General features: G+C 41.5%; 2 protein-coding genes across 2 annotated transcripts in view; both read left to right on the plus strand.

The window, feature by feature from the left end:
- Positions 1 to 10,788: 10,788 nt before the first annotated feature.
- On the plus strand, positions 10,789 to 35,232 carry sema3ab (sema domain, immunoglobulin domain (Ig), short basic domain, secreted, (semaphorin) 3Ab). Its single transcript, XM_019888399.1, has 17 exons — positions 10,789 to 11,370; positions 19,673 to 19,833; positions 20,149 to 20,211; positions 22,856 to 22,975; positions 24,022 to 24,112; positions 24,697 to 24,816; positions 25,421 to 25,563; positions 25,939 to 26,053; positions 26,133 to 26,202; positions 28,880 to 29,024; positions 29,100 to 29,319; positions 29,392 to 29,483; positions 29,560 to 29,601; positions 30,020 to 30,177; positions 31,108 to 31,175; positions 32,113 to 32,258; positions 33,249 to 35,232. The coding sequence occupies exons 1-17, from the start codon at positions 11,250 to 11,252 to the stop codon at positions 33,756 to 33,758; spliced, it is 2,385 nt and encodes a 794-aa protein (XP_019743958.1). The 5' UTR covers positions 10,789 to 11,249; the 3' UTR covers positions 33,759 to 35,232.
- Positions 35,233 to 50,326: 15,094 nt separating this feature from the next.
- Positions 50,327 to 57,002, plus strand: part of sema3e (sema domain, immunoglobulin domain (Ig), short basic domain, secreted, (semaphorin) 3E) — a 30,435-nt gene continuing 23,759 nt past the window's right edge. Inside the window, exon 1 of the mRNA XM_019888414.1 lies at positions 50,327 to 50,977. Coding sequence (XP_019743973.1) covers positions 50,842 to 50,977 — 136 coding nt within the window. The 5' untranslated portion in view covers positions 50,327 to 50,841. The remainder of the gene's footprint in view (positions 50,978 to 57,002) is intronic.

Raw genomic sequence — 57,002 nt, forward strand, 5'->3', positions numbered from 1 at the left:
TAAATATAAATATATATATATATAAACTGCAAGCAGCTGTAAAGGGCCCTCTTAGCATAGCCCTGGCGACCTTGGGGTACTGGGACATTGGAATTAGATTTTGATTGTTTTTTTTTTAATTCCACAATAAATCTTCAACCTATGTTTTTTTTTGGGCAGCAAAGTTTAACAGATTTTCGCAAATGTTTAGACCCGTGCTGGGCAACTCCGGTCCTTGAGGGCCACTATCCTGCTTGTTTTAGATGTTTCCCTCCTCCAACACACGGATTCAAACGATCAGCTCATCAGCGGGCTCTGCAGACGCCTGATAACGATCCTAATCATTCGGATCTGGTGTGTTGGAGGAGGGAAACATCTAAACATGCAGGATAGCAGCCCTCGAGAACCGTAGTTGCTCATCCCTCGTTGAGACCCTCATTTGTGGTCCCTTTGCAAGTAACTTCTTTTCCCTCCTAAATGGGATTTTGAGGTTTTGCTTGCCCAGTTTGGGGTTTGGATCAAAGGCCTGTGAATCCCTTGAGAAAATTTTGCCAGTCAGGGCAAAACTAACAAAATTAGTTGATTTAACTTCATTCTTACATTTGATATAGGTTTGAATTCTGTTTAACTTTGGTTTGTAACAGACACAAACCCCCAGGAAAACAAAAGATCCATCATTCACCATAACTGCGGCTGCGCATATGCTTAAATGACACTGTTCAACTTTAAATTTTGATCAGAGATGGCTTTGTGTCCCTTGACATATTTTTGATGCTGATTTGACAAGGGTCTTTACTTTTTCTCTATCACATTAAAAGAGAGAGACAGTATTTTTATTTTTAAATGTTACCTTTAAAAGCTTGCGCAAACAGATTTTACCAAGCATGGCAAATTTGTTGACCAGTGTTATGTGTGCATCAATAGCATGAAAACATAATTATATGTCCTCCATTCACTGCCAGCAAAGACGCACCACATTTTTCGCTATTTTCTGAGGAGGGAACATCTTGTGAGGTCCATGAGTTTTGAAACATTTTTTTTTTTTCCAAAAACAACTTTGATTTCTTAGCACACAGTCACACAGCAGTAGTACAACGACACATAAAGCTTCAAGGAACTTCTTATTTTCAACATCTTTAGATGAAACACCCAAAGTTTGATGTACATCAAATGATCAAATCTCTTGGAAGATTTTGAGCAAAAATGGCCTCTTTAAAATGGCAGTCAAAAATGTTCTATGTTCAATGTGCCCCCCACTAGTCTATACTCAATATTCTGATTAATTTGCATTTGTTTAATATAAGTTAAGTAGAAAAACCCACCCATTTTCTCAAGATTTTTATTCTCTTTCATGTCCCAGGTCTTGCGATGGAATCGACTAAATTTGAAGTTCATCAGATGCAATCCCTAATACATGACCACAAAAATATGACCCTTGTAAATGTCCCAAAAATGGCCAAAATTGTGCATTGAAGTATTTTTAACTCACCTCCTTTACCTTTTAGAGGATGGCTAAACAAGGCTTTTTTTGTACATCTCAGGGTGCTTTTGTTTAATCTTGTATGGCAACTTCAAAATCTGAAAAAAAATGTTTACGCTCTGAAAAATGTGCATCATTTCAAATAATAATAATAAGAAGAACAACAACAACAATCATAATAATAATAGTGATTCCTGGAAAAAAACAAAAAAACAATTGGAACGTTGCAGTGGTTGCCGCACAGGCCCTAAAAAAAAAACGTTGCAGCGATCTGGTCCTTTAAATATGTCTCAACTAGAGGAAGTGTCTGTTATACGGGTCAGTGTGGGCTGAAAAATAACTCCTTTCTAGTCTCATCTCAGTCAAAACAGTCAGCAAGAAACATGCCTCACGCCGCAGGTAGCGCCTGTCGTATCCATCCCCCTCCCTTACCTCGGCGCATTCTATGAGGCTCAGGACAATTGGTCGAGGCTACATTTCCTGAGTTGGACTGAAAAGGGGCTTTCAAAGCTTTCCCAACTTTGAAGAGTATTTTTCTCTCTTGAAAAGCAAGCAAGCTGCATCCGACCCAATATGATTTGTTGAAAAAGTGAACAATTTAGACATTAACTTTCACTATGAGTTAGCACGTGACAAGTCAATTCAGAGCTTCTGGTTTTGTTCTTTTGTTATGGGCTTGTATGAGGTTGGAGTCTATGTTCAGAATATAATTTGAGAATTTCATGGATTTTCACTTTTCGCTGAAGTGTTTATGAATGTCATGAAATAATGGCCATTCGGTGTTTTCGGCAAATATTTTAAGTCTGGTCTGTGTATTTATTCATTGTGTCCTTGAACTCAACCCTTCCCTCTACGAGACGTCCCGGGTACATAGCTTCGATTTCGGCATTCCCATTTAAGCCAAATAATCTACTGGCACAGCAATCGCGCCGCAGTACTGTTTAATTGTGTGACCTTAGTTTACGGATAGAAGCAGACAACAAAAGACGTGGTGGATGGTTTGACCTCTACCAAGGAGAGGACGGGACATCCGAGGCATCGTTTTGTCCAGTTCACCGAGTTAACGGTGGTAGTGTACATGACAGTCCACAAGGCTACACAAAGATTAGTGGGTTTATGTGCAAGTCAAGGTTGTGGGTGAGGGTATAAATCTTGACGCAAGGTTGCAGCCACATAATCCCTCCCCATCTGTTTTGACCCCGCCTTAACACCAGGAGCCACATTAAAAAAGATGACCGCGAATCGATGGATCGTGCTCCTCAGACTCCGCGGCTCTGAGACAAGGTCACTCTTCTTCATCATTAGCTGTCGAAAGGCATGACGTTTAAGGGATCTGTGGATGCTGATTAGGCGCACGTGTCGGTTAAGAAACATCAATGCTATTAAAATGCATGGAGTACATTCAGTATTTACAATTGAGCGCTCACGGGAATACAAATAGATGAAGTATGTCAACTGAAGTTGCTGACGCAGTTTATTAGTTTGATGTGAGTGATGAGAGTTCTTGTTTTCAAACTAGTGACACTCCAGGCTTGAAGATTATCTTTAACTCATGAGTGACACCGCCATCTTTGATTTGACCCGTAATGAAAGACTCAGCAGATTTGTAATCCTGAGACTTTGGCGTGGCTTTTTACTGGGGTGAGAGGGGTTTAACGTAGTCAGTCACATTTGCTTAGAAGCGGAGAGTTATGTCTCCTGCAGCTATGGTTTTTAGGACTTTATGATTCATGTCCACCCACCGTTTCCAAACATTTTTCTGCTTCACACCCAGAGTTGTTCGGGTGAAACTCCAAGAGCTTAAACGAGACATGGCAAGTAAAGTGTACAGTCATAAAGCACTTGTCTTCTGAGTACAGAATTTCTCTTGAAAGGTCAGACTCTCATATGTAAATCACCATCGTCAAGTATAGTAGTCAAGTCAAGCCATGAATTTCTACAGCAGTGCTGCCATCATTTGTCTGACATAACAGCCTACTAATTTAATGCTAATTTATCACGGGGAATCCCATAATTAATGTTTGCATGACAGAACCAAAGATGGTAGTCTGTCATACATTTTCTCTGTTCTGCGTCTCTGTGATGTGGAAACGATCACAACTGCTGGAGTTAAGCGTCAGTCTAGTTTGCTGACTGTCTTCTACTTCTTGACATCATCTATCAAATCTACCTGTGCGACGCTTGTGCCACAGTCCAGGTAAGGCCACATACCAGACAGGCCGGTACAGTATGTGTAATATGTGTTTCATATGTGTGGGGGATGAGGGTAGGGGTGATATTGTTTTTTAAATTTTGGGGGTGCAACTAGTATACACCAGTGGGCTCAATCGTCAAGAATTATACGGCAATGTGATGAAAAAGTCAACATATCTGCCTTGCCACAACCGGAAAGGGTTTGCCAATTTCCCCATTGTCAACATATCTTCATATTATTGTTACATTTGGATCTTAAAGTGGTTGGAATGTCTCCTGAAAGGAATATTGCTGTCATTATAGGCCAATGGATGGAAAGTAGAAGCCGTCTGCGGGTACTGGTGCTACCGCAGACAGCAACCAAGTCAGAAACAGCTTGTGTGTGTGTGTGTGTTTTTGTTGATCCCCATGGAGACGAGAGTCAGGTGGCCCCAGCATTTGAAATATTGATGGATGATGCTGGTACATGTCCTGCAATTATATAAAATGCTGAATATATTTTAGGTGAACATACAAATGTTTTTGTTCCTGCACCTTTGCACGCTATCATGGGCCATGTGGTCGCCATGGCGAGGGCGTGGTTAGCTCAATGTTCTGATACAGTTCAACGTTGGCAGTAATTAATTCATGGCTCTGAGGTCTTTGCGGCATTTTCATCCATTTTTTATTACGAAACAGTAAATAACCAACAGTGTGTGGTTTATGTAGTCATGAATTGTGCATGTACCACTCTCGCGTGTCATCTCAAATTGAAGAGCTGGCGTGGAAAATACTTTCCCGCTATTTGTTTTAAAAGACAGAAATGTCAGATCAGTTATGGTTTTGCTTTGTCCCAGTTCACCGCAAAAGCCACGTAGCACGAAGTTGCACGTGTTTCTCTCATAGTATGTTGTCAAGATTGCCTGGGGCGAGCTGGTCAGATCTGGGAAGAGTAAGCGGTTTGCAAGGAGGAGACATGGCCTCCTTTTTCATCCATGCCTGTGCGCACACACACACACACTGCTGTCTTCCATCACAGCAGGTTTACATTGGGAAAAAATGCATAGAATATAAGTGCATCATTGCTGTCATTTAGTCGAGGTCAGTATTCATAGAGAGGGCCACTTTGTTCTTTTTTTTCTGATTGAGATCCACAAATGAGTACAAAGACAGAATATTAGCCATTTCGTACAGTCTTTTGTCATGCTGCTGTTCTGTATAAACCGGTCCGACCTGTCAATTTTCCAACATTTTGCAAGTAGAATTGAAGTAACAGAGGCGGGCACTTGTTGAGGCTCTTTAACAGGGAGATTCCAAACAAAGCCACCATATTTAATCCGATTTAGCTTTTTTTAAAACAGAATACTGTTAGGTAGGATTTATGCGAATTGTGTGAACTTTTATATTAGCATCATGTGACAAATGGTCGGACAGTGACAACATGGCTCAATAAGTGAATATCGTGTTAAACTTCATTTCCCCATGCATACACCCCGCAAGGCAGAAAATTACTTCGTCCATTTTGCCCCAGGGCTTGAGTAAGGAATCCATGCATCCTCTGTACTGCTTAGCCTCATTCGAACATGGATGCGCTGGATCCTCTCCCAGCTGACTTTGGGTGAGAGGCAGGGTACACCCTAAACTACAGCTTGTGTAAGGCAATGCTGGAAAAGTCGGACAAAGGTGCAAAGTGTCATGGAATTTCTGCAATAGTGAAATTATTTCTTAAGAGAGTGTCTTTATTTATCTTTATTCTTCTGATTCATTGGCAAAACTGCATACGCCAAATGAAGTCGAAACAATTAAAAACATGTCGACAATGTGAGGCATGTTACATTTTTGCATGGAAAATTAAGATAATGTAAGGCATATGTAAGTGTGGCCCAACAATCATAAAGTCGTGGTCAAAATAATAATCTTCAAAGCTTCGTGCGGCATACTTTCACACTTGTGTCTTAAGTATATGCATTCTCAAAGTGGTGTGGCATAACAATTCCACACTTGTGTTGTCACAATAATCATCTTCAAAGATATGCGTGGCATAATTGCATGCTCATGTTGTCATCGCCATCTCTTTTCTGAACCGCAATTGAAAATAATCATTTATGTGTGGCCTAACAAAACCATGCTCATGCAATAGAAATCATGACTTGCAAAGATATGTGGCATAGCAATCACAGGACCTCCTGAGTCTTGAAACTGACACATAGTTACCACAGTTATGTTGCACATTTACTAATACAAATGTATGAATTAGAGTAATGACAGACAATAAAGTAAATGTAAAATATGCCGGAGTCAAGGCACAGAATAAGTGTTTCAGTATCGCTGTTTGCAGGTCAAAATTTTTATTTTACACCACATGAATACACATTAAAGCGCAAAACTAAGAATTAAATGCTGGGACAACCATCAAAAGGAAGTAGCAAAAGAAGAAGAACCACCTAGAGAGTCCAAAGAACTTTTGTTGGGCTCACGTCACCTACTGTGGGTAGTTGGAATGAAGCTCTATGCTACTTATGCAGAAGCAGCTTCTCAAATGAAGTCATTGAATGGCAATTTGTTTGACCTGCCGCAACAGAGGTGGCCCACCACAAGGCTAATCTGAACTCCATATGGGTGGGTGGATGCGTGGGGTAAGTCGGGTTGATTTTGTAAAGGGTAGGTGGGCGGCAAATGTGGTTAATTTGCTTGTCTGGAAGCGTGTGGTTCATTTTACTGAGCCAAATCCTCTCATTGAGAGGATTATGTTCCCATGCTTGTGTAGCGAGTAGGTTGAGGTCAGAGGGGCCATGCCATAGAAAAGGTGCAATGGAGAAAGTGGCTTTTCAGTGGTGCATGTGGAGAGTGGTGGGATACGGGGAGCAGTTGGGGAATCGGTGTACTGTGAGCTGGAGAGAAAGAACTGACGCTTGGGGAGCACTTGTGTTGTCAATATGTGTGCTGAGGTGTGCACTCTATGAAGTGAACTGGGTGATGGGGTTTGAGTTTCAATTGTTATTGACAGGACCCGCTTTCAGATGACGAAGACAGATTCAACCTTAAAGTGGATTGAGGTTTCTGAAAGAAGCCAACTCCATCCTTGAAAAACTCTGCTTGATTGATAAGACAAAAGATAGTTAACGGGATTTCATTCTTTTGACGAGTCATGCTATTGAGTTTATTTTAACAGAGAGACAATGAGAGATAAACAACATGGTGGGAGTAGTGGTCAGCACGTCAGCCTAAAAGTCCTAATGTTGGGGTTCCGGTCTCAGGCATGGCCGTCCTGTGTTTAGTTTGCATCATTTTTTTTTTTTTTATGGGTATTCTGGGTTCCTCCCACATTCCAAAAATATGGAATATAAAATATATAATAAATAAGAATAATGCCTTAAATTAATTTATTTCTACAAGGATTCACGGTCGATGCACTGGATTAAATATGACCACATCCACCACACATTTCAGCGAAGCGCTGAATCTTTCTGCCTGTGCTTTGATCAAATCTGCCAAAATTGCTTTACTCCACTTACACCACAACTGAGACCTGCTTTTAGCTAGTCTAAGGTGTAGTCTACTTTCTGTCACCAAATTGTCATGTGGGCCGGCGGAGTGTAAGAGAAAATGACCTCGGTCTGCCGGAACACCCAGCTCGACATAGCGCATTCTGTCAAATTCCCAAACACAATAAACCATACTTACCCAGGCACAAAAATTAAGATGTGGCAGTTTTTACACCGAGTACATGTGCGCCTGTCTACAAAAGTAGAGCCCAAGGAGCTATTCCTGCTAAAACTGTTTAAAATCTATAACTCAAGCCCAATTGCATCCTTTGAAGACGAGTGACTCGCAATGATGGCAATTCCACTGTATTAAATGTGTATGGCCTCGAAAGAGTATTTTTCCTGAAAAATCTGTGCAGATTCCACTGAAGTCGTACAGAAAAAGAATTATTTTGAATACATGTTGGCATCGGATGTGAATTTAGAGGATTGACTTTGAACCTTTTGGTTGACTTAGGTACTCAAAATAAGAAAAATATGTTCATCATTTGACTTTACACAGATCTGATGGTCTGGATCGGATTGGTGGATATTTTGCATTTTTATGTAAAATCGGTGATCAGTTATAATGTCACAATTTGCTAATTGATCAATGACATCATTGATCGGATATGTGAAATAAGACATTCCAGCAAACACAATCTTGTTCACTCCAGGGACATTATGTGCTGTTATTGTGAATAGTCCAATGTTTCTCAGCATATAGTAAGATTTTTTTTTTTCCAAATATTTTTGAATAATTCGTTATCGTTTTAGGGGAAGTCAGGTTACACAAATTGAGCTACTTTGTTAGGTCACGGAAGAAAACATGATTATGTGGCACAAAACGTCATGCTAATTTACCACTGAAATACTGTTTTTTATGGCCCATTTATGGCCTTGCAGTGTTTTTCCAACAAATGTTTTGCGGGTTATTGATAGACTGCAAGGCTTTCTGACCTGTGTACAAATTTGGGTTCCATTGCCACGATAGAAACGGAACTCCATCGTAAATCAAGGACCCCCTGTATAATTAACATGCAAAGTACATGCAAGAGGAACAATGGGGTAAGTTCTCAAGCATTCCATTCAGTCCGAATTTGTCTATAACAATTGCTCCACAGCAATGGCAGGTTGCATCACTAGATCCTTGGCATCGTGATGAAAATCCCACAGGGTTAAGCACAGACAGTGGCGTGATGCTGGCTCCCAATGGACATTAGCATAACGGCTAGGCCTCATCCACTCACTACTCGATTAGTTCTGCTCTCCTCCCACTGTCTGATGGCTCTTTATCCGCACAGATCCACCCCGGTAGAGGGTCCTGAACACCACTATGGTCGCTGGCGTCATTATCATGCACCACGAGGAGAAATGGGCTCACTGAGAGTGTCCGCTGTTTGCAGGGAGATTGACATCACATTTGGCACGCTTGGAGAGAAAGGATAGGGAACTCCCCCTTTGACAATGATGGAGGAGCTAGTCAATCTGTCTGCACTACTTAAGAGCGTTCATTTTCTCTGCTAGTGGCTTGCATTGTTTAAAATGCGACTAAATGAATTGGTGTGGTTGATCAGAATCATTTTAAGCCACAATAAAGTGAAAATAAATGTCTTGTGAATTTGACAACCCTGTAATATTTGAATGAGTAAAAATCATAAAAAGTCATTCTCTAAAATAATAGGGGCTTGTTCATTGAATGAGCTGAAACCACTCCTTGCTCAACTGTCAATCAAACACCACTATTAGCTGGAAAAATGTATGTAACTTCATGTTCCATCTTTCCTAGGCTTACTAACGTGAGCCGCAAAAACATATTTGCTTGAAGCCTAAATGGCTGAAATATGTCCAACAGAGTCAGCGCTGGGCGAAGCCATCTCTCGGCCCCGCATACTGGCGATCAGGTCAGAATAATCACCGACCCTCACACTTCTGACTTCTCTCAGTGATGTGTGCCCACGGACGGCTGACAATGAGGTGCTCAAAAGTGGCCATGCCAGCGGTCTATCCAAAGGGAAGAGTCAAACATGTCGTATACTGCAAATCGGCCAGTCTTAAAAATCCAGCGAAAGGGCTAAAAACTGAACTTCGATGTTGTGTTAACGCCACTCAGTAATAAACACGCCTGTGTGGTCAAGAATGTAACACAGGTAAACTGGGGTGTCACCTGGATTCGATCCTGATTGGTGCCTATTTGAAATTGAAACCACTCCCTTACGTAATGATGAACATTTAACACCGTTGGAAATGTTACTTCAACACCAGTTAGTGTGGATGCAAATTGACACTTGTGTTAAAATGAACACCCTAGATGTTGAATTAACATCAGCATATGTGAAGTGTAATTTCGGTTGTGGGGTCTCACTTATCAAAGAGTGCGTACAATTCAAACTAAAAGTGTACCAACGCCCAAAATTTGGAAATAGCATATGAAAAAAATCGGACTTACAAGTAGGTACGTTGCATGCACTTGTAGGTCATTTTCCCTTCACTGAACTTGGGAACTCACACGTATTGCCTTCTACATGGCCAAATCTGTCCATTCTTGGTAAATGCAAGAGAAGTACACAAAAATGAATGAGCCATGCTGGCAAACGATTTGTTAAAGGTGAATCATGATGACGGTGCTTCTCATCGCAGTGGAAACAAGGAAAGGAATATTGTTTGCTGCCCTAAATTGTCGTCATACAAAAAAGACAACAAACATGACAGGCCGGACAGAAGGAAAGAAAAATAAGTGGTCGGATTCCTCCACCCGCAAACCACACACACACACACACACACACACACACACACACACACACACACACACACACACACACACACACACACATGCACACACACACACACAGTCACACACAAATAAATAAAAAGATACAATTTCGATGCTACAACCCATTGGGACTTGCTGCTCCTTAAGTGATGGCAGACACAAGTATGCATTCACACAGATGGACACAAAAAAATGAAAAAAGTAGCCAATTCAATTTACCTAACTTGTATACAGAGGTTGCGCATGATTAAAATGTAATAAATTGACATTTGTCGCTGTACAATCTATTCAGACCCCGTTTTGTGCTTACGCAGTGCTGATAAGTGAGACCCCTGGCTTTTTCGTCTTTCCAAAAGTCAGGACAAGATCTCACGGCGAGGTATCGTTTTAGTTGTACAGCATGTGTTTGTGGAGCAACCTGCTGGAAAACCTCAGAGCTACAGAGCATGTTTCTGTTTTTAACAACAGGCTCAAGTTGCTCAATGAGTCAAAGTGTTGCATTGCAATGACTTACTGACATCATGTTAAGCTGGGTGACAAAATGGGGAGAGTGCATGCATGCCACTGTCCAATTTTATTTATTTATTTCTTTGCATCATTGAATAGGAAACCTAATCACAGCTTGTGGCCACTGGAATATTGTGAAGGTTACTGTAACTTCAATCAATGGAGGGAGGGGTCAGCCCAGGCCAACTAATGTAATGTTTAAAATATGTATTTAACGGCACATCCAGTAGGATGTTCTGCTTTCATGTTCCATTACTTTCCTGTGTGTGTGCGTGTGTGTGTGCGCCTTGCCCTAACCTTAACTTGCGCTTCCTCTTCTCTCTCTCTCCCTTCCTCTTTCACTGCACTCTTACACTGCCTTCCTGACTGTGTGTTCACTGTCTGCTTCAGCTGTGCTCACTTGCCCTGTGCAGTGTGGACAGCACAGAGCTGTGCTAACAGGAAAAGGAGATTTTTGAGGGAGAAAAAGTGGACAAAGAGGAGCACTCAGCACAGACGACTAAGGATTAAGAGCAGAAAACAAACAGGACAGTGTTTTCCCTCACTTGGCCTGGATGGCGATTTAAGTGACGAGGAAAGATTTACCTTGCTGCTTCTCCATTGCCCATTAATAAGTTCACCTTGGGTTTGTTGCTGGGACGGGCTCTCATGCAGTCACCGTAACCCCCCGCACCTGCTGCCAAACTCATCTTTTGGACTGGCTTTTAAATTTGTTCTTTTAGTCCAGATTGCCCCACAAAAGTGTGTGGATCTGTAGAAGTACCTCGGGGGTGCAGAGAGGACAGGCGCTGCTGGACTTGCTTACCTCAGAACCATGGGCTCTCTTTTATGGGGCAGCTTTGTTCTGACCTGTGGCGTGATTCTGTTTCGGAAGGGGGGCGACGGAGCTCAGCAGACCAAAGCCAATGTCCCTCGACTAAAACTCTCGTACAAAGGTGAGTTTTGTGCACTTTTAATACCCTTCGCACCATCTTAAAATTATTCTGACACTGTCCAGATCTTTTCAATTTTTTTTGTTTTTATCTGTAAATAATAATAATAATTTGCTCAAACGAAGAGAACACTCAAAATCACGAGATGCATCACTTTCATTTGAAAGCAACATTTTTTTATATGAGCAACTAAATTAGTTACATGTGACTCAACAGTATGTTTTTTAAATGAGTCATCATTATTTACAGCATACATGACATGTTTGCCTGTCAATTGCAACTATTGGATATTTGACCAATCTGGGGTACATCATGATTTTTATCATCTTCTCTTATTTTTAATTCCGTGTGCGAGAGACCTCATGTGCATTGAAAAATATTGCCATGTGTTCTGACTGCCCTTATAATGTGTGGTGTGGTCAAGATGAACAGAGTATGCGACAATCATAATGATATCTGCCCATAGTACTAAGACCAACCTGCTTGAGGCAACTCAATGTCACAAGGAATCCAGACTGCTAGAAATGAACATATAAGAAGAAATAGTACTATAAGAAGTAGGAGTAGGAGACACCGTCGGCCAACTGTTATCTTATCTGGAAACTAGATTGTGGTGGCAGTATCCTCTTCTTGTTATTTTTATTGAGGTGAATGACTCGTGAAGCGTGTTTTTCAAACATTCAACACAACTGGGTGCTCCTTGACTTGTGTCCAGACAATAGCAAGCGCTTCATGTGACAACCGCTGAGTCTGTGGCTCATCCCAACTCTGTTAACCACACACAAGAATTTCTTCTCTTTGTGACTCAATTTGAAATGTACAATTTCTGGAGTCTGAGCATTTTCTGAGCGGGGATGAAATATCACCTTTTACACATCCCACACCACAAGATGATCACTCAGAGTAATCTTCTCATGACACCATATAATCATCCGTTTGCTGATTTTGATCGCAAGGAAGGGAAAAATGCCCAAATTAGGCCAGATTGTCAGTATGCGTGTACCCCAATTCAAGATTTGCAATCAAACACATGAAAAAAAAAAATAACTTGGCTTGAATGAAGAAAAATCAAATCACTCTTAACACACAAGGTACCACATGACAGTTCCTGAGGATAATTTTTCGGGACATCGGATGACCGCGTCTCTGCTGACTTTAATCGCAAGGGAGGAAAAATGCTCAAATTGGGCCCAACTGTTGACAAACATACACTTAACAGACACTTGTTTAGATATACACATGCACAATTTAAAAATGTCCAAATCGTGTGATGATTTTGGGATAATCATCCAACCAAAATATGTTACTGCGGTTGTAGTAGTTTAGATTCATGTGGCTGTCATGCATTCATGGACGAGTCAACTGTTCATTAAACAAGCCTGTGTGAGATTCGGTGTCATTATCTTATCTTCGCCTAAATTATATGACAAAACCATGTTTCCCAGTGTATACGCATCGTGAAAAGTAGTGCCAGATGCCGACTCCCTGCCAGCAAAGTGTCATTTATTTCTTTTCTTTCCATGTGTCATATCCCCCCCCCCCCCCCCCCCACCGCGGGGGCACCCGTCGTCTGTTTAAGCAGATGGCTTTACCCTCAAAAGAAATAGTCCTCTCTCCTTCCTGGGAGATCCATAATTACAAACACACACACACACACACACACACACACACACACACACACACACACACACACACACACACACGCACGTTCACATTGCCATCTGTAGACGGCTAATGATACCTGTGAGCATATCAGTCAGTTAAAAAGTACACGCTGTCAGTTGGTAGATGCACGCCCACACGCAGTGATGTCTCCATTGCAGCGGAAGCCAACTGGAATTGTGTACCTCTCTACGAGGCCATCATTTGCATTTGGCCCTTTGGGGGGCACTATTTAGCAACTGCGCTGTCCTGAAAAACTGCATTACAAGCAGCTGAGTACATATTTAAAGCAAGTAAAGAAACTGAATGGGATCAACATTAAAGTGTTGTGGCGGCTGTATTTGATTGTACGCAGATGTGAATGTGAACAGCAGCAAGAATAGGCAGCAGGGTTGTACATAGTGAAAAAAATGTCATGTATCAAATAGCCTATATGCGCAGGTGAGAATGCAAATGAAATTCGGAAATAGCCAAAGTGAATGAGAATAAAAGCAAAAAGTATGTTCAGTGTCATTGCATATACCAGAACACCAGTATCCATAAATATATGCAGATAAATGGAAAACCATACACGACTGTATGGATATTTCGATATACTGTAAATAGATACACAGTTGAAATCAGTAACATTAATACCAATTACAAATGAATACATCTCTGAATATTGAATTCTCTTTTTTTAGTCTCTCTGCAGCATACAAAGCTAATATTTCCTGGACAGTGACATGTGGTCCAAACCTACACTATCAGCGGCATGTGAGGCACTGAACTTACAAGAACTCTGACCCCTAGAGGTCATTACACAGTGCGGGTCTCAACCAGTGTGATCGCGGACTACAAAGGCTACCCTCCTATGAATGTAGCATTAAGATGTGTATCTCAAAGCGCCCGCTGCCTCCATAGTTCCTCACTAAACATAGTTATACGATCTGATACGAACTGAATTTTTTTTCACAAAGAAACACACAGCTGAACCCCACGAGATTCAGGCTGATCTTTAGAAGTGAGAACTGAAGGTCACTAGGTCAGCGGCGTAGGAGGAAAGATAACAACGATACCCCACGGCTACCTAAACACGAGCTAAGGTCCAACTGTATCAACAATCATGCTGTGAGGTGATGCCAAGGCGCCTAAAGGGTGTGACTGCATTAAAGAAATGCACTTGCTGATCATAAATGACAACAGCAATGGAGATTGGGACAATTAACAGCCTGCAGGGGAATTCATGACCCTGGAAGTAAAAGACCATCAGTGTGCTTTATTCGTCAAAGGTGGTGTTAACTGCCAAGGAGTGATGAGATGCTACTTTATTTTAATAGGATGTACTGCCGGACATGCAGTGCAAGGGTTGTGAATGGGTGGAAATTTTCCTAGAAATTCCCATGGGATATGCTGGAAATATTCCAAATTAGAAGCTCAAAAATTCATGCCTGGCAACACAATGCCTTCAGCAAGGCTTGAAATAACTTGTTTACTTGGAGGATCAGTTTTCCCAATCAATGTCTTCCTTTGAAATGCAACTTTTTGATTTTGAGAAGACATTTTTGCAAAATCCACTAACCTTAGAGGGAGTATCGCTTAGTTGGGATCAGATAAACATGGAAGTAATCTTGAGGGTGAAGTAGGCTTTATCCATAGACAATAATAAAAATGGAATTGTGACTTGACTACAGCATAGTTTAGTGACAGACTTGACACCTTTAGACTTGCATGCATATTCGGCTTACCTCACCACTGGTGGAGCGGAATTTCCCTGTATTTGGATTGTCACCTCCATGTAAAATTTTGAACAAGAGGTTTGATCAAATAAGTCTGTGGTATGTTTTTGTTTTCAATCGTAAATCTAAGCATTTAAATGACATTGCTTGGGTTCCCCCCGCCCCCGATTACTCTGGCTTCCTCATACATTGAAGACTTAATTGTCCTTAGATGAGAATGGTTGTTTGTCCTGCGATCTACTGTCAACCAGTCCCGGGTGTATCCAATCACTCAGCCCAAGTCAGCTTGTACAGACTCCAGCTACCTCACGAGGACTGTGGCTCGATGACACAATAAAATTCACTTATCGGTGTTCGAACTGTTGGATCCTATTTTATTGTTGTATAAGTTTAAATACAAACTATAATAAAATACAACTTTGCTTAAAACATTATATACGCTTGGAATGCCGTGCGGGGTGTAGGCACGGAACAGAATCACAAGTATAGACATTAGATTTCCAAAATGGATACATGTAAGTGCACAGGACGGGTTCAACACCACAACGGACAAAATAGCCAAACGCATAGAAGGCAAGAGAGACAAACGAGAAACATGTTTCTGAATCTGAATTGAAAGCAGCATAGGACGCCGGGATGTACTTCGTAGTCCCGAGGCCTGCATCCTGCAGAACAATAATGACGACATCCGCAACATTCCCGTGTGCACCCGGATTAGCAGCAGACCAACCAGCATGCGGCAAGTAAAAATAGGCAGCCGAGATGTTTTCTGCATTTCAGCGTCTTTCTACCGGAGAACGTACTCGACTAATGAAGCTTTGTAGTTCATTTCCTCAGGCGTAAATGAACCATATGTGGACTTCTTGTGTTTTGTCAAACGTGTACATTCGCACAATCAGGAGTATGAGCGATGCGTCAGTGTTCAGAAGTATATGCCATGCGTGGGCTTTTGTCAAGATGTGTTCCTTCTGTTTCTCTGGAAGCACTTAGATAACACTACCGCTGCCCCACCCCCTTCCCAGTCAAGAAAGAGTGAGAATGTAGGGTAAAAGAGTTTATTTTTATCAGTCTCACATGGGACTGTTGATTCCATGCATCAATTCCGTCTGCCCCCCCATAGCTGTGTTTTGTCTCTTCTCTCCTCACAAAATATTTTGGCGACAGAAAAAGCAGTAAGACTTAGTGAGAGTGGGTAAGAAAGGGCAGCTGTTGAAACAGCAACGGTGCAGGACAGAGAAAGTGAGAGACAATCAGTTGGTGAAAAGCCAACAGATGAGAGAAAACTTAACACTTGGCACTGAGGCAGCTGACACCTGTTGAAAGCGGCGCATCCTCCAATTCACCTGCTTGTATGTTGTTACCCTGTTTGGCAGTGGTTCATTTGAATGCATGCGCTCCACATTTTATCTTGAGCAGGTTGAACAAAAGAAAATGGATGTTTGTTGTTTCACCGAGGGGACACGGGGGATCCAACATGTAGAGGCCCATACCATGTGGGGAAAAATATCCTCTTTCTTTCCGATGGCACGAATCCCAGTGGGCACCATGAACAGACATACCACCCGCAACAGTGTCTCTCCCAAGATGATTGGCTTTGAGTTATACGCAATGCCCATGTTGTCGCCTTGGACACCACTCCCATAGAAAGTTATCATGCGGACTGACGTTTACTGTATGTTGCATTGGATGAAAGTAGCAACACAGCATTCAAGAAAGCATCGGTAAAAGAACACACGTGCTAGATTGGAAACAGACTGTTAGGTTTGCATTTTTGATTTCAGGACCCAAAGCAGCATTAAAATGGGGGTTGCAGGAATCAATAATAGAGTGGTCGTCTCCCAACCCAGAGTTTGTGGGTTCGATCCTCAACCCTTGTGAAAAGTGTCCTTGAGCAACATCCCGAAGCCTCAGTTACTCCTGATGCTGCATCATCAGTAGATAAATGAGGCAACAGCGTTGAAGTGTTTTGAGGACCCACGGTAGAAAAGCAGAGTTGGATGAAGAAGGCATCGGAGAAAGCTTGACATTCCGACGTGTCACTGAACCCACTGAAGCTTAAATATCAGACTATTTTATATAAAAAAACAATAAACGTGACAAGATCAGAACCATATGTGATGTCAGCCACTTTTTTATAGGACTATAAATTTAAACATTATAAGACAGGAAGAGGGAATGTTTTGCAATACCGGGAATTTACTGTATATTCTCTAATTACGGAGATATCATTCAGCAAATTTAAGCAAAACAAACATTTCAGAACACAACAGCCTGCTTCATGCTATTTCCAGAAAAAAACAAATAATAACCCTCTCGTGCAGTGTGCTTGTCGTTGTGACAGCCAGTTCACATTTGCACAACTTAGTCTAATGGGAAACACCATACCAGATCAGCAGGGTTCTGCATGGTGGGAATTTGTGGTGTTTGCAAATAATCACAAACTGCTTCATCTTTGGCGGAGTAATTTATCGCTTTCCTTCCACTTTGTTAGTGGCGGCCCAAAAGTTGTTCCAAAACCTATTATGAGTCTGCCTTTGTTGTTGGGTTTTTTGTTGCCTTCACTGGTTCGCTCTGATTCACCAAAGCTGTACAATCAGAAATACGTTTCAGACACTTCGCGAGAAACTAGTCGACGTCAAGCTCTAAACATCATTGTGAAGTAATAAAGTCGGTACAAACCCCATCCTACAACAATTCTCTTTGCTTCACAGGACGCGTTGGATGTTTACACAGCATTATTGTATCGTCTATGTAATGGATATTCTGATCCATCTTTACAACCGCAGCCTTGGTGGAGGTGAAAATGGATCAGGCGAGTGTTACAGTCCTGTCAGTAAAAGGACTTAATGTGAGCACATTCACCCGTGATGGATCACCATAACCAGAAGACAACATTGATCTGGGATAACAGCTTTGGACTGGATTGAGCAACACATTTTAGAGACGCTGACTGTGTTGTGAGTAGTAGCCCAATCGTCCCGTCGTAAAACTTATCATCCCAAACGCACGACGAATGGATGCTATCGTCAACTGATCAATGGATATCCAGGTGGATAAGTGACGGGATGGTTTGACTTCCAACAATTCGACTTCTATGGCTTCCTTTTGGCTTCACAGCTTCGTGAATGATTTTAAATCCTCAGGGATTCATGAAATTGGGTATACGTATCAGGTTCTCAGAGAATGATGGGAATGGGGCAGTCGGTACCTGAGGGCTTAGGGTTAATGCAACATTCTAGCTTTACATTTGGTAGACTGTCTAAGTCCTCCCCTACTGCTGAGGCACCGGAAATCAAAGCAATAACATTAGGGGCTAAGCATGAGCATACTTGGAATGGCAGATTGTTTATATGCATTGACAGCAAAGGCTCGAGATTCAAATTTGATCATTTTGGAGATAGATGAGGTTTATTGTACATGTCTTGGTTACGACTATTCGGGTAGGTGAAATACAAATTTGACAGGTGAGCAATACAGTGGTGTCAAAAAAAAACACACGGAAAAGGATGGTTCTTTACAAAGCATTTTTGGTTTTAGCTTGTTTATCGTCATTCCACGAGATTTTCACACGCTTCAGATTTAAGCCCGTCTTCTATTTGCATTACACAAAAGACATTTTAATGTGATAATTGTATGCTTGCAGTAGATGCAGAGATGAGGGATTTCATCGTCATTCAGACAAGTTGAGCTTTCCGCTGTTAAAGCAAATGTCGCCTTGGAAAACCCTCCGACTACACAGCAAAACGTGATCTGCAAACCATACTTAATGTGTCCTAATAGCAGCTGCGGTTCGGCATAATACTGCGAATACTGCAGTTTGAGTTGTGGACTATATTCCTACATTATATAGATTCCTCCTAGTTTTCCACTGTCGGCGCATCAAGTTCTGCTTGGCTGCTCGGGTGAGGTGACCCTCACTCTGCGGGCAACCTGATCATTGGCTGCTAGTGTTGGCATCACCTGGGCAGTTCAGTTAAACTTGGCGTTGCCTCCTTGGGTTTTGGCGGCTGTGTTTTTTGGCCCAGCTGTACAATTTCTAACAACTCTTTTCAAGCATGACGGTGTCTATGAAAAATGAAGAAAACCACAAGTCTGTGGTAAAACTGACACAACTGGCATATTCAGTGCCACCCTGTGTGTTATAGTGTACCCTGGAATGACACCTTCAAAGGTATTCTGATGGAATACTCATTTGCGCAGAGGAGAAAGGTGTCTTTGTTCCGTGTTTGTAGTAGCGGCCCAGACACCTCTTAGGTTTGTATTAGAGCGAACATGAACGCGCTGGCAAGTGTCAGTTTGACAAATCTTCCAAGGCATGATGTTGGAAAATAGCTACAAGCATAGTTTTGAATGCTCCTTACAATGACACTTTTTTTTAGCTACTCATAGCTACTCACAATTTAGTGAATTCTTAATGAATTAAATACTAATGTAACGTTTTTATACGTCAATTCCTTTTTGTTTAGTTAAGTCTAAGATTTGGCAACAATGGTTGTTGGGAACTGATTTGTTGATTCCATAAACAATGTCTTGAAGAAATCGAGGCAGAATTGAGTGCAATACTTGTCTGCAATCAGCAACTCAGTCTCAAAAAGAGAAATATACTGTCACCTACGGGAAGTGTGCAGTATCCAGTGGAATTGAGACAGGTAGGACAGAAAATTTAAGAGAGGAATTCTCAATGCTTCTAAAAATATATTAAAAAGGAAGAAATGCTCCACTTTTGATCAAACTTAGTCTATCCCTACTAAGTAGCAGCAAATATCCCATTTATGACATGTTATAATTCACAACTGCAGGGACAACAGACAAGGAAAGAAAAGTAGTCCATACCACTAAAAGCAAAAAGCAATCAGCCAAACCGAATGGACGTTATCTGAGAGACGTTGGCTTTGCGGTTTAAAACGCTCCACCTTCCTCCGCAGACATGCTGGAGTCCAACAACTTCGTGACATCCGAAGGTCTCCTCAACAGTTCGTCTTACCACACCTTCCTGCTGGATGAAGAGAAAGGAAGACTGGTGGTGGGAGCCAAAGACCACATTTTCTCCTTCAACCTCCTCAACATCAGCCAGGATATCGTACAGGTAAAACAAAGCCTTCAGGGTCATGTCTGGCCGACTTCATGCAATCGGAGCTTAATGTACCTCAGGCTTCTTCTGTTCAGCTTAGACCGGAAAGTGTCTCATTAATATTACAAGGCAGCGCCGTCGCACGCCATCGCACGCTGCGCCAGGCACGCTAGCCGCTCTTTGTTCACCTGGATGAATAATAGAGTAAACTGAAACAAAGTGGGGAACAAATCGCACAGTGACCCTTTCAACCTGCATATAGTGTATACATATACACGTGTGCACACGGAAGGAATGATTCTTTTGGTCTGTTTTTGTTTGTGTTTGCAGATACCTTGGCCGGCGTCTCCCATCAGGAGAGATGAATGCAAGTGGGCCGGAAAAGATCTCTCGGTACGAAAGTTTCATTTTTTCAAGTTGTGTGGGGTGGGGGGGGGGGCTGATAACCAAATCCATTTCCTGGAAAAAATGAATAATAAAGTTAAACTTACTTCTGGCTAATTTTATCCTACTGCCCATAACTACCCGCTTTGAACACAATGTCTGTTTGTGCAATTAATAGTGCAGAGGAAATAGTTTGACTACATATTTTTGATCAAGCAAAATAATACCATTCATATTTTCAGCAATCATGAGGACAACAACTGTCACACTTGCCTCAGGTCTGATGGCAATCTCAGCACCAACTCGGAGACCAGCATTTGACCTTAACCACCGTTAGAGCTTTCAGAAGCTCCACTTAAAAGACCAAGATGGAGTGAATCTCTACTTAAATCTACTCCTATGATACCAAGCATGAACAATATAGAGAGTCATATGTTCAAGGATCATCCGCATTACTCTGCATCTTTGTGCTGCAGAGACCTTAAATCTGCAATAGCAAATACGTTTGTTACAGTCATCCCAAAGTAAAAAAAAAACAGCAAAGTAGTATCAAAGACCATAAACCACAAATCGAGTCACTGAATCCGCAGTGGTTACACTCTGATTATATTGAATTCTTTTAGATGAAGAAAAAAAAATAATTTTACTGGTTGTCATATATGTCTTCAGAGTCATTTGGCTCAATTACGTTGGAAACATAACTGTAACACTGTTTGTCACGTCATGAGTCAGTGTGAGTCCTCTCCTACGTTAGCTCACGGAGATGATATGATGCTTCAGGCCATGCTGCTGTTTGCGCCTGAGCTCACAGGTTGGAGACTGACCAGGACAAGGCTTTTGTACAAAAGATTTGAAGGCCCAGGAACTCCTTCGTGCGGTATCTGTAAACATTATGGCACAGATGAGTAGAGTGGCCTAAAGGGTGTTTTATCCCTCATCGAGAAAGAAGAACAGATTGAGAATGTTTGTACACGAGTTCACTATTGCCTCATGCCACGATGCAGTTTACAGACGGCGGTGAAGTTTTCAAGGGTCAACGTTAGCTTGCACAAATGTAACGTTAGAGGAGAGCAACAGGTTTTCTGTCTAATTCCCTCAGCTGAGTTCAGCTCCTTGTTATTAGCTATCTGCAGATATACAACGTACATTTTTGTGACAGTTTAGATGTCATCCTGCAAACGAGCTGTGCATAATAAGCTAAAGCTTCTTCCTATTTTCCCTTTCAGTAGTTGTAAAACCTGATTAATATTCACGATGGAAAAGCCACATGTACTGTATGTGGCCAACACAGAGTTGGCCCGAGCCGCTGACTCAGTGATTGTGACAATAAAATGAACGAGAGCAAATTAGGAAGCTCACGCTGGTGCCCGACACAAATAAGAGCAACAGGTTGTGTTGAGTCATGTTTGTATAACATGTGTTTTAAGTCTCTATTCAATGTAATAAAAATTGTTAAGGGGAGTGAAATGTAGACCCCAGGCAAGCAAGGGGCGGCATGGCTTATGTTGTACAGTGGTTGTCTCACGACCCGAAGCCTGTTGGTTAGATTCCCAGCCCTTGTGACCGTGTTACAGTGTCCTACTGAACCCCACCACCCGGTTGCTTCTGATGTTACGTTGTCAGTTGGTGAACAAGGAGTCAGTGTTAATTCACTTTGAGTACCTCGAAGCTAGAAAAGCGCAACGCAAGTGGAAGTCCATTGACGATCTTGCAGTTAGTCAGCCTCGCCTCTTCCATTTCTTATTCTTTGTATTTTTCAAATAGTTTGTATGACCTGTAACACAATCTCACAGGTCAGTCTTCATATGCACATCATGTGTGGGATCCCTGACAAAAACCAAATCACCTAAGATGACAAAATTCAAGACATATGTGCTACACCTCAGATGACAATGCTCAACCTTGCAACTCGTTGCACTACTTTTGTAAAAAGCACATCATAAATCCTGGGGTGTGACATCTGCAAAACTGCTGTCTGCGTATGACTCATTAAAGCCAGATGAGCTTAGTTTTGCATAATTTGTGAGGTTTTTTTTTTTTTTTCGCTGCCCTTTTTAATATGTGATGACACAGTTACTTTCATTTGAGGTCAGATCTGCCTGCCATGTGCAACAAGGGTGCGCAAGGAAATAAATACGCCACATGGCAGCAGAACAGTGGATACAAACACATTCAGATGTTACACGCAAGCAGCATCATAAATTAAATGCAAAATGAAGGGTTGTATGGAAGCGATGAGAGCCTGTGTTAGATACAGAGCAATATCTCTCATATCACATTTCCACATGTGCACATTTTTTCAACGCGAGTAAATAATGGGAGACGTTAATCACCGTCCAATTGTGTAATTTACGGTAAGTCAGGTCAGGCACGATGTCTGGGAAAGCGGGAAGCATGTTTGGGGACAATTGTGAAGGTGGACTCAGAAGCAGAATGTCAATCTGGTGCATGAGCCACATACACAATTACGACTCAGTATAGTGCACTCTGTGTAGGATTACACTAGATTATCGTTGTGTGTGATCTCAAATCACTTGCATTTTTCTCATGTGTTTGACCGCGTGCTTGTTTTTCCCACAGAACAACTGTAACACGTCGGCATGAGCCTTGGACCAGTCCGAAATGATGTCTTATTTTTGTCTCTGTCCTTCAGAGAGAGTGCGCAAACTTTGTCAAGGTGCTGCAGCCATTCAACCAGACTCACCTCTATGTGTGTGGAACAGGCGCATTTCACCCAGTGTGCTCCTACCTGGAAGTGGGAAAGAAATTAGAGGTATGTCTTTGATATTACACACTGTAGCTTTTCAAATCACTTCTACCCATGGGACCCATGGGACCCATGGCAGATTAGCTTAATCCTTGTGCAAGAGCTAATGGGGATCCAATAAACAATCGACACAAAGGTTCATGAAGAAATCTCACCTTTTTTTTTTTAATCCGATATGACTCATGTTGGAACTCCTTTATGCATTGCTTTGTAAGCCTGTCAAGGTTACTCAGTCATACTGAAAACACAATTTCAAATTTCCATGAGTTTATTTAAAAAAAAATGTTCGGGCAAAGAAATGGTTGCTTACTATCACTGCAGCTCTGATAGCGACTTTTTCCATATACTGTAGGTTTGCAAATAGTATTTAAATAATTTATTTACTCAACATACCGTCTATTGTGTTTTTTTTTTCCAATCACATTTTTCGAACCGTATAAAACAATGTTACCACTGGATGAGAATTTATGCCTATTTATCAAGACAAACTGCAAGAACCAAAGGCGACATGTTGCGGAACATAAACATGGATGGACACAACACTGCAGAGAGTTTTTTTATGAAACACTATTCTAAACATAAATGAAGCAATTTGGTAGAAGTCAGACAAAATGTATGTTTTCCCCACTAACACCCTTAAATGGCGCACTTTTTGCCTCTGTTTGAGCATGGGTTCGTGAGACGTTTTGGTGTCGTCTACTCATAAATAGACATGGCTACCAAATTCCAAGTTGCCGTTTGAAACCGGATTCAGAGGATGAGTCAATTTTGGGGTTACCAAATAAACACTTTTTTCAGAATAAGCACAACCGCAACATTTGGTGAGATTTGAGAAAGAAAAAGCATTTCAAGAGAGGTCTGTGAACTGTTTCTCACTCAACATTTACACTCCTGACCAATTACTTTCTATGGGATTCAAAATGGAATATTAAAGGCAAATTGACAAAGTCCAATCAAGTGACACATAACCCATTAGTTGTGGTATGCCAATGAATCAAAGTTTTGATCCCCCAAACCACAGAGTAAATGTATACTGTATTTTCTGCACTCAGGACAACATTTTCCGACTCCTGCCTCACACCGAAAACGGCAGAGGAAAAAGTCCCTACGATCCGAACCTTCTCACCGCGTCCATGCTGATCGGTGAGTCCCAGACATGCCGGGAAAATCTTGAAAGAAAACACAAAAAAACAAAAAACGTGGCAGCCCTGAAATCACCTGCAGCCTGATCTTTCACTGATGTTGTCTGTCATTCACGCCAAGTAGATGTGCTTTGTCGTTGTAATTTAGGCACTGGGAACTTCCCATTGCTACGACTGTAAAATATTTCAATGTGGACAATCCTGCTGAGAGCTGGTAGTTTGTCTCAGATGTCACTCAGCTATTGTGTTGTCTTAAGTGAATCAGTATTTGGTGAACAAAGAACCAGACAGTCATCTGTCACCAATTATTTCCTGCCACTTTCTGTGACATAACACCATTTAACCCGACAGATGGGTGCTTTGCAGCCTGTCACTTCTCATCACTACTTTTCTGTCTATTCGCTCACACACCTTATTATGGACACCCCCATTTTTATGCATTCTGTCCTTCTCCCATGTGTCCTTCCTTCACTTCTGCTCTCTTTTGTATCTTGGCACATTTTCAATGGGGAAAAATACACTCTTCAGCTCTTTCATGAAATGACTCCACTGTGCTGATAGTCACTTCTGTCCCTATGGTCTCAGATGGGGAATTGTATGCGGGCACGTCGGCTGATTTCATGGGACGGGATTTTGCCATCTTCCGCACCTTAGGAACGCATCACCCAATCAGGACAGAGCAGCATGATTCTCGCTGGCTCAATGGTGAGAAACAATTCTCTTTTGAAGTTCATTTGTACACTATTATGCTAGAATAGAACATAGCCTTCATCAAAGTGTTCCCACCATCATAGCCTGAGATAGGAAAGAATGACACATGATGGCGAGCCCAATCAGGACAGGCCGAAAGGAACTATTATGGGTCTGAGTAAATCAGTCAAAAAGCCTTAAAATGACTGGCAAGAAGAGGAACTGTATGCTATTAAGACCATTATCAATTGTCCATAATTGTTTGTTTAGTGTGTTTTGTGTTGTCCGAGCAGAGACAATTACGTAGCTTGTACTTCAGCAATTGGTGTATTTCGGAGTACATCTGACCTGTGAGTTCACGCTGCCCTAGCATTAGCAAATATGACAAAAGATGTTTCTCTACATCTGGACGAGGCCAGATTCACAAATTCAATTCTATCATTTTTTCCCCCCTCTTTGCACTGCCATGATGCATATCCCAACTATGACATTTGAGAACAAATAAAAATCGGAATTGTGTACCACACGGCCCAAGACTAGCTCAACCCCTGATGATTAAATCAATAATTGTTTGGTGCATGTATTTTGCTGAATGTGCGTCTCTCTACATGTGAGGCAGATCCCAGGTTCGTTGGTGTCCATCTGATTCCAGAGAGCGACAACCCGGAGGACGATAAAATCTACTTGTTCTTCAGAGAGAACGCCATTGATGGAGAGTACACCGGGAAAGCCACACAGGCTCGAATTGGCCAGCTCTGCAAGGTATGAACAATAATAGGCCCTCCAACGCAGTCTCACAAACCCACACAGACTCAATCACACGCTACTTGATGTGAAGAGGCCTCAAATACTTAGCACATGAAAAAAAGGTGTCTGAGGGGCTTGCATAATGGCTGCTCTTAGAGGTTCTTGTCTATGGTTATATTTACGTCGTTCTTACAAAAGAGGGGGCTTTATTGTGTAAAGTACAATCACTTCACATGACAAAACCTTGAGAGAAATACTAAATGACACATGAAGTTGAGAATCGAAGATGAGCTCAGTGGCAGCACTGGAATTTTTACTGAATGATCTCCAGAACTTGGAGATGCTTAATCACTAGTCTTCAGATTTAGAATACTGCTCTTAACTACTCAGAATGACCTGGGGGGCCACAGGAGTCTGGTGAACAAGTGGACCACCTTCTTAAAGGCTCGTCTTGTCTGCTCTGTGCCAGGAAGTAACGGCATTGACACACATTTTGATGAACTACGTAAGTTGGCCCAAAATAAATTGGACTATTCAGTGCAGTAAATGTCTTTATGATATGTTGCTCTCTTTTTGGCTTTCAGAGGATGTTTTTCTGATCAGCACCAAGGATCCCAAGAGCCCAATTGTCTATGCGGTGTTCATCACATCCAGGTACTGGGGCTGACTGTGGAATAATTTCTACGGTTCGACCAAAATAGATTTTTATTTTAGGCTGAAGGCGATGCCGATTTTTGGCAGAAAATAATCGATTGATTCATGCGCCGATTATTTAAATAATATATCACGCTTAGAATAAAGTAATTTTGAAGATGCTCCGGACATCCTGTAGAGCTCACAATAAAAATATTTTTAAAAATATTCATTAAATGAAATATCTCATGGCCACAAAAAGTCAGTCAAACAAAGCATGTAATCACTGAAATTATATCTATCTATCTATCTATATATATATATATATATATATATATATATATATATCAGTGGCGGCCCGTGCATTTCAACCTTAGGCCTTCAGTGAAGTCACATACATGAACACAATACTGTATAGGCTCGTCAAGCAGCACTTAATTTCAGGAGCATTTAAAACCATCAAGTATGCATTCACAATTAAGAGCTCTGATGGATCAATTTGTATTGCAAAACTTCCACTAGCTTGTACGCTGTCAGTCGCAGCACAAGTAGAACAGTGATGAGGCAGTCAGAAATAAGCGATTGATTTCGAACACAGCCTCCGTTTGTCTGAAAATCCGCCGCCATTTTGGAGCACGTTTCTTCCCTCGGCTGTCCCCCCGGCGGCCAATTTGCCCTTTTTATTTCTCTATCCACCAACCATTCAGCAGGAGGACAGACATTGCGTGCAATTCCCCCGTTCGTAGAGCCTGATGCTAATTAAAATACAAGCGCCCAAGGCCCTGCCACTTATCAGCACAAAGAAAACGCGGCGAGCCGACTGGGGCACTCAACATCATTGCGGGCCCGCCGTGCTCCAATGCAAGGTCCTCTACAGCCACATGCACGTCAGTGTGGACAAGAAATTTTCTTGGGTTCAAACATTCCCCTTTTCAAGACAAAACAGCCATGAAAGGGATCGCCCAAATTGATTACTCTGAGTGATGACATCACACGCATTTTGGCTCCGAACTTTTCCAACCTGGTCAATGTTGTAGCGTGCTGTCAAAATGTCTGCCGCAGGACAAGACTGACTATTGCATTAGCTGCGTGGCTACACGAATGTAGCGCCCGAGACGGGATTACAACAAATGATGTCATACTTGTTCCATGACCAAACAACCCCTCACTCAATCCATTTACTTTGCGCAAATATATATTGATGAGTCAACAAATTATTGCTTGACATACTTTTAAGAAGTTTTATTCGTACCCTATTTTGGGGGGTTACTGAAACGGATTATTGGCATTTCACTTTATTTCATTGACAGAACAAATTCAACCTCTCTAGGAATTATTAGAAAAATGCTGAATATTAGTGTGAGCCTTTTTTTTTTGTTTAAATCCGACGGCCAATAAGAGGTAAATTTAAACGTGTGTTGACTTAAGCTATTTATTTAAATTTTCAATTAAACTTTTTTTGTGAATGAAAACTTAAAATTTCTGTTATTTTGAAATGTTGGAAATATATATGTACACACATACACTGTATGTACTTTATGTTTTCATTTAACTTGTCCCTGGAAGTTTTTATTAGAATCTTAAAACATGTCTATTGTCTTCCAAGATGAATGGAAAAAAAAAAGTATGAAAAAAGTTGAAGTTGAAAATGAATAGCGATTCCATTTATTGGTAATCGCCCACCCTGCGACTAAAAATCGGTATCTGCCTGGAAAAAAATAAAATAAAACAAACCATTCTATTTTTATTGTCAATGTACCACGCTAAACGCCACTGACATCAGAGGTGGTGTTACAAAGACACAAATAAAAGTGTGCTCTCTGTTTTACACATATACACACACACACACACACACACGCACACACACACACACATCGTCACTGTCTTGTAAAAACACTTGTCCATTTTTGTCATTCAAAAAAAAAAAATAAAAAATAAAAAAAACGTTCATCTGGGTGTCCAGGTTTCACAGGACAATACGTTATGTGTATTTGTTACCAGTAGTTGAATGTGGCAGTGGCATGGGTTTGATTCCGGGCTCCGGACTTCCTGTGTAGAGTTTGCATGTTTTCCTCATGCCTGTGAGCCTTCTCTCCGGGTACTACGGTTTCCTCTGGCTGCGATCGGCTTTAGCACGCCCGCGACCTAAAGAGTGACCTTATAAATGAAATTCTTCATCCATCCATCCATTTTTTGATCCGCTTTATCCTCCCACCTGTCTTCGGGCAGTAGGCGGGGGACATCCTGAACCGGTTGCCAGCCAGTCGCAGGGCACACAGAGACGAAGAACCATCCGTGCTCACACTCACACCTAAGTACAATTTGGACTTTGGAGTGTTCAATCAGCCTGCCATGCATAATTTTGGAATGTTGGAGGAAACCGGAGTACCCGGAGAAAACCCACGCAGGCACGGGGAGAACATGCAAACTCCACACAGGATCGAACCCACGACCTCTGCACTGTGAGGTCGACCTGCTAAGCACTTGTCCACTAGGCCACCTTCAATGAAATTCTTCATACAAAATTAATGATATAAGATTACAGTATATATTTACGTGTAGTTAATATTTAGGCCAGTGTTACTTGTGTTCACATGCCGTAAATGGTTCCCATGGCTAACATTAAATGTAATTTGGCCCAATAATTTCATTAGAATTACTGATTTCACAGCTGCATGTGTTCTTTTCATACCATTAGCAACATCTTCAAAGGCTCAGCCGTGTGCATGTACAGCATGACTGATATTCGAAGAGTCTTCCTGGGTCCTTACGCTCATAGAGATGGACCTAACTATCAGTGGGTGCCCTTCCAGGGGCGAGTTCCTTACCCAAGGCCTGGCACAGTGAGTGTATTAATCAAAATCAAATAATTCCAATTTGAATGGATGGGATTCACTGATGATTCACTTTCTCTGCAGTGTCCCAGCAAGACGTTCGGAGGATTCGGTACGACCAAGGACCTTCCTGATGAAGTCGTAGTCTTTGCACGAAGCCACCCAGCCATGTTCAATCCTGTCTACCCAATCAACAATCGCCCGATCATCGTTAGAACCGACGTGGACTATCAGTTCACACAGATAGTGGTGGATAAAGTAGAAGCAGAAGATGGCCAGTATGACGTCATGTTCATTGGCACGGGTATGACTAGTAATGAGGCTCTTTGGAAAACTGAATGTACTTTACGTAATGAATACTGTCGTTTTGTATCAGACATCGGAACAATTTTGAAAGTGGTATCAATCCCAAGAGGCTCGTGGCATGACCTGGAGGAAGTGCTGCTGGAGGAAATGACTGTTTTCAGAGTAAGTTTTTCCTCGCCTCAATTCTATAACCGTTATCCTTGTAGGTCGTCTAAGCTTACTATACTGTGTGTTACAGAAGCCGACAGCCATTACAGCGATGGAGCTCTCAACAAAGCAGGTATTTATAATCAACAGAAAAACAATAGTCACACTGAAGTGTTCAAAACAAGTATATTAATCGGCACAGCCAGAGATAAAGTCAGAGACCGTAATTTGTGTCATTTGATTTTAACAACCTAATAATACATTCAGTGAACTAACCCTTTTCTATAAGTAGTCAAAACATGTGACTGGGCCTTTTATTTCATGTACCAGTGGGGTGTTGGTATTGGCAGCAAACCCGTCATTAGATTGGATCGTCAGGGCTAAACCGTTACTGCGTAAAGATCCAAATAATTTGCTATTGTTTAAAAAGGTCAGGAAAAACAAATCAGGCCAATCGTTTCACAAATCCAAGTGTCTAGAACCTTGGCACAAGCCATCCATGTTTTGTTGTTCTGAAAGAAATAATCCTATATTCTGATTTATCTGCGCAGCAACAACTGTACCTGGGCTCGGATATGGGTGTGTCCCAAATGCCTTTGCATCGCTGTGAGGTTTACGGAAAGGCCTGCGCCGAATGCTGCCTGGCAAGGGACCCCTACTGTGCTTGGGATGGGACCGAGTGCTCCAGATACTTCCCCATGGCCAAGAGGTAATGGGCACATCTGTTATGATCATATACTAAATCAGGGGCCAGGGGCGGTTGGTAAATTTTCCAAAGAGGGCACATGAGAAACTGGAATGGTTGTCAAGGTGATAACCTTGTGCAATATTAACTGAATTCAGTTATATAAAACATGTCATTATTTTGTTTTAATAAGCTGCTACCATGTCATTGCATCCTAACTCAATTTGTGGTTGGGAATCCCAAATCTTAAATGTATAAATCAAGTTGAATTGAGTTGAGTCCTCACACGAGCACATCAAAATAAAAGCACTTTAAAAATATAAGCGCTGCATTGTTGACATTTTATTTTGACTTCATGACTACTGTGAGGGCAAGTCAGAGGATGAGCTGGATGTGGACCGTGGGTTGCACCTTACCCATATATGTCCTAATGAGGAAGATTCAGTTAGAGATGAAGTAATGAAAATTCCAAAACAATCTATCTGTATTTTCATACAACTAAAGTCGACACATACACGCAACTCAAGCATTGCACATAGCACAAACGACCACACAAGATGTGTACTTAAATGACGACAGTGATGCTTTTAAGTAAGACATAAACACTGGTCAAGTTACAGCACAAGTTTTGTTCAAATTGTTCAAATCCCAAAGTTGGACTTCTGTGTTTACCAAAACCAATGTTGGTGATGTTGCGGGGTCAGCATGACCAAGAACCAGTTTTGTGAAACTCTCTTCGTTTTCTGAGATTTAATCCTACGCAAAACTCCCTGGGGCTTATTGATTTTCATGCGCAACAGCAACCTTATGTTGTGTGTGTGTGTGTGTGGGGGGGGGGGGGCAAAAACAAAAAAAACCTTACATGATAAACACAGCAAGATGAAGCTCCAACCTCGGTATTCATGATCTACACAAGCGTAAGGTCGCCGCTGACTGCCCTTTGTGTTTCTGCAGGCGAACCAGGAGACAAGATATCAGGAATGGAGACCCTCTTACGCAATGTTCAGATCTGCAGCAGCACGGTACAGCAATGATCATGATGGTTGAATTGAAGATGTTGGTGTGAGTTCAACTGAATGATAGCATCTTTCTTCGAAAGATCGGAACAAACAACTGGGCCTATATTTCCACAATGTGCTTTTAATTTGAAATTTGAGACAGTCTAATGAGTGCAATGAAAGTATGTGCCTGAATGTGAATTTATGATGCCTTTTTAGTGGCGAGCATTTGCGTGGGTAGAAACTGGATGAAGGCATACAAAAGAAATCGACTAATCCAAAACAGCACGCCGGATTGTACTGGAACATTTACATTTTCCAAAGTATAGATTTGTGCTCAACATTCAAATGACATTGTGCCATAGTACAAGATTTAGATTGAGTAAAGTGAAGGTGGCAGAAATGGAAAAGACAGTTTCAGAGGGTCTCGACAACAAAGCCAATAAATAGATAAACCGACACGCATAGCATGCTAAAAAACAGTGAGCGGCTTGGTCTGGACTGCTTAATGGTGGAATCAAGAACATTACAAAACAGCAAACTGTATCTGACGTTATAGTAATAAATTACCTATTTTGGCTCGATATCCATTACTTATCGAGGGTTCGGTGCCTGTTGAAGTAGTCGGCATTTTTGTTCTGATACATTTTTGACAGTAGGTGTTAAAAAGTTGAATCCAGTCTAAAATTTAGCACTAAAGTGGTAAGTAACGACAGACAAGCCTTTCCTCCTGTCTAGCCAACGTGCGATCCAAATGATACCACATCATGTTACAGTTCAGAGATGAGTTGACACAGCAACATGTGTTTCCCATTGTGCAAAAGTGGACTATGAACTGTTTCCAACATTTGACAGAACATCTTTATGCTTTTCAACTCCAGTCAGTCGGGTGAGTTATGAGCTCTGAAGTGAGGTATAAACATGCGTGACTTACGTTATACGCTCTGATTATTTGTCTTAGATGAACTCAGTGAACAGACAACCCTGGAGGACAAGACTGTTTATGGTGTGGAGAACAGCAGCACCTTCCTCGAGTGCAGCCCCAAGTCTCAGCGAGCGCTGACTTACTGGCAGTTTCAGCCTTCACCTGATGAGCGCAAACAGGAGGTTGGCGATTCCTCGACACTTCTATGTAGTCACTGCCAGTGTTGGCACTTGTGGTGTTATTTACCGTAATTTCTCGAGTATAATACACACTCGAATACAATATGTACCGCCAACAATCATCCTCTCACAGTTGGATTTTCCTTATTCCTACGTATAATATGCCCCCCCAACAAAATTGCTGGTGTCCATGCTCAAAAATAGAGGATGGTATTTGCCCGACAATAATTTGAATATCATGCCGTTATATAAAGAAACTCATAGTGAGAAAAGCACAGTCGGTACCAGGCATAAAAATCTACTAGGGTACATGTGAGGGCTCCCCTTGTAACCTAAGACTTGGATGAGTCAAGTCGTTTGTGTAAAACCAACTAGACGTTGTTATTTCGCCGACTGGTGTTGTGCTGCACGTTTCAAGAAAGGTCGCAGCAATAGCTAGTTTGAATAGCAAAGCACAGGAGCAATGCAAGAAGGGCTCAGTTTCCCAGGCAAAATATTCAAATGTAGCCAACTAGAGACCGTGATGTCATGGAAAGTGGAACTGTTTCTTTGAGCTTTTTTTTTTTTTTTTTTTTTTTTTTAACATAAATTCATTAGGCATTACATAACACATTTCTCACAAACCCCAAGTACCAGTAGACACAATGGGATGTCTCTCCCCCCATTTTCCTTGCACTTATGTCTATTACGGACCACTAACTTTGAATTAAAAAAAAAAAAAAAAGTGTACTATACACGAGAAATTGCAACTTGGCGGTCTACACATGCAAGTTGTTCCATATGTTCTGACAGTGCTACCGCAGCCATATTGGATATATTTCCCTTGAAATAAAGGAAGACAGTCAAAAAAAATCACACATGGGCATTCAACTAGAATTTCACACTTGGGCCTACTTGTGTAAATCCAGCCATAGGAAACGCTCGCTGTTAAAATTGCCAGGTTCACATGATACTGTCATGGCTCATTTGAAAATATTCTCCTCCACCACACAGATCAAATCAGAAGAACGCTTCATCCACACTGAGCAAGGTCTGTTGATCCGCACGCTCAACAGGAAGGATACCGGAATCTATCTGTGCCAGGCTGTGGAGCACGGATTCGTGCAGACTCTTCTAAAGGTGACCTTGGAGGTGATCGAAACCGAGCACCTTGAGAATCTGCTGCACGGTGACGACGAGGCCATCGCCAACACGTCAGTCCAGGACCTCTTACCGCCTCGGGAAACGGCCAATCACAAGCTGTGGTACCGAGACTTCCTGTCTTTGGTCAATCACCCGACTCTGAACAGCATGGACGAGTTCTGCGAGCAGGTCTGGAAGCGAGAACGCAAGCACAAGAAGCAGAAAGCCCACCCGGTGCAGCACCAGCAGAAGGCGGAGCTGAACACCCACGGCCACATGCACAATCAAGGCCTGGCAGCCAAGTGGAAACACCTGCAAGAGAGGCAAAGGGGGCGTAACCGCAGGACCCACGAGCTGGAGCGGGCCCCCCGCAGTGTCTGACCCATAAACCACAAATCTGAAAGCACATCCCCAATTCTCATTCTGTGTCCTTCATGACCGTTCCCATTAACTGAACTGCAGACTCTTTCCGCAGTGACTGGCTTTGAAAGCATATTTCTTCCGCCCCAAAGTGCCAGCTGCTGTCTCCCTTGCACGGGCGTACCGGTGTGTTGCAACGGATGGTTGGGTCATGTTATCTCAGCTGGCCTCAGCTGCTTGGGGACACAAAGTGTCAAATAGCACAAGGAGTGAACACACACAAAACCGCCTTATAGACACTCGGTGGCTTTGTGGGCTTGCGAGTCCAATGACAATTTACTGGCCACGACACGGACGTGACTGAACCGGTGGACGCGATGTGGTTTCAATAAGGTGCTGATAGAATCACAAGACGAGAGCCCGAGCACTGCACGGCACTGAGGAGCAACGCAACGGCACCACAAATATGTAGCTAAAATCGTGTACATACGAGATGACATACAAAAAGGGATCGAGTGTAATGCATTTTTTTTCCCCATGTTGTTCCTCATGATAGAGATTTATTTAAGAAGCCATTTTGTACTCGTCTGTGTGTCTGTGACAGAGATAAGCTTCACAAACAAAATGCTGCTGTTCCGTCCATCTCAGCAGATTCTTGCCGGCGCTCCTTCAAATTCTTCAAACGCCTGTTCTCCGTGCATGAAATGCGTCGCTGAATATAATCTTCTGCTACCTGTATATTTATTGCTTGTACTCCTATGTGCATTGTGGAAATGCTTCTTGATTACAATGTCTGGCTTTTTTTTATTGGACCAAGCGTATTATCACAAGTACTTTAGGACTGGAAATATCAAGGACATATTTGTCACTAAGGGTCAATGATGTGCACTGAGCAATAACGCAATATCCCTCGCCATGTATTGCTTCATTAAATATCCTCCGAGTGTTTCTATGAAGCACACCCACAAGCTAGAATGTAGCTGTGAACAGTTTGTAAATATAGACGCTATTCTCCATTTCTGAGGACACGGTGTGCTCGTGCATGTGACTTCTACTGTAGCGTTCCCATTTCGCTATGGCAGTACAGTAATGTAATCATCCCATAGTGAGCGCACACAGTAAAAATGTAAATACTGTTTTATTTGGGTGTTTGATTCCCTGATTATTAACGCGGGGTAAAGAAGATCTAGTCAGACGTCTACACACCAGCTAACATGGTACCAAGCAACAATGTATAATATTTAGAAACAAATGTGCAGCACATCAATCCAGTATGTCGTCTTTCGAGTGTTTCTAAACCTTATCGATCATTGTGACTGCGGCAGATGAGAAACACAATGTGAGCTCAACGATAAGGTAACAAAATTCATCAATGTGATAAGTTGATGATCATAAAGAGATAATATATGGTTCCAAGTGAGGATATCAACCTCTGCTGCTGCGTTGGCATTGTGATATATTCTACTGTTTAAATAAATGTCTCTTCATAAACGCCTTCTTGAAGTGTTTTTTGGTTTCATTTACAGTGTAATCATTCAGTGCTAATAATTTACATTCACTCTCCACCCATTTGATTACAGAGATGGAAGCCTACCAGTTCCCAAAGAGTGAAGAGCAAATTGTAAGGCTGTCACCATCGAATATATCTCCCAATCGATGAATCTAAAAAGTGGATACATTTTAGTTTGTAGAAAAGTGTATTACAAAACTAATTTTCTTCGACTACTGTGACCCAATCGATGTTGTTTATTTGGTCCATTTTACTGATCAAAAATAACTAAACAACAACACAAGAGTGACAGTGACTGAAGTCTTTTTGAAAATGATTCAGTCACGGCTTCTGCCATTGTTTTCCAAAGGACAAGCAGATGTTTTTCTTTTTTTTTTTTTTTCTTTTTTTTTTTTTATTACTTTGATTAACCTCCTGGGACCTGGCATCCACATGTGGACATGACGTTTTGGGTTGTCATGACTACAATGTTAAATTTTGGACTACAAGGGCCTGGCGTCCACTTACGAAGACGTTACATCATGTAAAAAGAGTATTCTTTGTTTTTACACTCATCAGGTCCCAATTAGCCTAAATATCAAAGAGAAAATAAAAATAAAATAAAAATGCATGCCTTGCAAGAGTTCAGGTCTTAGGAGGTTAAATACAAACAATACGCACTGTGCTTTCATGAAGGATGACAATGGTTCGAGAAAAATTACTTTTCGAGAGGCTGAAATCAGAAAATGTGGACAATTTTAAGTTAAACAATGGCTCTAAAACATGACTCCATTCTTAAAATACTTTACGATGAGTTTGATAATCAATTTGTTTCGATTCATTTTGACACTTCTAAATTTATGCAGTATGCATACTCCACAGACAGTAGGGTATGTTTCCATGAAAGACATCAACATGAGAGCTGATGTGAATATTGTACGACATCTCCCGCTTTTAGCACATTCTGCTGTTTAACCCGCACAGTATCAAATAGTTCAAAGTGTGCAAAAACACTTTGAAATAATTTTGACGACCCACGTCAATTGCAAAGCATAATCGCCCGGTCAGGAAGAAACAAGACACTTGCATTGTGCTGCTCTACTTCCCTCCAGTGGTCGTCACGTAGAAGTACAACGCACCGTATTTTTGTTCAAGGTTTGATAAACAGTTCCTTATTCAAGAGTTGATATACTATCCTGCATTTACAGCAAACTTACCTCATAGTATTACATTTGACTCGTTGAGGAGCATCAATAGCCTTGATTACGTGTATGCTACCGCTGTCCAATCGTCTCCATTCGTAACCCAAGTACGAGTGCTCTTTATTATAGAAAGAGACTGCCCCCTAGCGGATGAACATAGCACACCTCTGAGTGAATTATGGAAATTTGGTGAGTCCCAACCCATGGAAGAGTGGGGTCGCCCTCTCACACAAGTGCCAAAACACACAAACGGAGACGTGACGAACATACTTAGATTAAGGGGAATGTCAAACCCTCTCATTTATTATTTGGGCCATGAAACTCTTGTGTGGGAGCTTGAACATATTTGTGTGGGACTGCTAGCTAACACTTTAATAGAAAAAAAGGGATCAAGGCGTAAAGGATAAAAGTGTCAGTATCACAAGTGATGCTGCAATGGAAAAATGTGAATATACAGCTCAAGGGAAGAAAACTGCATGTGATTTCAGGGATGCTTCAACAAGCACAATACAATAGTTGCTACATATCTGGCATTCATGTCACAAGATAACTTGCTTCCTTAAACATGGGACACAGACACACACAAAGGCACATTTGAGCATTTTCGTTCACTTATGAAATGTCTGATGACTATAGGTCTCTCAAAGATTATCTTGAGTGATTATATAGTGGTGAGGGGTTTAGAGTTACACAGAAACTGGTACAAGAAAGTACCAATAGCTCGTTATAAACCAAAACAAAACAAAACAAACAACAACAAAAAAGCAACATGATACTAGTGTTTTCGGTACCGATAGTTTAAGAGTGATAGTGACAGTGCAGCCTGCAAGGCAACATTTCTGTGATTAAGGGAAAAAAAAATCTTTTGTGAAGTAATTTCAAAAGTTTCGAATCAGAACAGCCATGAAAAATTTTATTATTATGTTCATTAGCATTTAAATGTTTAATCGCTAATATTATCACCAGGAAACATGATGATTTTGATTAAAATCTTGCAAGTTTTATTTTCTATAACTCCATTGCTGCACCGATGTTTTAGGTCTTTCCCATTCTATTTTTTCAGTCTCGGTATCAAGGTAGTTTGTGCAAGTAGAGTAGAGGTCTGAATTTTGGCATTGTGACATTGTGTGAGCTTCCCTGAACCACCCCCAAAACAGTTGGGGTGACAATTTGAATGCTGTGTTCAATAGTTCTGATCACAAATCCTTGTGTGTGGTCGACACCAAGCTCATTTAAAGCTAACTCTGTGATTGTGATGGAAGTGTTTTGAAGCTGATAAATACCATATAGAGGAGTAACTGGTTGTTTTAAATGATTGCATAATGTGTCTCACAAGTTACTTGGCATTGTGAAAAGAATCGTTTGCTACCGTAATGCGGTTACCAGAGAAGGTAACACTCCTAGTTCAAGTTCGACTACCAGTACTCCCTCTTCTTTGAATTGTCCAACACTCTGAAAGCGACCATGTTTTCGACAATGACAGTGACATAGAAAAATGTGTCTGCTTAAAAGGCATCTTTTGTGATCAGTTGGAAAGACTTGGATGTAACTCACTTGCAAGCATAGACTGGGTTGCTCATTCTGGAGTAGTCAAAGGGTGAATGAAAGCAAGCTGCTGACACTGGGAGGGCAATATTTCGAGCAACCATCTCGCTCAACACTTTGTTTTTATTTTCTCTCATTGACGACACACAAACTACACGAGAGAAAATACATCACGTCGACATACTGTAGCACTTAGAATTGCGCTGAACAATCCTTGAGACAATACTCGTGTCAGTATTGTCTCAAGGATGCATCCCTAATTCCGATTGACCCAAATATAAGATGTTTGCAAATTTAAAAGTAACAAGACATGACTTTCATCGAGCCACAGCGACTCCTCTGCTCAAGGCAACTGCTCACTTATGCTCCTTCAATTCTGATCCAGAAGAAAAAAACACACTGGCTTAGATCAGGGTTTCCCCAAACTTGGCTTGGAGCCTAAAATGGGACTTTTATTGAGTTATTTTGGAGTAATTCATGACTTCTGTGATGTTTTCATGCTTTCAGTTTCAAAGGATAGAATGTGAATCAAACACAAATGTTTAGCTTTTTTTCCATTCAGCCTAACAGCTGAGGGACCCAGAGGGCAGTCAAACACCTCCTTGACAGACGAAACATGTCTGACATGCACTCTTAAGAATGACCCGTGACACCTCCAGTGCATTAGCTTGGTGAGAAATAACAAGCGTGTGCGAGCCCATCCCTCTGCTGAAAAGTAGAACGTCCGCACTAAAAGTTCTGATTTATGCTTTAACTCTCACTCACTCAGAGGTCAGAGCTTAATGATGTTGCAGGTAGATCCCTCTATAAAAAATAAATTCATATTAGAGATGAAAGAAAATGACATTTCCCATTAGAGTGAGCCGAACAAAACGACTGCATTTTATGACACATGTACAGTACCATATCGCCGCTGCCGGGGGGAGTCCCTGCATCACTGAAACCACTGCTTTTCAGTCAATAAAAATAACACCATCTTGCTTGAGTTATCAAACATATTGCTTCATTAAATTGGTATTATACCTACTTTTGCTATCATACCATGGTGCTCCAACATCAACACAACAGTATCACAAAATCATGTTTGATCACTAATTTAATATGCTCACATGCCATTTTCTCTTGCAAGCTGTTTTTTTAATTTCCTGTCGGCACTTTTGCTGGAAATTTCCCCAGCCTGGGTCTAATATATATATATATATATATATATATATAGAGAGAGAGAGAGAGAGAGAGAGAGAGAGAGAGAGAGAGAGAGAGAGAGAGAGAGAGAGAGAGAGAGAGAGACAGAGAGAGAGAGTATTTTCCTGATTATAAATCGCACTGGAGTATAAATCATATTTTTGGGGGGAAATTTATTTGATAAAATCCAACACCAAGAACAGACGTCATCTTTACAGGCAATTTTAAATAAAAATAAAACAGAGAACAACAGGCTGAATAAGTGTATGACATGCTAACGTTACATGATGCATAAACAACAAAATATTCAGATAACTATAGTATATACAAGTTTACCAAACCATCAGTGTCACACCAAATCACTAAATCCAATGAAATCGTCATCCTCTGTGTGACTTTTAAACAACTTCCACTGGTAGTTGTCAAGTACTTATTTCCGCAAGTTGTCCTGTAAAGTGGCATCACAACCGTCTTGACGTATGGCAAGTCTCAACACCGTCGGAGAGAATTTGTTATATTCTGTCAGACACTTTATATTACAGTACACAGAGATGGAAAATAACAAAGCAGACCTATGACTCATCGTGGTCCCACCCAGATAAAATGACCGCGGTTTGTATGGATTTGCTGCTTTATTATTCTGTTTTTGAGCGCCAAGAGCAAAGAAGGGCGTGTGCTATGGAAAGCAATGTCACAAATACATGCGAGGTAAATGTTGATTACCATCATGGAAACTATTGAGACAGATGTGGAAATACTGCAACTAAGATATTTTCCATGTGAAAAATCCTGCTGACAACTCTTAGTTTACACTCGCATGCGAGGTGAATGTCAACGGTATGTTGCCAGAGGCCCTAGAAACTGGTGTGATACGATTGGACAATCGAGGCATGAGCTAGCTATGGGTCAACGGTCAATCCCAAAAAAAAAAAGGTCTTGGTAGCTTACTGTGAATTTTCGCTCTCAGGGCTGTTTCTGTCTATAAATTGACAGAATTCTTCAGGTTGGCACAAGCTGCTGGAACATACTTTATCATCTAGTGCGGTGTTTCCAAGGCACATATCTGACATTCAAAGAATTTGTCGGCACACCACCTTACAATAATTCCATAGAAAGTGAATACACAAGTCAAGTGAACCTTCTGCCACTTGGTGGAGAGGCATTTAGTTGTTGTGAGTGTTCTTATACACCACAGGCATAAATAGATGAACACAATTAAAATCTCCAATTGGGAACGACCTGATCAAGTGGAAGGCTTAGCTGACACAGGGTGAAAAATGCAAGGGCCATATGGACTTTATAATAGCGGAACAAAAGGTTATTGATTGTTTCTTAGTATGGATTCTTGTATGACAGCACAGTACAATATCAACAAGGTGGAGATCAACAATCAATAACATTTTGTTGTGCTTTGTAAAATGTAACACATACACTTTTGGGTTTGGGGCTTTTGAGTGAAATATCAGAATGGACCTAACATGCGTTATAGTTTTACAGATACTTAGTTTGTCCTGGTCTACACTTTTCAAGGCAAATGTCCGACTTTTAAATGTTTCAGTACTATTTGCTGTTTGATCCACAAATTGGTTACTTTACAGTCCTCGGACCAAGACGACACATTTGGTCACCAGAACCTCGACACAGATGATGTTCCAAGTGGACACTGAGCTCCAGGTATCACGGAGTGTCACTAATACGTTGCAAGAGGATGCAAAGAGACCGGAAAAGCCAAAGAAAACCAGAGAAATCACAATGTTGGAAATGTTGATGGATAAAACAATTTTGCTGTTGAGCTCCTTCTTCAAGAATAGCCGAATACTTTCTGGGAGGAGTGTATACTGTATGCGATAAATCCCTTTTGAGTTAACTCGTGACCATTCCCGCCTCTCGACTAAAGTTGGCTGGCGTCGGCCAGTACTGCAATTTTTCTTTTTTTTTTTTTTTTTCCATTTACTGCATATAAAACATTGCTTTCTGCATATTCACCCCAGTGGATTTTGCAAGTCCAGGGAGCCTTGGACGAATTAACTTTTCACAACTGGAACAGCTCTCTTGACAGCACTTGATGGGTGGGTTGAAATAAAAGATAGACAAGGAGAGAGCTTGTTTACTGACACATGCTGTTGAAATTTCTTGACGATGAAAACCTCAAGTGTTCCCCCGTCCCTCAAAAAAAATTTGGACATAACGTCATCAAAACATTGGTTTCCATCCCCCACCCCACAAGCCACCACACACACACACACACACACACACACACACACACACACACACACACACACACACACACACACACACACACACACACACACACATTTCAGAAACATGCAAGGTAGCTTCATTGAAGACTAAATTGTCTTATGAAACTGTCTTTCAGGCTACACACAAAAAGACGATAAAAAGTGAAATTTTAGATTTGTTCCAAATACATGATGGATTTTTATCATTGCTAAAAACAAGAGCAGGCTGAGAACAATGTAGTTCTGGATTGTGGAGCTGTCACATTAAATGAATGGTTTGACACCATTTCAGCCTTCCCAATTTTTGTGGGCGTGGCTAAAATGAAATCCGGCATAAGTTGCGTTCCCCTCCCACTTATACTGTATAACAACTTGAGCACCTTTGTTCGTGTCAGCGACGTACAGTTAGCTGGGCTGGCTATGCCTTCACCCTCACATATTTTTTTTTTAACATTCCAATTCGGAAGGGTTGTTCACAACACGCCTCTCCATGGCCAAGTTAGAAGACATATTTCGACCACACAATACTTTACACTTTATATCATAAAGGCATTGTCGGCCTGCAGTGTGAAATGAGGAAGATTTCCACATTCAAGACTGATGGAATTCATCAATTGCCATGGAGAACTGTAAACACTGTGTCATCCATATCTGGAGGATTTTCACGTGGGTCACTGATAATGTCATTTCAAGCGGTCCCAGTAATTTATTGAGCCTTAACACGTTTACAATGCCAGACAGAAGACATCTGGAAGAAGCGTTTAGCCCAAATGCTCCCAATGACATTCTCTTTTTTCACCTCGTATTCTTGCTGAGGGGTGACAGTGACTAATGCCGCTAACTGGTGTGAGTGATGTGTTGGGTGGAGGTTGAGGTCGTCATGGTGTACTCAGGTGGAGATAAGGAAGGCGTGAGTTAAGACAGGGCATAGGTGACAAAGATAAAAAAAAAAACAACAAAAAAACAAAGAAACAAAAAAAAAAAAACAAACACATTTGAAAAACAGGACCCAGGATGCTGTAATGTACTCAGGAAGGCTACACCCAAAGCATGACTCAACACTTGATTCATGGTTGTGGGCAACTTTATTAAGAACTGATTTTCAACATAACTCATTTGTCTTCCTTTAGTGGTGTTCCTCCAAAAAACAGAGAGATCTATTTGTTTCGATGTTTGTGAGATTAACAAAAGACAAAAGGATCTCAAGACAGCCTGTTCTTGGGGGTATATGTCCCGGTTGTTATATGAAATTAATTTTAGGAAACATTCAAATGCCCCAAAAGGGGTTACATTTTGAATCCAAACAAAATATGCCAAAAAAAACATTTCCACAGTTCAAATCATCATCAAATGCAACTTAAAGCCAGATGTCATAAAACTTGGTGAGTCTTTAGCATCTAATCATTTTAGGGCCGCAGTGTTTATTCCAATCACTTGATTAATTTGACTCAAAAAAAGTTTCAAGCAAGATCATAACTGACTCTGAGTAGCTCAAATGTTAAGTCAAACATTGCTTGCACAGTGAAGGTTTAATGATTGGATTGGATACAACTTTATTGTCAAATGTGCTGTATACAGCACAGATGAAATTTCTTCCCTCTCAAGACAACATAAAACAAGAGGAGCTGCTGCGGGTGTCCACGCCGCCATCAAAAGAAAGTTAAAAAATGACAAAATAATACAAAACAACACATGAGACAGACAATCGTGCAATCTTAACCACTTTCCTGCATACACTTTGTTGTCTGAAGCAGTTATAGATGAAAGAGGAGCGAATCAAAGTGTTGGCAAGTGTTGGCAATCAATCAATCAAATGATGGCAATATTTATACTGAAGTACAGTGACCCCTCGCGATTTCGCGGTTCGTTTATCGCGGCTTCAGTGCATCGCGGACTTTTACAAACATATTCATGAAAAAAAAAAACCATATACATGGAGTACAGTACTGTATATGTTGTTCTGTGTGACTCGCTGTTGTTTTTCTGACTTTCGCAGCTTCTCGCAGACCGTTTGCGTACTTAAAAAACAAAAAAACAAAAACAATTTCATATGTTAATTGGTCGCTACTTCACGGATTTTCATTTATCGCGGGTGGTTTTGGTTCCCATTGACCACGATAAACGAGGGATTACTGTACAGAAATCCCTTGTTTTTCACGGTGAATGGAGACCACCTTCAAAAGAAGGCTCCCCGACCTGGTCAAGGCTGCGAACCAACTCCACACCACCGCGTCCCTGTTGATGGTGCCAACTCCGTGGAGGGACGAGCGGGCTTACCAGCTCCCACACACCCGGCAAACTTTGCCTCAACGGCGGCAATGTACTGGAGCCCAGCTGAATTAAAAAGTTATCCCGAACACAACACTAAGATACATATATGCCAGGCAGTCAACAGCGTGACTTCACACAACAAGAGAAGGTCCTGGGTGAGGCTGCGACGATGCATAGCCAATCAGCTCACGGGATCAATCCACTCGTGCTCTCAATTGTTGATGTCGCGGGAAAAAAATCACGCGCTTTGTTTGAGTAGGCATGTACAGTACAGTACAGGCATGTTCAAAGCCTCCGAGTTGCATTCGCTCTTTGTTCGGCATGCAGGGAAATGTCTCTTGCACTTCAACATGAAACAATGCTTCTTTCTGCAATTTGGCTGCCGATATGGCTGTATTTTTATTATTTGATGAGTGTTTTTTTTTTTTTTTTTTTTTTTGGGGGGGGTGAATACAGTATTTTGGAAAAACCCACAAACCACTGTAGCCGCAAAACATGAAGGGCGAACTGGCGAGGGGTAGCTGTAATTCTCCACATTAAAAAAAATGTTCTGCACTAAGAAAACAAAAACAATGTCATGAAACATTGTGCTTGACAGTGGAGGTTCCACTACGTCGCATGTCGCTCAAATATGTGGAGTGTGGTATGAAACGTCTGTTTTTGTCTTGCGTAACTGTCGGATTTTGCACGAGCTTCATGTACGCTGAGGAGGCGAATGTGGGCAAATCTATAATATTATTCACTGTTTGGTTGGAAACGATTTCACATTCCTCTCAAGGTTATTGTATTCTGACAATCCGCTAATGTCCGTGTGCTTTGATGTTGTATGAAATGTCGGTCATTTCGGTGTGGGCATCAATCACCCGAAGGCGAGCGAGAGGAAAACAGGCCATAAGTACATGCTGCAGGCAGATGTTTAGTCTGCAGTTGTCAGCATATGATGGGTATAGGAGGAAAATTAAAGTGAAAAAAAAATTATTAAAAAAAAAATGTTGAAAGCTCATAAGGGGTCGCTAAATGATTGTGATGGGAAATTATTCAGCCACAACACTAACTAGCGTTCTAAAGACATTTCGACAGACTTACATGCAGCTCAACTGATTGAGCGACCTGACTTACTCGCTGTTGCACGGCCAATTGTTTTTGTCTTGAGTTACAGGCAAAAGTTTGTCATGAGCGCTAGATGGTGGAAATGTATTTTCCATTTCGGAAAATAGTGAACGGTTCCTCCAAAAAGACGCTTGCTTTAGATTTTTATTGCTGCTCCCAGTTGAAGTTTCCTGTGAAACCAAATATAAAACAAAGAGAATTACATGTCTACTTACACAATACAGTACATGTAACTTCGTTTTTTAAACAACTAGCGAGATCAATCCTAAAACTTCATGGAAACTGCCAATACACTGGCTCCTGATTCCAAAACCATTGATGTCATGGATGGGATAGACATAAATAGCTTTTTTTTCTCTTTGCAATAAATAAATGAATAAATAAATAAATCAAGAGATGACTAATATTGCTTCAGCTTATTTTACAACAATCTTTTGTATTTCATCATCAAATATGCGGGTATAAGTCGTACAAAAACAAAATAATATTGCACAACACACAACATAAAACACGGACAGTCATGCCATTGTGACCATTTTTTGACTGCCATAAGGAGCGGCACAATGATGACATAATGCACACGTTTTAATTTTAGGTATGATCCTCAGCATTTTATTAGAGGAATAATTTCATAAAGTCCAATGCTGTAAAATGCTAGTTTTCCCATTAAAAAAATGTTGAACTCTAACATATTAGATTGTTTTCAGCATTTTGTCCAGAAAGTTTTGGTTGAACAACTTGTAAGGTTGTGGCTTGTGGTGGCTGTAGTCTTTTTACATCCGAATATTTAGATATATATTCTGGATTCCTATCTTCCATATTAGAAAATTGAGCAAATACCTACAATGGTGCCAAAGGCACAGCAGACATGCATGCACACGAGCACACTTATAGACTGTGTAACCGTTACCATGATGAAGGATGAGGATTCACGGGAGGCCAGATGGTGACTTCCACATACGTATCACCTTAGCGGCTTTCGGCTGGATATTCCATTACTGATTCATATAGAAAAGATGTCAGAAAACACAATTGAATCAACAGCAGTTTTTTTCTTTGCCTGGAAGTGGTCCCAACCTTGAGGGATGTAGCGTTTTTGCCGGTCAAGTTAGAATGTCTTTACCATTTGACTGCATTCATTCACTTGTGGGATTGAGGCACCTTGATGCGGGGTGGGGGGGTGGGGGGATTCAAGTGTATCACGGAGTCTTTTGTACTGTACATCAGTCATTAAAGCTAGGGTACTGTGGGATATGATCCGCATACTTTAGAATTTTTTTGAAGGGGAAATCATTAATTACAAATATACAGATGTTCATGGACCTATGCCAGCGACATACAGTGAAAGGCAGGACAATTAAGATGGTAAAATAACCCTGTGTATCCATTTCCATTCCAAAGAAATTGTGTCTCTGCATCCCAAGAGTATATCAGCTTGGTGTTCAATTAAATCAGCCCAAATTTCAGACTGAGGATGGCAATTTGTGAGTAAACTAAGAAGAGATCACCATTATTTCAGTATTCATTTCTGTGTTCCTTGAGATTTTTCTCATGTTAAACGGGTGGCTTGACTCAATAAAAGTTGTGCAGCACTGCTGTACATACTTCCCTCCACTTGTCGCCACACACTCTGCATGTTCAGAACACCCTAAGTCAGAATCCATTCAGTACATTTGCACATTGAAATGGTTCAACCTGTCAAGTGTGCCGATTTATGTTGTCTTGCTCCTGACAGTGAATACAAGATGAGGTCTTTGAGAAATTTTAAGCTGCACATACGCAGTAAGTAGTTTAACCACATATGTTTTTGGTCTTGACAGGCCCTTAAAGCGCTGAAAGAAAAAACACACCACCATGAAAGTCTTTATTTTATTGTTTCAAGTACAAAACATTTAAAAAACTGTGACGGTTGTGTTGAACAAACGTACAAATGTGAAGTTAGTGAGCTCAAGGATATCAAACATGCATTGTCTCTTAAACTAGTACTTCTGTTATGAAGAATCACACTTGGTATATTTTATATTAGGGTTAAATTGACCAAGGGATGAGGAAATTGAGGTAACCGAGACAGGGTCAGAATTCAAAGACGTTAGGTTGTTCATGAGCACCGCACAATTGAACGACAGTAACCGGAGCACCACAGCTAAATCTAAGGTATGAACATTCCAAGCTGCTCATTCATTTTAGACCTCGAAAGTAGCTTCACCACCATCGCCACGGTGACAAAGGTGTTATAGATTTCCAAACTGTTTTTTTAAAGCTACATGTTGCTTTAAAATCCTGGTTGTGTTTCTAGTCATGGACAAAGCTCACAGACCATGTGATGGCCACCTGTGTAAACGCTCGGAGTACCCGGTCGCTCTGAACTGCAGACGCCAGAGACCTGATTCAGTTTTAGCTTTTGGAAGTCCTGTGGGCACGCAGGTTCCGTTCTCAAACTAGCTTTAAGCTCTTCTTTCCTCCCTTTTGTGTGCTCTCATCATGCCGCATTGCCTCAAAAGTATCGTAGGTGCATCCACGGGGAGTGTGTCTATGGATGTCCACGTCAGGGGCTTCTGTGTATTGACACGGCATTAACATGAATGAAATTATTTTTGCTGTGTTCAGACAGCATGAAAGGAACACCCTGGGCATTTGGACGCGGCCTATCCAAACAAACACCAGACGTCAGCACTCAATCAAAGCGCCTTTTCACACTCACTAAAGCCTCAGATGACCCCAAAGCTGAAGAAGCTTTTGAAAAAAATCACTATGGAATTCATGAATGTGAACATTATGAAGCATTACACACTTGTGGTGCAAATCATCTCTTTGAGTGCTTGGTCGATTCATTACATTTATCGATTCATTGGAGTTTAAAGGACACTTGTTTTCAGTCCCGATGTTATAGAAGCAAGGTAGGTGCTGCAGGGTGACTGATTTTTCATTTCACATTGGCAGCTATTTCTTTTTTAAAAGTGCTAATAAATTGCTGATTTTTGCTGATTTTTAAAGAGCTAATATCGGCTGGCCAATTAATCGGTGTTTACTTATTTTGCATGTTTTGGTCGAAGGGATATTTTGCAATTACTTTTTTAAACATTATGTCTCAAGGAAAATCATTTATTTCCATTTCTGTGGAGGATGTTAACCTAATGCAATAATAGGGCGGTTGGGGGGTGGGGGCTTTCTGGGGGGAAGAAAAAGGTTCCAGAGCTTTTTTGGGCATTAAGAGAATTAGAGCAAATCCCAGAAAGGAAAAATAAAAGCCCCCCAAAAGCCCAACTTCATTTGAGAAATGTCATCACTATTTTCTTTTTCGAAGTGAATGAGGGGGAGGCGGGCGAAAGATGACATGAAAAAAAAATATATCAGATTTTTGTCAAAAGAAATGCATTTTAATTTTAACGCCATGTTGCCCGGCCCTATTTTCCACGATTGTTCCTGTGGGAGATATGTGCTACATGGGAGGCATCCAGCACTACAAGTCTGACACAAATCAAGGGGAGGGGAGGGAAGTGGAAACTGAGCAAGAGGGGATTACGAAGCAAAATGTGGGGAACCTGACTGTTGCCATCTATGGTAGAACGTCGACTGATTACATCTATTAGACTGGTAGAAATGAGTAAATGGATACTTCGCCCACTGGCCATGTACATTAGCCTTTTTAAATGGCTATTAATCTGGGCCAGGGGCTGAGGCAAAGGGGAAAAGAAAATCCCACAGAGCACCTTTCATCAGGTTGGAAGGTTAATGCACACGCTCAACAAAAATGCCTCGGCTCCAGACGGGCGATAGTGTGTCAGTCAGCCACATTCCCCTGACATTGAGCAGTTGTCTCGCCCAGACCAGCAGACGAGAGCCTATAATTGCAACAAGGCAGCGGCATAACCGAGTTTGTGTATGTTGCGAGCCCACAAAGTCCTTCTGTTCTCTGGGGAACAGGTGCAACGTGGGGAGTTGAAGCCACCAGATCCCCCACATTGGTGTGAGGGGCTGGGCTGCAGCTGCTTCAGCTAATGCAGTCAATTGCAATTTCATGATCCTGACTGCCACTCAATTTATACCGCTGTTGTAACTTAACACTCCAATGCACTGTATCCGCCTGCGTGTGTCTTCGGTGGTCACACTACTAAAGAAGTCATTGAAGCTATTGTTTTTGTATGATTTGGTTCAACATTGGCTGCCAGAGCCATGACCATAGACTGGAAAACATTTCAGCAGAGACATTATCCAAAACGAGTTGAGGGCGTTTTTCTCTCCTGAACAAATCCCTTAGATGTGTGCACGTGAGTTATTTGCATGACTTCATGCTGGTGTCACCACAAAGATATGCAAAAGAGATGTCAAGGGAAAACAGATGTCTTGGCGGGATGTCGTGGCTCTCCTAACTGGATGCCTGATTCCCCATCCCGCTGCCCCACCCCGCCGATGTTGGAGACAGGCTTATTTTCTTTGCCAACACTAAGTTTGTTTACATTTTCTTGGATAAAGTTAATGTTGTAAGGAAACAGCGCCATGTATTGATATAGTTTAATGAAAGATGTGTTGCTAAGTATCAATCCGGAAGAGAACAATTGGTGAAAAATGATTTTTTTTTTTTAAATCAAAACTGGAAATCAGAGAGTTTTAAAGGGCATATGATCCAGCCAGAACCAACAGCACTGCTAAAACACAGTGTGAGAGTTTATCTGAGACTAGTCACTCGCCTCAATTTAGGCGAATAGGGCAGGCATTCTTGTTAAAGGTGGATAAATTGATCTCATGTCTCATTTATCTTCTGAAGTCAAAACCCAAATGTTTTCAGTCTCCTGCAGAAATAAAAGAATTGGTCCAACACATTTGGATGGGCAGTGCAGTTAGAAATTCATCCGTCCGTCCGTACTACCATTATAATTAAAAAGATAGGGCAGCAAAAGTGATAATGAGCAAGAAAGCCTCACTGTTGGGTTTCTAAAACAAAAAAAAAAAAAGTCTTGAGCTGGGAAGAGAGAAAGAGAAAAAAAAATCAAGTGCGAGATCCTCGCCCCAAGACCACCTTCCACTTGAAATTCCACGCCAACTGTGCTACAGTGTCTTTGTGGCACCACATAGAGGACAACAAGGCAAAGTGTGCATAGCCACAATATTGGCTGAGGCCTGTGTTGACGTACTCAAGGCAGGAGTGTAAAAGGAAGTGGTGAAAGTGTGAGGTACACGGGAGAGGACAACCTGGAGGTGTTCCTCAAAGCACAGCTCCTCATCGGGACAAACGACCTCGCTGAAACCAGCTGCCCCCGAGCGACGAGGCACTCTACAAACAGTTGACACGGTTGCAGGCAGTTTCTCCAGCCTTTAAACAGCAAAGCAGTGATTACACAATGGCACGTGGCCAGATCGGTAGTGGTGCTGGCAATTATCTTTACTGACTCACTTTTGAGGTGAGGTTTGGGGATCCTCCCTTCCTGTTTGAGCAGAGCCTTACAGCTTCACAGCTTCACTTTATTGCCTTGTACATAGCGAGCGCACGCCAGGCGTGAGGCTCCCTACTCCTCCCCTCTCCTGCTCAGGCGTTCCTGCAGGGCTCCTGTCCAGAGATTGACTGACTCAGAGGACTCAAGTGGAAGAGACGCACTACAGCGCTTTCTGCCTGCTGGGAAAGACTAATGCAATGCGCTTTTATTGATCCGCTGTGTGGGATTCTCTCGTTATTTTTTATTTTTTTCTTGCTCCCTTTGGAATGGGAAAAAAGCGCATCCGATTCAACATTAAGGCAAACAAAGAGAAGGACCAACATATGGAGAGCAGTAGGCACTGCAGCATGAAGGCAACAACTGGACCTCTCTTCTCCCCGGTGACTAAAAGCAAGTGAGAAAATAATCGTCAGCGCTGTCCACCAAGCTTGTGGGTGGATGCGGCCAGCAGACTGCTATTACAGAGAAAGGAGACTGTGAGGAAGCAGCAGCGCAAGCTGTGATGATGATCCATAATTGGACCCTTACTTTCAAGAAGACTCATTTTTCTTAGTTTTCGCCCAGATCCTTTAGTAATCATTTTCCACTGATGCTCGGGGTTTAGCGTCCTTTGCAGGCTTTCTTTGTAGATGAATGTGGAGCTTGTTTCTTAAGAGGATGGAGAACTGCTTGAGGACCATCTTTTTGGCACTGATGATATTGTATTTGGTTCCGAACACAGTTTACACAGCCAACAGCGTTTATCCCAGAATACGGCTTTCACATAAAGGTAAGAAATGTGCAGTGTGTTGTCCAGTGCAATGGTTCCCAACCTTTTTATGGATCGCGTACCAACCACATTTTTTTCGGCATATTACGAGTACCCACGTACTCATACTGTAAGTGTTGATGATTCTCCAAAAGTAGACCATTTTTATATCGTTACCATACTGTTGCCTGGAAAATAATGTACATTGAAAAAATGTGAATCAAAATGAAGTACAAACACGATTATATATTACTTTTATCGCATTTGCCACAAAAAATAAATAATAAATAATAAATTCCTTTTAAACTGGTGTTTAAACTTCAATGTCAGGAATGAAACACTTAATTTATTTTTCATCAGTCATCTGAGCTTTCATGAGAGACTTGTGTTGACACCACGCTGTTGTGATTTTGGAACGGCTGTGGCATAAGTTATTGATCTGGGAAATATATTATAAAATGTTTCCAAGTACACCCAGTAATGCGCTCACGTACCCCTAGGAGTATGCGTACCTCCGAATGGGAAACACTGGTCAAGCATGTGATTTTGTTTGTTGCCCAAGTGGTCGAGATGAGCAAACAAATGTCACAGAAAAGTTCCTGAAGTCCATCTGTTTAAAAAGCTCCTCATCATGTCTCAGGGTGAGAATTTGTTTTAAGAGTGTTCCATCCATCCATCCATCCATCCATCCATCATGGGGACAAGATTACAGAATGAAAAAGAAATGAAAGAATACTATAGAGCAAAACCCCACTTATAGGTTTTGTGGCGTTCAAACATTCACCTATTCACAGTTTTTGGGGGCGGGGGTGTTATCCTCCATTATTCCTCGCACATTTGCAATTTTCTGTATTGTGGCAAAAAATGTTTTGTATTTTTGTGGCAAATCGCTGTCTACAAAATGTATGATCTCTCTATTGTATCGTCGCGTCTCTAAATGAGATGATGCAGGAAATGTGACTTTTGACAAAAAATACACACAAAACAACTAGTTGCTCACTCAAACTTCTGCGGGCAAACTTCACACTTACTTACTCTGTTCACAGTCCCCAACTTGCTCATTCAATCACAAATCTGACAGCAGTAGCGCTAGATTTGTTCGCGACAGTCAGCAGAATAAGACGTATGCGCCTACGTCTGCGCCTACGTCTGCGTTGGCGAGTTTCACCAAACTCGGATTTCACACAGAATCAAAATATGTTGAATCATGAAAAACAGTTCAGCGGAACATCACTCCATCTGTCTATGACCACCATGTTGTGATTGCTACTGCACGGATCCAGCAGTATTGGGTCAGTAAAGACCGAAGCGCTAAGCACTGTTGCGCCAGCAGCCTACCAAGCAATTACATTACTTTGCGAACAGCACAGACGCCCAGTGTTGCTCAACTACTGCGCTCTGCTCTGCGGTCAAATGCTCATAGGTTTACACCTTACTGAACCACGATAGTAATTCGTCATCATCATCATCGTAATTTCATTTACTTTTAGGGGAGTCACAGTTATTCACACAAAATCACTATTCACGTTCAGGCTTGGTCACCATTCCCTATGTGCTGATGGGGTTTACTGTATAAATTGCCAAACATCGCCACCACCACCACCTATTTGTCTCAGAGATCACTCAGCATCATAAAGTGAATAAAATATTTCACATGCAATATATATAAATTCAGTTGAAGAAATTCTACATCATTGTGTGTATTACAGTAACATACAAAAGTATTTTGACAGTTCTAATGCTACCAATTTAGTGCAGATGTGGCACAACAACACATTTGTTAAGCACTGTACATTTAATAGAATTTTGCATCCACCTTCTTGACTTACGGCCTTCCAAGAACAAATAAAAACTTCTCAATAGAAGTGAGGGTTTGAAAATGCTGGTGAATTCCTGTAATAATTCTCGGGCTACATCAAAGCCTACAGACATCCATCCATCCATCCATTTATCCATCCATCCATCCTTCCATCTATTCTCTAATCCGCTTATCCTCACAAGGGTCGCGGGCGTGCTGGAGCCTATCCCAGCTGTCTTCAGACAGTAGGCGGGGGCTACCCTGAACTGGTTGACAAACAACCATTCACTCTCACACTCACACTCAATTTAGAGTGTTTCATTGACTTGCCATGCATGTTTTGGGAATGTGGGAGGAAACCGGAGTACACGGAGAAAACCTACGCAGGCACGGGGAGAACATGCAAGCTCCACATGGGAAGAACGGATCCAGAATCTAACCTCCACACTGTGAGGTGGACGTGCTAACCAGTCGACTATCGTGCCGCCCGCCTACGGACAATGTCTGTTAAAATTTCCGAGCAAGGCAATTGAAAAACCCTTTACTGATCCTCTCACAAAGTTGAAGATTTCGGATTTCCCCATTGCACCCCAATTACTCAAGTAGGTTGGCATGCAAAGTGACCCATTCCACTGCTCACAAGATCAAACAAGTTGTAAGAAGAAAGGAAGTGAAATCCACGGCCGCCGTGAGTCACACTTGGTTCCGCAAAATGAAACCCTAGATTGTCATCTCAACGTGTTCCTCATAAGACTTATTCCTACGCTGACATACATATATTGTGTCGCTTATCCGTTTTCATCCCTTGATCCAATAAAGAAGCAGCTGCTTGTTTGTATTGTACAGCCATTAGGGCGGAGAATCCACAACAAGGCTGTCTTTAATTCCACAGTGGAGGAGGTAATTAACAATGGGAATGAAGGTAGATGTGCTTGCGTACTTTATGATATGCATTACAAACGATCTGGTTCACTTGGTGACAGTGATGATGATGCGGTATTTAATCTTTGCAGAGTAAATACTGTCATTTTCTCACACATTTCTTTGATCGCTATAGCAACAGAGGGGTAATTCCACATAAGCCTGTTAGTCATGGTTGGATATAGGTGTGGAATTTGAACGGTCAATAACTTATAAACACAAAACGCTGTTGGACTTTTTTATAAGAAAAAAAAATGGGAGTCAGTAGTTACCTCTGTGAAGCAGTGCAATGTTTATTCATCTGTGCTGCATGATTCGTGTTGACTTTTGCATAGAGGTGGGGGTCAGGCAATTGTAAATAGGTCTAAAAAGTGAGTGTAAGACAAGTACAGCAGCCCTCTATTAAAACAATGTTCCCTTCCTTAAGACAAATTCATACTGTATGCAAGTCATAACGTATCATCGAGGTTACCACAAAATTCTAGTCATATCAAATATACAGTAAGCATTTTATAAAAAAAAAAAAAAACACTTCTAGGTTATAACTATAAACCGAACAAAAGAAAAACGTCAGGAACCGAGCATGATTTCTAGTGCCGCAGGTTTTTCGTACTGGAACCCGTACCAGTTGATATGATCAATATCTAACAAACAGAAAATTACGACACAGTGTGTTACATAATGGGTTTTTTTTTTTTAATAGCTTTGATTTTTTTTTCCACTTAAAGCACTTTTCCTACATCAAGTCAAACAATTTCCAGTGCAAAAGAAGAATTGTGAGTGTCAGGTCAGTGTCTAATTGGCAGTTTTTCTTCTCCTTCACAAGAATGTCTGCTTTCCCTGGACAAACAAGCCCACTCCTGGCAGACGGTGTTGTCAGAGTGGAAAATGTATATGCTCTGAAAGTGGGGATGATTCTTGCACACTATATCTCGTCGTCATGTTTGATAGCATTGGCAGAGTATCCCTCACATTCCAATAACCTGCTCACTGGATTCACTTAAGTAGATGGCAGACCTTTGTAAAGCTATACCTCATCTTGAACCTTCTCTGTGATGCTGAAGAATGTTCTCGTCATATTTCAAATAGCTCCTCAAGGGCAGAGAGCTCTGGCTTCTCCTGGAAACAAGAAGAAAAATCATAGTCAGGTTACATGCCATCGAGTTAATTTTGGTCTGAAATTGAATTTGGGAAGGCGGGGCCAGGATTTCTTTCGATATATTTATTTTACAAGTCTTGCTCCCGCAGCTGTCCAGTCTTCATCTGCTCAGGTTAAGCTTTATCTGTTACTCTCAATCTTTAGCTGTCTTTTATCTAGCTACATCATCTTAAGAAGCTAGACTAATATCTTAAGTAAGCATTTCATGGATGCCAGTTTAGCTCACCACAATATGCACAGACTGTATTAGTTGCAGCTATGTTCACAAACAAAGCATTTGGTTGCATGTAAAGCTGTACCTGTTGAAATCCCAGACACGGCGCCATCTCCGATACTCTTGGATGAAGCAAAGTCTGGGTGTGAGTTTGAATTTGTAAAGGATGTGAAGTTCAGTCCCCAGTTCCAGTGGTGACGTTTAGCCTACTTATTCTTCAAATTTAGGTCAGTATCATAATGTGTAAGCAGTGTGTGCATGCTATATGAAAGTGTCTTTGATCCACTGTGCCAAAAATGTCTTCCACTGTTGTCAAAAAGGAAAACAGACATAAACAAGCCTCTGCTCATAACACAAGATTGATGATCGCTGTCAGCTACATTCACATGCTCTTTAGTAAACAACCCAAACTGCAATGTCTGGCTTAGCTTCACGGAGACTGAGTTGTTGTTGTTGTTTGTGTGTGTGTGTGTGTGTGTGTGTGTGTGTGTGTGTGTGTGTGTGTGTGTGTGTGTGTGTGTGTGTTTGTCTGTGTCTGGATCCATTGCTCATTGCTGCGGTCTGTAAGTGGATGCCTACTGTATATTTTCCCCAAGTTGAAAAATCCCACTCATGCACGCAGGGAGACCTGACTTTTTCGTAAGCTGGTGGCTTGGATGCAGTTCAGGGGAGTGTGCTGAGATGAGATCCAAACGTTCTCCCTCAGCATATAGAAAAATATTACAATAACATCTGCTATCATAACTTGTGTGGATGGATCCGGTGTCAGCTCTGCGAATGATGGACAAGACTATTGTGGAGGGAATATTTGTACTTGAATTGGAGCGATTTACAAAATAGACCATCTATGTTTAGGTGGTGAAACCATTTCTAAAACAGAGGAGGGTGCTTCCCAAACCGTCTTTCTCCCACAAACAACGCAGTCCTTTTATCCTTTCCAAAGAGACTCAATAAAGTTAGGTGCCACTGAATAAACAAACAACACAGTCCTTTTGGGCTTCAAGTGCTTCTTCAGCTATTCTTATAAATGAGAGGAATATTAAAGAGGATGAATCCACCTTAACGGCTTTTATTTTGCATCCCAAAAAAGTTAAGATACCAAACAGTTGGGCTTTCACATCAGTCTGACCTAGCCTCTATGTATGAACCAAGGCAGTTCGGACAAGAGGCGAAAGGTCTCCAAAGACAATTAACTGTACAGTTTTGATTGATTCTACGCGCTGAGAATCTTTGTACCGTACTGTCAGAGCAGTGAAACCTTGTACGTGTCACGCGCTTGGACGAATCAGAATCATCAAGTTTCTGTCGGCTTCTGCACATGAATTCCTCGGGGCAGATCTGCATATCTGTGTTGGATGACCTTGTGAGCAAACAAATAATTGCATGCCTTGCATGTTCACGTTCACTGTTATCTCCATCGTTTCTTTCTCAATGTGTTTTGAGACAGATTCATTTGAGATAACCGCAAAACCGTTGACATTCCAAGTTTCTACATCAATCATACGGTGTAAGAAAACATCCAAGATTCCACACTATATTTAGAGCAGAAGCTAACCCTAATATTTGACGACGTAGCATCTAACCCTCCTCAAACGCTTACTGTATCCTGCTCCTTACTTTCCGTTAGTTCACGATTTATTTTGCTCTACTTTGAGCACTCTGAATTAGAAGAGCAATTGCAAATATTCGAGACTGCATCAGTTCTTTTTTTGTTGTTGCCCCCCCCCCCCCCCCCCCCCCCAGTGTAAGAAAACATCCAAGATTCCACACTATATTTAGAGCAGAAGCTAACCCTAATATTTGACGACGTAGCATCTAACCCTCCTCAAACGCTTACTGTATCCTGCTCCTTACTTTCCGTTAGTTCACGATTTATTTTGCTCTACTTTGAGCACTCTGAATTAGAAGAGCAATTGCAAATATTCGAGACTGCATCAGTTCTTTTTTTGTTGTT

Source organism: Hippocampus comes, unplaced genomic scaffold (genome assembly GCF_001891065.2).
Source record: "Hippocampus comes isolate QL1 unplaced genomic scaffold, H_comes_QL1_v1.1 scaffold112, whole genome shotgun sequence".
Lineage (NCBI taxonomy): Eukaryota > Metazoa > Chordata > Actinopteri > Syngnathiformes > Syngnathidae > Hippocampus > Hippocampus comes.

Coding starts and splice junctions, on each gene's coding strand:
- sema3ab (XM_019888399.1), top strand. CDS start 11,250: ATGGGCTCTCTTTTATGGGGCAGCTTTGTTCTGACCTGTGGCGTGATT. Junction 24,113..24,696: donor CACCGCGTCCATGCTGATCG/GTGAGTCCCAGA, acceptor CTATGGTCTCAG/ATGGGGAATTGTATGCGGGC. Junction 30,178..31,107: donor TACTTCCCCATGGCCAAGAG/GTAATGGGCACA, acceptor GTGTTTCTGCAG/GCGAACCAGGAGACAAGATA.